The sequence below is a fragment of the Taudactylus pleione genome, unplaced genomic scaffold (genome assembly GCF_031769625.1).
Source record: "Taudactylus pleione unplaced genomic scaffold, aTauple2 ptg000033l, whole genome shotgun sequence".
In the NCBI taxonomy this organism is placed as follows: Eukaryota; Metazoa; Chordata; class Amphibia; order Anura; family Myobatrachidae; genus Taudactylus; species Taudactylus pleione.
The window spans coordinates 5318415-5390503 of record NW_028284435.1 but is presented as its reverse complement, the minus strand read 5'-3'; the positions used below and the strand labels follow the sequence as shown (position 1 = coordinate 5390503).

General features: G+C 43.1%; 2 pseudogenes; one reads left to right on the top strand and one right to left on the bottom strand.

Moving 5' to 3' along the window:
* Nucleotides 1-34336: 34336 nt before the first annotated feature.
* On the bottom strand, nt 34337-34455 carry LOC148538894 (5S ribosomal RNA; annotated as a pseudogene).
* A 1442-nt stretch (nt 34456-35897) lies between these two features.
* On the top strand, nt 35898-36016 carry LOC148538893 (5S ribosomal RNA; annotated as a pseudogene).
* Nucleotides 36017-72089: the final 36073 nt, after the last annotated feature.

The following is a 72089-nucleotide window of genomic DNA, read 5'->3' as shown; positions in this document are numbered from 1 at the left end:
CATTGCTTATTGTGTACCTGTATTACATTGCTCATTGTGTACCTGTATTACAGTACATTGCTTATTGTGTACCTGTATTGCATTGCTCATTGTGTACCTGTATTACAGTACATTGCTCATTGTGTACCTGTATTACAGTACATTGCTTGTGTACCTGTATTACATTGCTCATTGTGTACCTGTATTACATTGCTCATTGTGTACCTGTATTACATTGCTTATTATGTACCTGTATTACAGTACTTTGCTTATTGTGTACCTGTATTACAGTACATTGCTTATTGTGTACCTGTATTGCATTGCTCATTGTGTACCTGTATTACAGTACATTGCTCATTGTGTACCTGTATTACTGTACTTTGCTTATTGTGTACCTGTATTACAGTACATTGCTTATTGTGTATCTCTAATTACATTTCTCATTGTGTACCTGTATTACATTGCTCATTATGTACCTGTATTACAGTACATTGCTCATTGTGTACCTGTATTACAGTACTTTGCTTATTGTGTACCTGTATTACAGTACATTGCTTATTGTGTACCTGTATTGCATTGCTCATTGTGTACCTGTATTACAGTACATTGCTCATTGTGTACCTGTATTACATTGCTCATTGTGTACCTGTATTACAGTACATTGCTCATTGTGTACCTGTATTACAGTACATTGCTTATTGTGTACCTGTATTACATTGCTCATTGTGTACCTGTATTACATTGCTCATTGTGTACCTGTATTACATTGCTTATTGTGTACCTGTATTACATTGCTCATTGTGTACCTGTATTACAGTACATTGCTTATTGTGTACCTGTATTGCATTGCTCATTGTGTACCTGTATTACAGTACATTGCTCATTGTGTACCTGTATTACAGTACATTGCTCATTGTGTACCTGTATTACATTGCTCATTGTGTACCTGTATTACAGTACATTGCTCATTGTGTACATGTATTACATTGCTCATTGTGTACCTGTATTACAGTACATTGCTCATTGTGTACCTGTATTACAGTACTTTGCTTATTTGTGTACCTGTATTACAGTACATTGCTTAGTGTGTATCTCTAATTACATTTCTCATTGTGTACCTGTATTACATTGCTCATTATGTACCTGTATTACATTGCTCATTGTGTACCTGTATTACAGTACTTTGCTTATTGTGTACCTGTATTACATTGCTCATTGTGTACCTGTATTACAGTACATTGCTCATTGTGTACCTGTATTACAGTACTTTGCTTATTGTGTACCTGTATTGCATTGCTCATTGTGTACCTGTATTACAGTACATTGCTCATTGTGTACCTGTATTACAGTACATTGCTCATTGTGTACCTGTATTACAGTACATTGCTCATTGTGTACCTGTATTACATTGCTCATTGTGTACCTGTATTACATTTCTCATTGTGTACCTGTATTACATTGCTTATTGTGTACCTGTATTACATTGCTCATTGTGTACCTGTATTACAGTACATTGCTTATTGTGTACCTGTATTGCATTGCTCATTGTGTACCTGTATTACAGTACATTGCTCATTGTGTACCTGTATTACAGTACATTGCTTGTGTACCTGTATTACATTGCTCATTGTGTACCTGTATTACATTGCTCATTGTGTACCTGTATTACATTGCTTATTATATACCTGTATTACATTGCTCATTGGGTACCTGTATTACATTGCTCATTGTGTACCTGTATTACAGTACATTGCTTATTGTGTGCCTGTATTACAGTACATTGCTTATTGTGTACCTGTATTACATTGCTCATTGTGTACCTGTATTACATTGCTCATTGTGTACCTGTATTACAGTACTTTGCTTATTGTGTACCTGTATTACAGTACATTGCTTATTGTGTACCTGTATTGCATTGCTCATTGTGTACCTGTATTACAGTACATTGCTCATTGTGTACCTGTATTACTGTACTTTGCTTATTGTGTACCTGTATTACAGTACATTGCTTATTGTGTATCTCTAATTACATTTCTCATTGTGTACCTGTATTACATTGCTCATTGCGTACCTGTATTACATTGCTTATTGTGTACCTGTATTACATTGCTCATTTTGTACCTGTATTACAGTACATTGCTCATTGTGTACCTGTATTACATTGCTCCTTGTGTACCTGTATTACATTGCTCATTGTGTACCTGTATTACAGTACATTGCTTATTGTGTACCTGTATTACATTGCTCATTGTGTACCTGTATTACATTGCTTATTGTGTACCTGTATTACATTGCTCATTGTGTACCTGTATTACATTGCTCATTGTGTACCTGTATTACATTGCTCATTGTGTACCTGTATTACAGTACATTGCTCATTGTGTACCTGTATTACATTGCTCATTGTGTACCTGTATTACATTGCTCATTGTGTACCTATATTACATTGCTCATTGCGTACCTGTATTACATTGCTTATTGTGTACCTGTATTACATTGCTCATTTTGTTCCTATATTACAGTACATTGCTCATTGTGTACCTGTATTACATTGCTCATTGTGTACCTGTATTACATTGCTTATTGTGTACCTGTATTACATTGCTCATTGTGTACCTGTATTACAGTACATTGCTTATTGTGTACCTGTATTACATTGCTCATTGTGTACCTGTATTACATTGATTATTGTGTATCTCTAATTACATTTCTCATTGTGTACCTGTATTACATTGCTCATTATGTACCTGTATTACAGTACATTGCTCATTGTGTACCTGTATTACAGTACTTTGCTTTTTGTGTACCTGTATTACAGTACATTGCTTATTGTGTACCTGTATTGCATTGCTCATTGTGTACCTGTATTACAGTACATTGCTCATTGTGTACCTGTATTACATTGCTCATTGTGTACCTGTATTACAGTATATTGCTCATTGTGTACCTGTATTACAGTACATTGCTTATTGTGTACCTGTATTACATTGCTCATTGTGTACCTGTATTACATTGCTCATTGTGTACCTGTATTACATTGCTTATTGTGTACCAGTATTACATTGCTCATTGTGTACCTGTATTACAGTACATTGCTTATTGTGTACCTGTATTGCATTGCTCATTGTGTACCTGTATTACAGTACATTGCTCATTGTGTACCTGTATTACAGTACATTGCACATTGTGTACCTGTATTACATTACTCATTGTGTACCTGTATTACAGTACATTGCTCATTGTGTACCTGTATTACATTGCTCATTGTGTACCTGTATTTCAGTACATTGCTCATTGTGTACCTGTATTACAGTACTTTGCTTATTGTGTACCTGTATTACAGTACATTGCTTATTGTGTATCTCTAATTACATTTCTCATTGTGTACCTGTATTACATTGCTCATTATGTACCTGTATTACAGTACATTGCTCATTGTGTACCTGTATTACAGTACTTTGCTTATTGTGTACCTGTAATACAGAACATTGCTTATTGTGTACCTGTATTGCATTGCTCATTGTGTACCTGTATTACAGTACATTGCTCATTGTGTACCTGTATTACATTGCTCATTGTGTACCTGTATTACATTGCTCATTGTGTACCTGTATTACAGTACTTTGCTTATTGTGTACCTGTATTGCATTGCTCATTGTGTACCTGTATTACAGTACTTTGCTTATTGTGTACCTGTATTGCATTGCTCATTGTGTACCTGTATTACAGTACATTGCTCATTGTGTACCTGTATTACATTGCTCATTGTGTACCTGTATTACAGTACATTGCTCATTGTGTACCTGTATTACAGTACATTGCTTATTGTGTACCTGTATTACATTGCTTATTGTGTACCTGTATTACATTGCTCATTGTGTACCTGTATTACAGTACATTGCTTATTGTGTACCTGTATTGCATTGCTCATTGTGTACCTGTATTACAGTACATTGCTCATTGTGTACCTGTATTACAGTACATTGCTCATTGTGTACCTGTATTACAGTACATTGCTCATTGTGTACCTGTATTACATTGCTCATTGTGTACCTGTATTACATTGCTCATTGTGTACCTGTATTACATTGCTTATTGTGTACCTGTATTACATTGCTCATTGTGTACCTGTATTACAGTACATTGCTTATTGTGTACCTGTATTGCATTGCTCATTGTGTACCTGTATTACAGTACATTGCTCATTGTGTACCTGTATTACAGTACATTGCTTGTGTACCTGTATTACATTGCTCATTGTGTACCTGTATTACATTGCTCATTGTGTACCTGTATTACTTTGCTTATTATGTACCTGTATTACATTGCTCATTGTGTACCTGTTTTACATTGCTCATTGTGTACCTGTATTACAGTACATTGCTTATTGTGTGCCTGTATTACAGTACATTGCTTATTGTGTACCTGTATTACATTGCTCATTGTGTACCTGTATTACATTGCTCATTGTGTACCTGTATTACAGTACTTTGCTTATTGTGTACCTGTATTACAGTACATTGCTTATTGTGTACCTGTATTGCATTGCTCATTGTGTACCTGTATTACAGTACATTGCTCATTGTGTACCTGTATTACTGTACTTTGCTTATTGTGTACCTGTATTACAGTACATTGCTTATTGTGTACCTGTATTACAGTACTTTGCTTATTGTGTACCTGTATTACAGTACATTGCTTATTGTGTACCTGTATTGCATTGCTCATTGTGTACCTGTATTACAGTACATTGCTCATTGTGTACCTGTATTACATTGCTCATTGTGTCCCTGTATTACAGTACATTTCTCATTGTGTACCTGTATTACAGTACATTGCTTGTGTACCTGTATTACATTGCTCATTGTGTACCTGTATTACATTGCTCATTGTGTACCTGTATTACATTGCTCATTGTGTACCTGTATTACATTGCTCATTGCGTACCTGTATTACATTGCTTATTGTGTACCTGTATTACATTGCTCATTTTGTACCTGTATTATATTGCTTATTGTGTACCTGTATTACATTGCTCATTGTGTACCTGTATTACATTGCTCATTGTGTACCTGTATTACAGTACATTGCTTATTGTGTACCTGTATTACATTGCTCATTGTGTACCTGTATTACATTGCTCATTGTGTACCTGTATTACATTGCTCATTGTGTATCTGTATTACAGTACATTGCTTATTGTGTACCTGTATTACATTGCTCATTGTGTACCTGTATTATATTGCTTATTGTGTACCTGTATTACATTGCTCATTGTGTACCTGTATTACATTGCTCATTGTGTACCTGTATTACAGTACATTGCTTATTGTGTACCTGTATTACATTGCTCATTGTGTACCTGTATTACATTGCTCATTGTGTACCTGTATTACATTGCTCATTGTGTACCTGTATTACAGTACATTGCTCATTGTGTACCTGTATTACATTGCTCATTGTGTACCTGTATTACATTGCTCATTGTGTACCTATATTACATTGCTCATTGCGTACCTGTATTACATTGCTTATTGTGTACCTGTATTACATTGCTCATTTTGTACCTGTATTACAGTACATTGCTCATTGCGTACCTGTATTACATTGCTCATTGTGTACCTGTATTACATTGCTTATTGTGTACCTGTATTACATTGCTCATTATGTACCTGTATTACAGTACATTGCTTATTGTGTACCTGTATTACATTGCTCATTGTGTACCTGTATTACATTGCTCATTGTGTACCTGTATTACAGTACATTGCTTATTGTGTACCTGTATTACATTGCTCATTGTGTACCTGTATTACATTGCTCATTGTGTACCTGTATTACATTGCTCATTGTGTACCTGTATTACAGTACATTGCTCATTGTGTACCTGTATTACATTGCTCATTGTGTACCTGTATTACATTGCTCATTGTGTACCTATATTACATTGCTCATTGCGTACCTGTATTACATTGCTTATTGTGTACCTGTATTACATTGCTCATTTTGTTCCTGTATTACAGTACATTGCTCATTGTGTACCTGTATTACATTGCTCATTGTGTACCTGTATTACATTGCTTATTGTGTACCTGTATTACATTGCTCATTGTGTACCTGTATTACAGTACATTGCTTATTGTGTACCTGTATTACATTGCTCATTGTGTACCTGTATTACATTGATTATTGTGTATCTCTAATTACATTTCTCATTGTGTACCTGTATTACATTGCTCATTATGTACCTGTATTACAGTACATTGCTCATTGTGTACCTGTATTACAGTACTTTGCTTTTTGTGTACCTGTATTACAGTACATTGCTTATTGTGTACCTGTATTGCATTGCTCATTGTGTACCTGTATTACAGTACATTGCTCATTGTGTACCTGTATTACATTGCTCATTGTGTACCTGTATTACAGTATATTGCTCATTGTGTACCTGTATTACAGTACATTGCTTATTGTGTACCTGTATTACATTGCTCATTGTGTACCTGTATTACATTGCTCATTGTGTACCTGTATTACATTGCTTATTGTGTACCTGTATTACATTGCTCATTGTGTACCTGTATTACAGTACATTGCTTATTGTGTACCTGTATTGCATTGCTCATTGTGTACCTGTATTACAGTACATTGCTCATTGTGTACCTGTATTACAGTACATTGCTCATTGCGTACCTGTATTACATTGCTCATTGTGTACCTGTATTACATTGCTTATTGTGTACCTGTATTACATTGCTCATTATGTACCTGTATTACAGTACATTGCTTATTGTGTACCTGTATTACATTGCTCATTGTGTACCTGTATTACATTGCTCATTGTGTACCTGTATTACAGTACATTGCTTATTGTGTACCTGTATTACATTGCTCATTGTGTACCTGTATTACATTGCTCATTGTGTACCTGTATTACATTGCTCATTGTGTACCTGTATTACAGTACATTGCTCATTGTGTACCTGTATTACATTGCTCATTGTGTACCTATATTACATTGCTCATTGCGTACCTGTATTACATTGCTTATTGTGTACCTGTATTACATTGCTCATTTTGTTCCTGTATTACAGTACATTGCTCATTGTGTACCTGTATTACATTGCTCATTGTGTACCTGTATTACATTGCTTATTGTGTACCTGTATTACATTGCTCATTGTGTACCTGTATTACAGTACATTGCTTATTGTGTACCTGTATTACAGTACATTGCTTATTGTGTATCTCTAATTACATTTCTCATTGTGTACCTGTATTACATTGCTCATTATGTACCTGTATTACAGTACATTGCTCATTGTGTACCTGTATTACAGTACTTTGCTTATTGTGTACCTGTAATACAGAACATTGCTTATTGTGTACCTGTATTGCATTGCTCATTGTGTACCTGTATTACAGTACATTGCTCATTGTGTACCTGTATTACATTGCTCATTGTGTACCTGTATTACATTGCTCATTGTGTACCTGTATTACAGTACTTTGCTCATTGTGTACCTGTATTACAGTACATTGCTCATTGTGTACCTGTATTACATTGCTCATTGTGTACCTGTATTACAGTACATTGCTCATTGTGTACCTGTATTACAGTATATTGCTTATTGTGTACCTGTATTACATTGCTCATTGTGTACCTGTATTACATTGCTTATTGTGTACCTGTATTACATTGCTCATTGTGTACCTGTATTACAGTACATTGCTTATTGTGTACCTGTATTGCATTGCTCATTGTGTACCTGTATTACAGTACATTGCTCATTGTGTACCTGTATTACAGTACATTGCTCATTGTGTACCTGTATTACAGTACATTGCTCATTGTGTACCTGTATTACATTGCTCATTGTGTACCTGTATTACATTGCTCATTGTGTACCTGTATTACATTGCTTATTGTGTACCTGTATTACATTGCTCATTGTGTACCTGTATTACAGTACATTGCTTATTGTGTACCTGTATTGCATTGCTCATTGTGTACCTGTATTACAGTACATTGCTCATTGTGTACCTGTATTACAGTACATTGCTTGTGTACCTGTATTACATTGCTCATTGTGTACCTGTATTACATTGCTCATTGTGTACCTGTATTACATTGCTTATTATGTACCTGTATTACATTGCTCATTGTGTACCTGTATTACATTGCTCATTGTGTACCTGTATTACAGTACATTGCTTATTGTGTGCCTGTATTACAGTACATTGCTTATTGTGTACCTGTATTACATTGCTCATTGTGTACCTGTATTACATTGCTCATTGTGTACCTGTATTACAGTACTTTGCTTATTGTGTACCTGTATTACAGTACATTGCTTATTGTGTACCTGTATTGCATTGCTCATTGTGTACCTGTATTACAGTACATTGCTCATTGTGTACCTGTATTACTGTACTTTGCTTATTGTGTACCTGTATTACAGTACATTGCTTATTGTGTACCTGTATTACAGTACTTTGCTTATTGTGTACCTGTATTACAGTACATTGCTTATTGTGTACCTGTATTGCATTGCTCATTGTGTACCTGTATTACAGTACATTGCTCATTGTGTACCTGTATTACATTGCTCATTGTGTACCTGTATTACAGTACATTTCTCATTGTGTACCTGTATTACAGTACATTGCTTGTGTACCTGTATTACATTGCTCATTGTGTACCTGTATTACATTGCTCATTGTGTACCTGTATTACATTGCTCATTGCGTACCTGTATTACATTGCTTATTGTGTACCTGTATTACATTGCTCATTTTGTACCTGTATTACAGTACATTGCTCATTGTGTACCTGTATTACATTGCTCATTGTGTACCTGTATTACATTGCTCATTGTGTACCTGTATTACAGTACATTGCTTATTGTGTACCTGTATTACATTGCTCATTGTGTACCTGTATTACATTGCTTATTGTGTACCTGTATTACATTGCTCATTGTGTACCTGTATTACATTGCTCATTGTGTACCTGTATTACAGTACATTGCTTATTGTGTACCTGTATTACATTGCTCATTGTGTACCTGTATTACATTGCTCATTGTGTACCTGTATTACATTGCTCATTGTGTACCTGTATTACAGTACATTGCTCATTGTGTACCTGTATTACATTGCTCATTGTGTACCTGTATTACATTGCTCATTGTGTACCTATATTACATTGCTCATTGCGTACCTGTATTACATTGCTTATTGTGTACCTGTATTACATTGCTCATTTTGTACCTGTATTACAGTACATTGCTCATTGCGTACCTGTATTACATTGCTCATTGTGTACCTGTATTACATTGCTTATTGTGTACCTGTATTACATTGCTGATTATGTACCTGTATTACAGTACATTGCTTATTGTGTACCTGTATTACATTGCTCATTGTGTACCTGTATTACATTGCTTATTGTGTATCTCTAATTAAATTTCTCATTGTGTACCTGTATTACATTGCTCATTATGTACCTGTATTACAGTACATTGCTCATTGTGTACCTGTATTACAGTACATTGCTTATTGTGTACCTGTATTGCATTGCTCATTGTGTACCTGTATTACAGTACATTGCTCATTGTGTACCTGTATTACATTGCTCATTGTGTACCTGTTTTACAGTATATTGCTCATTGTGTACCTGTATTACAGTACATTGCTTATTGTGTACCTGTATTACATTGCTCATTGTGTACCTGTATTACATTGCTCATTGTGTACCTGTATTACATTGCTTATTGTGTACCTGTATTACATTGCTCATTGTGTACCTGTATTACAGTACATTGCTTATTGTGTACCTGTATTGCATTGCTCATTGTGTACCTGTATTACAGTACATTGCTCATTGTGTACCTGTATTACAGTACATTGCTCATTGTGTACCTGTATTACATTGCTCATTGTGTACCTGTATTACAGTACATTGCTCATTGTGTACCTGTATTACATTGCTCATTGTGTACCTGTATTTCAGTACATTGCTCATTGTGTACCTGTATTACAGTACTTTGCTTATTGTGTACCTGTATTACAGTACATTGCTTATTGTGTATCTCTAATTACATTTCTCATTGTGTACCTGTATTACATTGCTCATTATGTACCTGTATTACAGTACATTGCTCATTGTGTACCTGTATTACAGTACTTTGCTTATTGTGTACCTGTATTACAGAACATTGCTTATTGTGTACCTGTATTGCATTGCTCATTGTGTACCTGTATTACAGTACATTGCTCATTGTGTACCTGTATTACATTGCTCATTGTGTACCTGTATTACATTGCTCATTGTGTACCTGTATTACAGTACTTTGCTTATTGTGTACCTGTATTACATTGCTCATTGTGTACCTGTATTACATTGCTCATTGTGTACCTGTATTACAGTACTTTGCTTATTGTGTACCAGTATTACAGTACATTGCTTATTGTGTACCTGTATTGCATTGCTCATTGTGTACCTGTATTACAGTACTTTGCTTATTATGTACCTGTATTGCATTGCTCATTGTGTACCTGTATTACATTGCTCATTGTGTACCTGTATTACAGTACTTTGCTTATTGTGTACCTGTGTTACAGTACATTGCTTATTGTGTATCTCTAATTACATTGCTCATTGTGTACCTGTATTACATTGCTCATTATGTACCTGTATTACAGTACATTGCTCATTGTGTACCTGTATTACAGTACTTTGCTTATTGTGTACCTGTATTACAGTACATTGCTCATTATGTACCTGTATTACATTGCTCATTGTGTACCTGTATTACAGTACATTGCTCATTGTGTACCTGTATTACTGTACATTGCTTATTGTGTACCTGTATTACATTGCTCATTGTGTACCTGTATTACATTGCTCATTGTGTACCTGTATTACATTGCTTATTGTGTACCTGTATTACATTGCTCATTGTTTACCTGTATTACAGTACATTGCTTATTGTGTACCTGTATTGCATTGCTCATTGTGTACCTGTATTACAGTACATTGCTCATTGTGTACCTGTATTACAGTACATTGCTCATTGTGTACCTGTATTACATTGCTCATTGTGTACCTGTATTACAGTACATTGCTCATTGTGTACATGTATTACATTGCTCATTGTGTACCTGTATTACAATACATTGCTCATTGTGTACCTGTATTACAGTACTTTGCTTATTGTGTACCTGTATTACAGTACATTGCTTAGTGTGTATCTCTAATTACATTTCTCATTGTGTACCTGTATTACATTGCTCATTATGTACCTGTATTACATTGCTCATTGTGTACCTGTATTACAGTACTTTGCTTATTGTGTACCTGTATTACATTGCTCATTGTGTACCTGTATTACAGTACATTGCTCATTGTGTACCTGTATTACAGTACTTTGCTTATTGTGTACCTGTATTGCATTGCTCATTGTGTACCTGTATTACAGTACATTGCTCATTGTGTACCTGCATTACATTGCTCATTGTGTACCTGTATTACAGTACATTGTTCATTGTGTACCTGTATTACAGTACATTGCTTATTGTGTACCTGTATTACATTGCTCATTGTGTACCTGTATTACATTGCTCATTGTGTACCTGAATTACAGTACTTTGCTTATTGTGTACCTGTATTACATTGCTCATTGTGTACCTGTATTACATTGCTCATTGTGTACCTGTATTACAGTACTTTGCTCATTGTGTACCTGTATTACATTGCTCATTGTGTACCTGTATTACAGTACTTTGCTTATTGTATACCTGTATTACAGTACATTGCTTATTGTGTACCTGTATTGCATTGCTCATTGTGTACCTGTATTACAGTACTTTGCTTATTGTGTACCTGTATTGCATTGCTTATTGTGTACCTGTATTACAGTACTTTGCTTATTGTGTACCTGTATTACAGTACATTGCTCATTGTGTACCAGTATTACAGTACTTTGCTTATTGTGTACCTGTATTACAGTACATTGCTTATTGTGTATCTCTAATTAGATTGCTCATTATGTACCTGTATTACATTGCTCATTGTAATTGTGTGGGCCGTAGGGAGGGTGGTGCAGTCAGTGCCTCTGCACAGGGCGTAATCCTCCAAGGTCACCGGCCACACATTTTCTGGCTCTGTTGGTCTGCAGGAACAGGCCTCCTAAAGTGCTGCACGGTGCTCCAACAATTCCGATGAAGGTCCCACCCTCCTCCCACCTTCTGGAGGAAAAGGAATGCACTCAGGGGGAGGAGGGGGGCGGGGGAGCGAGAAGGGCGCACTGCCGTCCTGATACGGCGCTGCTGTATTACATTGCACACTGTGTGCCTGTATTACATTGCTTATTGTGTACCTGTATGACATTGCTCATTGTGTACCTGTATTACATTGCCTTCTACTTGTGCAAACATTACTGCTCTTCCACAAATGCAGTGATCCTGCTCCATATGACTGTCTAATCAAGGAAGGTCGAAACATAATTGCACAATTGGAGACAAGTGGTGGGTGCAATCTTGTTTTGTGTTCCAAGCAGCTAATTTTAACTTCATAACCATTAGTGATCTCCAATGTTAGGAATAAGAGCACATCCCAAGTTCATACAATCTGTCATAAATTCAAAGAACAAAGCAAATATAATTATTTTCCTGGGATACAGATACTCATGAATATACATAAGTTCAACACATAGAAAACCTTTTCTTTTTTAAATCACCCACAACACATTATTCTGCACAGTAGAACAAAATGCTACCATGGTGGTTGACGGCAGACAGAAAAATCAGGTGAGGGGTCATCAGTGATTATGGCAAAGCATGACCAAATGACCAAAGAAGTTTCCCCAATTGTTTTCCAATGATTTATAAACACTATGGGGTAAATTTAATAATAATTATGTTTCACTGAGTTTGCATTTTCAGCCGTATTTGGTCATTTTTTTTATCATTGATATTTACCAAATCCAAACACAGGAAGAAAATGCAGAATTGTATTTAAGAAATGTGTTCGCAAAACCAAATAGGAATAAAAACACTATCGGCCAAACTCACAAGTACTTCCATAGACATAAATGGAACATGGGAATATACCTTTAATCGTATTTGAAAACATGGGCATCAATTTGTCAAACTTAGGCCAAAATTTAAGTTTCAAATAAACCACCTCTTGGCAAGCGTGTTTCACATGTTACCACTTTTGGGGCTCTATTTACTACAATCCGCATATTGAATGCGGATTGTAGTGTGATATTACCGAGTGAATTCGCATTGCGGGGACAGAGCTTGCAATAAAGCTCTGTCCCTGCGGATCACATCCGCACTCTAGTCGCGGTATTTTCAGAAAAAATACCGCGACTAAGAGCCCGCGCATGCGCCAACCCACCGTCGCTGCTACCCCCAACCGACGCTAAGCCCCGCCCCCGGCGCTAAGCCCCGCCCCCCGCGATCGCGGAGCCCCGCGACCCCCCCTCCCCCCCTGCGACTCCCCCTCCCTTCATTACACTTACCTGCATCCTCCTGGCCTCCGGTGATCTTCTCCGGGCTTCCCGATTAGGTGATCTCCCATACTGCACTGGGGCCCGATCACCTGATGACTGGGCCCCAGTGTACTATGGGAGACCAGCTGACCGGAAAGGAGCCATCACCGGAGGCCCGATCACTGGTCCCTGGATTCAGGTAAGTAAAAAAAAAATGTTTAATTTTTTTTTACAGCAATCAGCTTGCGGTCTGCTTAGACCACATAGCTGATTACTGGTACCGGCTCCCGCCTCTGCTCTCCCCGTTAAAGCAGAGTGGGAGCCCGGTAACCGGGGGAGACCCTGGATAACGCCACCTCCAGGTGACGTTATTATCACAGGGCTTCCCCCGGTATTTTTTTACAATTTATTTTTAGTAACTGTGGTCGGATCACATTTCCCATTACAATTATGGGAAATGCGATCTGCTTTACTAAAAATAAGTGATACTAGGGGTTGGAGTAGAATTTTACTAATTCTACTCCAATTGCCCTGTAATAACTACAGGTGATACTAAAATAATGTGAAAAGGGTGTGAAAACACCCTTTTTCACTTTATTTTAGTAAAAATAATGTTAATAAATAGAGCCCTAAATCACTGCGCACACAATTGCCTATAAAAGTGGAATAAGCACCTGCATTCATTTGTCTGATTACATCATGGCAGAATACACCAGTGTAGCTTTGATGTAGAGTGCTTTGGGATTTCTGGGGCTTTACCACCAGGCTGAAAGACCCAGGAGCAAGAAACTGAACTTGCTTAGCAGGTTCCACAGAGGCTACACAGGCCTCATTTTTTTTTAAGGGGCGTTACAACCTGAACACATTGGGCGATGGTGATGTAATACATATGTTCAGGCTCAATCGTAGTAACTTACTCCATTTGTATGACCTTGTCAAACTGGACCAAGACCCTTAGACAGCATGCTCATGTTGTGTCTCAGGCTTGCATAAACTTCTGCCTATGTTGCACTTTCTGGCTATTGGAAATGTTAAGTCTGTCACAGGTAGAGTATTTGAATCTCACAGTAAACATTTTCACGCTATCTCACACAGGTCCTGGTAGCATTGCAGCCACTAATAGCCACCTCTATAAGCTTCCCTAGCCAGAAGTCACAGTGGCATGGTCAGATTAGCTTTTTATTGTATGGCAGGTATGCCTAGTATCCTGGGTGTGATTGACTGCACACACATTGGGCTGAGACCACCTAGGGTCCGTGCACATATATACCTAAACAGGTATCATGCTCACTCTACTAATGTACAGGTAGTTTGTGATGCAAAAAGGAGAACACATATTCCTGTATGCTAATTACTTATGCATGTTAAAACTGTATGTTTGTCTTACAGGTGATTCAAGGAACAGCGGATCTCCTGGCTAGACTGCATAGTTGCTTCCAGATTCCACTGGTGAGCACAAGCATAAGGATACAAATAAGGTCACTAGATCAGTCATAGAAAGATGTTTTGATCTATTAAAGCCTGGTGGCATTTTGCTGTATTTGTCTTTAAAAAAAATCTGACATTGTGCTCAGCTGCTGTCTTTTGCATAATCTGTGTTTACAACAGATAATGTGTTACAGAACATGTATTCTGGATTTTGGGCTGTGTCAGTGATTAGCATCAAATTGGGTGTTATTGTTTCTTCTTCTGTTTGAGGAGGCTGGAAAAGTATATGGTGCAAAATGTAGTGTAGATTCTAGTGCAAAACATACATTGCAATTAGAGATTTGCACCGACCCCCGTGTTTTGGTTTTGGATCTGTATCTCCTCTGGTTTTGGATCTGGATTGATTTTGCCAAAATCGCCCTTCCGTGTTTTGTGTTTTGGTTATGGATCTGGAGTTTTTCCCAAAAAATCATAAAAACAGCTAAAAATCACATACAATGGACCTGTTTTTGTTCCTACAGTATTATTAACCTCAATAACACTTATTTTCACTAATTTCCAGTCAATTTTGACCACCTCACAGCTCACAATATTGTTTTTTTTCATCTAGTTAAGGGCCAAAAGGTTGCATCCAGCCAGCTGGCTGTCACGATTCCTAGGCGGAATCAAAACTGAATGATAAATAGAGTTGAGGACTGTGCAAAGATGATGGTTGGGGTACCCCTTGAGGATTGAACAATTAATAGTTGATAATTGGTGCAGCCACTGGCTGAAGTAAGAATTGATAGTTGATAGTTTGCGCAGCCACTGGCTGAAGTAAGAATAGTTGACACTTGATAATTGGTGCAGCCACTGGCTGAAGTAAGAGTAGTTGATACTTGATAATTGGTGCAGCCACTGGCTGAAGTAAAAATTGATAGTTGGTGCAGCCACTGGCTGAAGTAAGAATAATTGATACTTGATAATTATAGCAGCCACTGGCTGAAGTAAAAATTGATAGTTCATAGTTGGCGCAGCACTGGCTGAAGTAAGAATAATTGATACTTGAGAATTGGCGCAGCCACTGGCTGAAGTAAGAATTGATAGTTGATAGTAGGCACAGCCACTGGCTGAAGTAAGAATAGTTGACTCTTGACAATTGGTACAGCCTCTGGCTGAAGTAAGAATTGTTAGTTGATAGTTGGCGCAGCCACTGGCTGAAGTAAAAATAGTTGACACTTGATAATTGGTGCAGCCACTGGCTGAAGTAAGAATAGTTGATACTTGGTAATTGGTGCAGCCACTGGCTGAAGTAAAAATTGACAGGTGATAGTTGGCGCAGCCACTGGCTGAAGTAAGAATAATTGATACTTGATAATTATAGCAGCCACTGGCTGAAGTAAGAATTGATAGTTGACGCAGCCACTGGCTGAAGTAAGAATAGTTGAAACTTGATAATTGGTACAGCCACTGGCTGAAGTAAGAATAGTTGATACTTGATAATTGGTGCAGCAACTGGCTGAAGTAAGAATTGATAGTTGATAGTTGGCGCAGCGACTGGCTGAAGTAAGAATAGTTGACACTTGATAATTGATGCAGCCACTTGCTGAAGTAAGAATTGTTAGTTGATAGTTGGCACAGCCACTGGCTGCAGTAAGAATTGATACTTGATAGTTGGCGCAGCCACTGGCTGAAGTAAAAATAGTTGACAGTTGATAATTGGTTCAGCCACTGGCTGAAGTAAAAATTGATAGTTGATACTTGGCGCAGCACTGGCTGAAGTAAGAATAATTGATACTTGATAATTATAGCAGCCACTGGCTGAAGTTAGAATTGATAGTTGATAGTTGGCGCAGCCACTGGCTGAAGTAAAAATAGTTGATACTTGATAATTGGTGCAGCCACTGGCTGAAGTAAGAATTGATAGTTGATAGTTGGTGCAGCCACTGGCTGAAGTAAGAATAGTTGATACTTTGATAATTGGTGCAGCCACTGGCAGCACCCCTGTGCAGCTACAATGTTGATAAGTGCGGCTAACGTGCACACACACACACACAGAAAAAAACACTTTGATGAATTAATTAATTTTTTTTTACACTGGATGGAGAGCACCCCTGAACGAGGCAGCAGCCCCTTGGTAAACGACACAGACAGCACCCTTGCACAGCTACATTGTTAAGTGCAGATAACGCGTGCACACACACAGAAAAAATATACTTTGATACATTTTTTTGGTGTGGTTTTTACACTGGGGGGAGAGCACCCCTGAATGAGGCAGCAGCCCCTTGATAAACAACACAGGCAGCACCCCTGTGCAGCTACGTTGTTGATAAGTGCTGCTAACGTGCACACACACACACAGAAAACAAAACACTTAGATTTTTTTTTTTTTACACTGGGGGGAGAGCACCCCTGAATGAGGCAGCAGCCCCTTGATAAACAACACAGGCAGCACCCCTATGCAGCTATGTTGTTGATAAGTGCAGCTAATGCGCACACACACAAACAGAAAAAAACACTTTTGATTCATTTTTTTTTTTTTTACACTGGAGGGAGAACAACCCTGAATGAGGCAGCAGCCCCTTGATAAATGACACAGGAAGCACCCCATGCGCAGCTACATTGTTGATAAGTGCAGCTAACACGCACACACACAGAAAATAAAAACACTTTGATTTATTTTTTTGGTTTTCTTTACACTGGGGGGAGAACACCTCTGATGGACAGAGCACCCCATGGATAACACAGCAGCACTCCTTTATGGACTGCAGTGACACAGGAGCCACTTAAGCCCCCCTCTTCTGTCTGCAGCACAGCTCCTATAGAGTATAGAGCGGACAACAACACAGCCCTTATGGACAACAGCACAGCAAAGCCCTGGACAACAGCCAAGCCAGCCCCTATGGAATACAGCCAGCCCCTATGGACAACAGCCAGCCCTTATAACAAGTGACAACAGCAGCCAGCCCCTGTACACAGCAAGTCAGCAACAGCACAGCACAGCCGCTATGGACAATAAGAGCACAGCCCCTCCCTTGCTTCCTCTTCACTCTCCAAAGCCGGAATGAAAATGGCGGGGAGCGCGGAACCTTTTATACAATCCAAAACCTGTGAGAATCCGACAGCGGAATGATGACGTTTTGCCTCGCTTTGAGATGCGAGTCAGGCGGGAAAACCCGAGCCGGCTGGTTCTGACTCAGATCTGCAAAATTCGGGTGGGTTCGGATCTCTGAGATCCGAACCTGCTCATCTTTAATTTCAATATTGAAGTAGTCATGTTAATGTTAAACAACCAATGGACTACATAACAAATAAACACATTTACTAAGCTTTAACTCTTAAATGAGAGTTGTTATTAATATAAAAAATGTTTGTTAGGGAGCACATCACTACTTCTATAAAGTGTTATTGATCTAGTTAGTAAAATCACATTGGCTTTGTAGTTTGGACAAGCAGGGTATGGTTTGTCTGTTTCCAGGAAAACACAACACAATTCCATATGCCATCGAAAAACACGATTATGACAAACACTATTAATAGTAAATTTGAGTGTTTCAGCTGGCAAAAGCCACCCATGTCACTGCCATGCCAATCGTGTTTAAACGGGGCAAGTTTTAGTACAGGAGACTCATTTTCGCCAATCCCCATCAGCCCCGCGACTTAGCAACCACTCATAACCTATGGCTTATTACAGCAATTTCCCTCAGTCAAAATCCAAAGGAGTAGCGATTCTGGGTCTGATCCAGATCCGCTCGTAAGCGGCCGCTCGTTCGCTTCGGGTGATGTTCGCACATCTGCGTATGGGTCATAATGCGCATGCGCCAACCAGTCATTGCGGTCGGAAATTGAGCGCTCGCAAAATAGCGAGTGCCTGCTAATTTGAGTGACAGGATGAGGTGTTTGTGGGTGGTAACAGGGGAAGGTGCTTCAAAACGGGGAGTGGTGATCCGAACGCAGGTGTGCCGAACTGTCAAAACGGGTGTTTTAAGGGTGTGCATAATTAACAAAGCAGTGTCATCGACCACGTCACTTGGTTGTTTCTTAGCCTGAACTGTTCGCATGATTGCGGTAGGAAAATCCTACCACAAGCACTGTGAGCAGTTCAGATGCCTTTCGATGTTCTCGATTAATCAAATAAATAGCGGAGATGACGTAGGATGCGAGCGGCCAGGGGGTGTCTTTACAAAATAGCGAGCGCATGTTTAGTTTGCTCAGACATAGAGGCGTCAACAGACCGCAAAGAGCGAGCGCTCAATTTAAATAGCCGGCCCCTTTTTCTGAACGAGCGAGCGCAAACAGATTCCGGCTCTGAATCAGGCCCCCTGTTCGCTAGACATATACCAATTTGAGACCCTGAGGTTCATGTGTTGGAGGAGGGGAGGTCACTACTCGTTAACTGTACAATCTTTAACCAATGCTACACATTTGTGAATATTTATGCTCCAAATCAGGGTCAACCGACCTTTTTTGAGAGGGTTCTGGATAAGGTGGATTTGCTTCAGAAGGGGATCCTGATAGTCGGTGGAGACTTCAACTGGGTCTTGGACCACCTCCAGGATACCTCTTCGGGGCTCTACTATGATCCAACATCACTCTTCGCATAAGGTAAGACACTTATTGCATACTCATCAACTATCTGACATTTTAGCGTATCTCCCACCCAACAGAAAGAGATTACTCTTGTTCCCACAAGATCTAGTCTAGAATAGACTATATTCTAATTGGACATAAACACTTACACTTGGTGTGTGATACTTCTATTGGAGTCAAAACTTGGTCTGACCATGCCCCTGTAAGTTTAGATATATCCCTTGGATTACAAGACCCAGCCCATAGATCCTGGCGCTTCAATGAATCCCTTTTGTCGGACTCCTACTGTAAATCTCAAATAGACAAAGAACTTGCAGTCTATATAGACTGTAATATCATCCCGGAAGTATCTGACCTCACTATTTCGGAAGCCCACAAATGTGTGATAAGGTGGAAATGTATTCATCTAGGTTCCTTTCTGAAGAAGCAACGATTTGGAGAGATAGTTAATAAAAGAAGCTCCAAGTTTTGGAGAACGCTCATAAAGCCTCTCTTTCTCCTGATCTATATGTGGAACTGGCCCAAACCCGGGCAGCATTAAATAAACTACTATTAGACAAAGTCAAGTATTCTTTTAGGAAGTGTCACAGTTGATATTATCGCTGGGGTAATAAACCCGGCAAAATTTTGGCTAGGGCCTCACAAGCCAAGAGGGCATGTTCCTTTATTCCCGCTATCAATGATGGCAGAGGGCAAGTCTTCAATGATTCACGCAAAATTGCGAGTTCCTTTTGCTCCTATTACTCCTCGTTGTACAACCTACCTGCTCCTGCGGCTTTTCCGGACCTCTTGATGAAGCAACAGGCAATTAAGGCGTACTTATTAAAGATTGGGTTTGCTAAACTTGAGGAAGTGTCTAGCGCAGAATTGGAAAGTCCCTTTACTTTGCTAGAATTAGAAGAGGCCGTTAAATCCACTCCCTCTGGGAAAAATCCTGGCCCTGATGGATTTACAATTAACTAGTATAAAGCTTTTAAGGACAAAATAACCCCTGTACTTTTGAAGGCCCTCTACACTGTCTCCCCTTTCTCTCGACAATCTTTGGAGGCCCATATCAGTTATCCCTAAAGAAGGCAAATATTCTTCCCTGTGTCCCAGCTATCGCCCTTTCTCCCTCCTTAACGTTGATGTTAAGCTATATGTCAAGTTACTAGCAAACAGATTGAAACTCTTTTTGCCTTCATTAATACACAATGACCAAGTAGGATTTGTTCCAGGTCGTGAAGCTAAGGACAACACCTACAAACTCTTAGCTCTTACTCACCAAATCAAGTCTGCTAATGTCCCAGTTATTCTCCTGTTGACTGATTCTGAGAAGGCGTTTGACAGAGTTGACTGGAACTTCATATCAGGCATCTTGAGACATATAGGATTAGGCCCTATCTGCCTCCAGCGTATCCTTGCCCTCTATAGCTCCCCCTCTGCGCGAATCCATATAAATAGCACTCTTTCTGATCCCTTTACGATTAAAAATGGGACTAGACAGGGATGCCATTTGTCCCTCTGATTTTCGTTCTCAGTCTGGAGGCTCTGGCAAGATCAATTAGATTGAACACGGATATCTCAGGTTTCAGGTTGTGCAGCAGGGAGTTTAAACTAGCTCTCTTCGCAGATGATCAGTTAGCTACAATAACAAACCCAATTATTTCCCTGCCAAATTTGATGGAAGAGTTTAGGTCTTATCTAACTTCAAGGTCAACTACTCCAATTCAGTCAAGCTGAATATCACTGCCCCCCACAGATGGTTACAAGTCTTAAAGCAGCATTCCCTTTCATATGGCACCCCTCTCAACTAAAATACTTGGGGGTAGTTATTACTAAGGACCTCTCTTGATTATTTGATGCAAATTTTACCCCCCTCTTGAGCAAACTAGGAACAGATTTACAATCTTGGAAAACCAAACCTTTTTTGTGGTTTGAGAGACTGGGGATTCTTAAGATGAATTTCCTCCCTAGGAATTTATACCTACTGCAGACATTACTGATCAAGTTACCCCCTAGGTGGTTCCTAGAGATACAGGGGGTCATTCAGACCCAGTCATTAGCGCCGATGCGCTCGGACCGAGTTGATGGCCCCCCACAGAGTATGCGCATGACGGCGCCGTCGTGCGCATGCGTGAGACCCGCTACGACCCACAGCGCCGGTCGTAGCGGGTCTCGATCCAAAGGGGGTGAGCTGTTGATGTTGATTGACAGCTCGCCCCATTTGGAAGGCGGGCCGGGGGGTGGCAGCCCAAACGGAGGCGTTCCCATGGGAACGCCTACCATTTGGGGGAGGCCCCACTGACATCACTAGTGATGTCAGTGGAGAGATTCCGGCTCAGACAGAGCCAGAAGCTCTCCGGGGCTTACAACAAGGGAGACCCTACCCTAGGGTCTCGTCGTAAGCTGCGATGGTCGCGATGGTCTATGACCATCGCGACCATCACCGGAGTGGTCATTAGAGCTGTGGGTGTTAACCCACAGCCTAACGACCGCAACAGAGGCGGGCGGTCAGGATGCAAGCGGCCGCCCAGTTTCTGAGCGACCGCTTGCATCCTCCGACCGCCTCTGAATGAGACCCACAGTCCCTAGTTAGAGACTTTATTTGGGGGGGCAACAGACCTCGACTGAAATTGGAACTAATGTTTCGACATAAAAATAAAGGAGGTCTTCATCTCCCAAACATCAAAGGCTACCATCAGGCATGCCTGCTACATAGGATCCTGGTGTGGTCTAGAGTAGATGCTCGCAAGCAATGGGTCCACATTAAAAATCAGGCACTAGATATCCCAATATTGATAGTACCTTAGCATTCGACCCTTCTGAATATCGCTCACCCTACTATTACACCGACCTTAAGCTGCTGGAAAATTTTACGCAAATCCCCCTCGATATCGTCTTTAAATTCGCCATCTATGTCTTTCCTTTTTAATGAAAAATTTCCACCGGGCTTGGACTCTAAAGCCTTTGCTCTTTCGTTCAAAGCAGGTTTGTATAGGACTGGTCAGCTGAGAAGTGGTAAAGATGTAATTCCTTTTGCTGAGAAATGTCTCCTTCTCGTGAACTTAACAAGCATCTTAACATTTGCGAAGTAGCCCAGTTACACCAATATAAAATCTCACTAAAAATGACAATATACAATGTCTGATGCTTGTACTTAGCTTCAAAGCAAAAGAATGTTCCACCCAAATAACTTCTCCAGGGCGGAATGTTTCACATGATAGCAGAGTTTATTTTGAAAGACTGTAGCAAAATTAAAATAAAGCAGTAATTGATGTAAATATGCATGGATAAACAGACAGAATGTCTGTATATACTGTAGCTACATATTTTTACAGTTGAGTTTATTTATAACAGTGATTCTTTCTTTCTTTCTTTCTTTCTCTCTCAACACTTGTACTCTCTTTTGCTAATATGTTTATATCTATCACAATGACGTTATAAGTAATTGGTCACATAATGAGCTCTCAAAATCCTGCAAGCTCTGCGCTAACATCATGCTGATATCTGCTTACCAAAGATTTTACAGATGTCAATATATTGTTTACAGCCTATAATCATTTTCATGTAGTATGCTATAATAGCTTATACTGTGCCACAAACAACAATTCTATACCTTTTTTAATCTACACGACCATATTACGTGTGTCGGCTCCAGGCATGTTCCACCTGAGCGGCCACACGAGGGCGCCACCTACAGTGGGCACACCGATTTTCAGCTGCCATTTTCGCTGGCTGGCCCGGCCCTGTCACTGTCATGCCGGGCACTGCTCAGCCTGCCCACCCCACTGCTGCTCTTTTGCCCAGCATGTCTGCAGACTCCACCCTGGTCCCTGAGGCTGAGCACTGGGCAGACACGTAGGCCTGGACGATGCGACGAGGGCGTCTGTGCGAAGGAGAGATGGTAAGTGAATGCATCACCATGTGCTCAGGCTGGCTGCTGGCACTGGTAGGGCAGGCTGTGTGTGTGTGACTATGTGCCGGCGTGCCGCACCCCACCATATACAGCCTGCCTGTCAGTGCCAGCAGCCAGCCCATGAGTAAAAAAATGGTGCCAGAGTCTGAATGGATGCTGTGCGTATTCGCGCTGCATCCATTCAGTGATGGGATAGGGCTGGGGGAAGCCCAGCTAGTGAGGCTCCCCCCAGCCTGACGTTATTTGGAGGTGTACCATGCGGACACGCTTCCAAATAACGTCACATAGGGGGCGTGGCCTATGACAATTAGGCCACTCCTAAGGAACCGGCACAGGGTGCTCCAACCCCTGGAGCCGGCCCATATTACCAGGTTACTTTAGCTGTAACTGTGTTATCTTTATCCATGCATATACAGTACTGTCATTTTAAAAAAAAAAAGTGATGTAGAAATTACGGTATATTATGTACTTTGTTTTGATTTTAATAGACAGATAACTCTTACTGTATGTAGCTCAATCACACTGTGAATTCGACAGCCAACAGACAACAAAGCTAAAACCCAGGTTATTGCAGGGTTAACCTGGGTTGCTCCTTGGTGTACAAGGGGAAAGGGTTGGATTGCCAGGTCGAGTGACCCGGCAATCCAACCCAGGTAACTAGCAGGGTTTAACACAGGAACAACCCGTGAAACCCTGCAGTGTAAACGGCACGATCCGGATCACGGTGACCTGGATCGTGCTCAGGGACTGGCTGGCAACTTTTAGCATGGGGGGCAAATGCATGCAGGAGGCCCTGGCAGAGGAGCGTGTAGCCAGGGTGCCCGAAGCACTTGCGTGCTTAGGCGCCCCCCTTCCCACCCTCAAGTGTTCCAGGGAGGAGGCGGGTCCATATGGAATTAATGTAAAGTAAAAATAAAGATATGGGGCAGCCCCCTGTAGTGGTGCCCATATGCAGTGCCCCCTGTGCCCCAGGAGAGGACCCACTTATACAGGCCACCAGTAGTGATCCTCCTATGCAGTGCCCCCAGTAGTGGTCCCCCCTGTGCAGTGCCCCTTGTGCCCCCAGTAGTAAGCTTCTTATATAGTGTCCCTAGTAGTGGTCCCCCCTGTGCAGTGCCCCTTGTGCCCCCAGTAGTAAGCCCCTAATATAGTGCCCCCAGTAGTGGTACCCCTTATGCAGTGCCCCCAGTAGTAGTCCCCCCTTGTAGTGCCCCCAGTAGTAGTCCTCCCCTTGTAGTGCCCCTAGTAGTAGTCCTCCCCTTGTAGTGCCCCCAGTAGTGCTCTCCCCCTTTTAATGCCCCCAGTAGTAGTCCCCCCTTTGTAATGCCCCCAGTAGTACCCCCCTTGTTGTGCCTCCCCTTGTTGTGCCCCCAGTAGTAATCCCTCTTGTAGAGCCCCCAGTATTGCTCTCCCCCTTGTAGTGCCCCCAGTAGTAGTCTCCCCACCTTGTAGTTCCCCCAGTAACAGCGCCCCCCTTGTAGTGCCCCCAGTAGTGCTCTCCCCCTTGTAGTGCCTCCAGTAGTAGTCCCCCCCTTGTAATGCCCCCTGTAGTAATCACCCCCGTATAGTGCCCCCAGTAGTAGCCCCCCCCTTGTTGTGCCCCCAGTAGTAATCCCTCTTGTGGTGTCCCCAGTAGTGCTCTCCCCTTGTAGTGTCCCCAGTTGTAGTCCCCCCCCTCTGTAGTGCCCCCAGTAGTGGTTCCCCCCTCCCACAGTACACACACACACGTGATAAGTAATTAAAAAAAACACTTACCTGAATCCCCGCTCCCGCCGCCGCCATACGCTCCTCCGTCTGTCCTCCCGGGCTGGGCCGCTCTGCATTATGGGAGAGACATCATATGACTTCATGACGTCTCTTCCATTACCCACTGCAGGAGCCGGAAGATGGAGTGGCTCGGGAAAGTCCTGGGTCTGTGTCGGTTAAATTCCGGATCAGATCCGGATTGGAACCCTGGCCCTGATTCAGAGCCGGTCGCTCTGACAGAGCACTCGCTCTGAATCAGGGCCGGTCTTTTTTTTCTTTTTAGAACGGCCTCCTGGCCGCTCGCATAGATGTCGGTGACCACCCACAGCTATAGCGAGTGGCCATGATGATGGTCGCGATGGTCAAGACCCTCGCACCATGGGGTTTGCGACGAGACCCTTGTGGTAGGGTCTCGTGGCCGCAAGCCCCAGAGAGCTTTCGGCTCAAACAGAGCCGAAAGCTCTCCCACTGATATCACTTGTGATGTCAGTGGGGCCGCCCCCAGACGGTAGGCGTTCTCATGGCAACCCCACCATCTGGGGTGCCATCACCCCGGCCCGCCCACCAAAGGGGGCGTGCTGTCAACCAACATCGACAGCACGCCCCCTTTGGTACGAGACCCGGAGCGACGTATTGCCTGTCGCTATCCGGGTATCGCGCATACGCACGACGGAGCCGGCTCCGTCGTGCGCATGCGCTCTGGGCCACCATCGACCCGGTTGCGAGCGCTCAGCGCTCGCGACCAGGTCTGAATCAGGCCCCCTGTTCCAACATCCTGGTCAGACCCGGAATTTTGGTGTAAAAGTGGTATAAGCCATTTTAGATCTAATCAGCCAAAAATCAGACCATATATGTGCCTAAAAAATGTTGAGTAATTAAATGTTGGTTGGGACAGATAGTAAAATTAAAAATTAACTATTTGTATCTTTTTACCAATTTTCTGAAAATAATTGTCGTCTTTCCTTTTGGATTTGTTTTCTCAACTTGGCGCCTTTTCTGGCAGGCACCTTTTATTAAATGCTTACTGCTCCCATTGATATTGATCAGCAGGAAAAAAAAACATACAGTACTTGAGTTGACAACATTCAATTGTTAGTGAGCCAGAGAAGTCCATGGCACCTCGCAGCCATTAATGAGCCATCCTCCCCAGCACTTCTCCCAGGGTATTAGTGTCAAAAGCAGTCAGCATCATTTAATAAAATGGAATTATCAAACACTGGGACAATATAGATGGTTATGGGTTACAGAAAACAGTTCAAGTATCCACAACCAAAACTGTGTGTCCTATGGTGGCAAGTACAGATGAGAAATAAACAAAAGTGTAATTCAGCAAGAGGTAGATGGTCAGGGCGAGCTGATTTGATTCACTAGTGAGGAACAAATCAAGCAAATAATAAAGAAAACGATAAGTGAGACAGTTGGATTACATTCTATAAAGCAGATGTAATCTGTTTGGTTCATATAATCCTAGTCCAGTGGCTGCATGTTTCAACTGTTTAAACGGTGTGAATAATTAACAAAGCAGCGTCATCGACCACGTCACTTGGTTGTCTTTTAGCCTGAACTGCTCGCATGATTGCGGTAGGAAAATCCTACCACAAGCACTGCGAGCAGTTCATACGCCTTTCGATGTAATCGATTAATCTAATAAATAGCGGAGATGACGTAGGATGCGAGCGGCCAGGGGGCGTTTTAAAAAAAATAGCGATCGCATGTTTCGTTCGCTCGTTCAGACATAGAGGCGTCAACAGACTGCAAAGAGCGAGCACTCTATTTAAATATCCGGCCCCTTTTTCTGAACGAGCGAGCGCAAATAGCGTCCGGCTCTGAATCAGGCCCTCAGTGCCCCAATCTTCCCATTTGATCACTAAAACAATCTCACTGGCTTCCAACATCCTTCTCACTGCATACATTTATCTCATTTAGAATACACGTTCAGCTCCCTTATTTTTAAAAATATCATACTCTGTCTACGCATGTACACTTTCTTCCCCTATATGCCTCCATGCTGCTATATATTCCCCAATCCCTACTGCTGTGTGCAGAGCCATAACTAGACTTTTTGGTGCCCTGTGCCAGAAAGAGCATTGGCTTCCCCCTCATTTTTCAAAGGGACATAATGCACCCAAAAAAGGGGAATGGCCTCATGGGGAGGGGCCAGGGAAGAGATAGGAGAGGCCAGGAGATGCTGGGGATGAAATAAGAGTGAGAAATACAAGTGAGAATGATAAACATAAATATGACAAGCCCAAACAGCACCCCCTGACCTGTGGTGCCCTGTGCGATGGCACCAGCCGCACTACCTAGCTATGGCCCTGGCTGTGTGGTCTCCCAACTGTGATAATCTGTGTTCACTCATCCGCACCAATGTTTTTCCCCAGCTGCACTTCCCTGCATCTGTGCCTTCTCCACAGCCACGTTGCTGTCTTTCTCTCATCTGTGGCACTCTGTCTTCCTCCATCTGCACTACTCTGGTCTCCCAATCGTGCAACTCTGTCTCCCCCCACCACCCGCACCACTCTGTCTTCCTCCCCATCCACACCAATCTGTCTTCCCCAATCCCTACTGCGTGGTCTCCAAACTATGGTAGTCTGTGTTCTCTCATCCACACCAATCTGTATTTTTCCATCTGCGCCGCCCTGCATCCGAGCCACTCTGTTTCCTTCTGCACCACTGCCTTCCCCTAAGCCACGCCGCTGTCTTCCTTTCCTCGGTGGCACTCTTTCTTCCGCCATCTGCACCACTCTGTCCCCCCCCAACTGTGCAACTCTGTCTCCTCCCCCCACCCGCACTACTGTCTTCCTACCCATCCACACTAATCCGTCTTCCCCAATCCCTACTGTTGTGTGTTCTCCTATTTGTGCTAGTCTGTATTCCCTTATCTGCACCAATCTGTCTTCCCATGTCCATGCCACTCTCTACCCCATCTATGTCGCTATATCCCCAAACTGCGCCACTCTTTTTCCCCCCATCTGCACCACTGTTTTCTACTCATCTGTATTACTTTGGTTACCCCCCCCTCTGTACTGCTTAACCTTCCCTCCTCTACACGCCTTTGTGTCTCACCTATCCACGCTGCTGTGTCTCCTAGTCCCATCCACACCACTTTTATCTCATCTGCACAGCTCTATTTTCTGCTTTGACATCAGTTGCATAGACTGCATGTGTGTATTCCAATGAGCACACAATTCTGTGAATTAGCAGCTCCACCATTTTGTGAGTGACAGCAATCTCATTCTGTGAGAGTGCTGAATCTGCAGTTAACCACAGTGTGTGATGGCATACCATATCTGTACTGCGCTTAAGACTTAATGATCGTAATTTCATTGCTTTTTGAAGTTTGAGTGGCAGAAAATCAATAGGTTTTGTGAATTTTCAGATCATGTCTAAGCAGCCTTAATGGGACATGTGAAACCGTAAGGTTTTTTGTCTGTGGAATTTCATAGCTTTTTTAAAAATGTATTAAATATCAAAACGATGAGCAAACCGGGCCACCTGAAGGGCAACAAAATGGTACACTAACGCAGGTGGAAGAGGGGACAGCACACAGGAGGTTGGTTTGGGAGGTGCAGAGTGTGAGATGGCTGTAGGCGTGTGGGGTAGCGGCAGCAGCGGTGGTGCAGAGCAGTGGCAGCAGTGCAGTGCAAAAGGGGCATCAGTGGGCGACAGAGGGCTCACTGGTAATGCGTATGCACTTGAGAAAATCAAATCAATAAATCACAGATGCACGAATGCATCCATATACTCATCTGTTAAAAATTGAATGTGTAAAAAAAAAAAAAAAAAAAAAGCCGTAGCCCTGCCCCTCAGAAAACAACCAGTACCGGGCTTTGGAACCCCAGTACTGGTTGTGCTAAAGACAGGGGACAAATGACATAGGGGTCCCCCATATTAAGCACAACCAGCACCAGGCTTTTCAGAACCTGTCCTGGTTGCCAAAATAGCGCAACCAGCACAGGGCTCTGAGCCAGTCCAGGTTCTGGAAATACAGGGGGAAAAATGCATAGGGCCCCCTGTATTTCTCGGAACCAGCACCGGACTCCTTCTAATGGGGGGGTGATGCCACAGCCAGGGGAGCCCTGTCACCAGGCCCCCAAGCCGCAGCATAAACCCTGACTGACCGCTAGTCAGTCAAGGCCGGGGATCCCTGAGAAGCTGGGGACCCCTCCAATAAAGGGGCACCCCAGGCCTAGGCTGATAGCCTGGGGCTATCCCCAGCACCCTTGGGCGGTGGGTGCTAGGTTGATTGTGTGATGTGGTGCATTTTAAAGAATATTTTCATTTGCAGGTGAACTTTAGGTCCCAGCATGCCTCCCTGCATACTGGTACTTGGAAAACCACAAGTACCAGCATGCTGGGCATGAGAGCCCACTGCCACCTGTAGTCCACCTGTAAAAAAAAATATTAAAATAACACAACACACTTTAATATTGCAATATTTTATTTTACAGGTCTTCACCTGGGGGACGGCGGCCTTTAAGCTCTTTTACGTGGCCACCACCACCCCAGGGCTTAGGCCACTTTGCCTGGTAGCACCAACCCACCAGGGCTTCAGTGACTTTGCCTGGTGGGCGCCAACCCTCCAGGGCTTCGGCAACTTCGCCTGGCAGATGCCAATCTGCCAGGGCTTTGGCGTTTTCGCCTGGCAGATGCCAACCCGCCAGGGCTTTGGTGTATTTGCCTGGTGGGTACCAACCCACCAGGGCTTCGGCATCTTCGCCTAGTGGGTGGCAGCCTTTGTCAGCTCTTTTTCGTGGCTGCCTCCCACTAGGACTTCTGATGTCTTCACCTGGCGGGCGCCAACCCGCCAGGGCTTCGATGTCTTCACCTAGTGGGTGATAGCCTGTGTCAGCTCTTTTTCATGGCTGCTGCCCACTAGGACTTATGACGTCTTTGCCTGGTGGGCACCTACCCACCAGGGGCTTCGGCATCTCCACCTGGCATTCACCAACCCGCTAGAGCTTTGGCGTTTTCACCTGGTGGGCGCCAACCCGCCAGGGCTTCGGCGTCTTCACCTAGTGGGCGGCAGCCTGTGTCAGCTCTTTTTCGTGGCTGCCTCCCACTAGGACTTCCGGCGTCTTTGCTTGGTGGGCGCCAACCCACCAGGGCTTCGGTGTTTTTGCCTAATAGGTGGCAGCCTGTGTTAGCTCTTTTTCATGGCTGCCTCCCACTAGGACTTCTGATGTCTTCACCTGGCAGGCGCCAACCTGCCAGGGCTTTGACATCTTCACCTAGTGGGCATCAGCCTGTGTCAGCTCTTTATTCGTGGCTGCCTCCCACTAGGACTTCCGGTGCCTTTGCCCGGCGGGTGCCAACCCATAAGGGCTTCAGCATCTTCACCTAGTGGGCGGCAGCCTGTGTCAGCTCTTTTTCATGGCTGCCTCCCACTAGGACGTCCGGTGTCTTTGCCTGGCAGGCGCCAACCCACCAGGGCTTTAGTGTCTTTGCCTAGTGGGCGGCAGCGTGTGTTAGCTCTTTTTCATGGCTGCCTCCCACCAGGACTTCTGATGTCATCACCTGGCCGGCGCCAACCCACCAGGGCTTTGACATCTTCACCTAGTGGGCGGCAGCCTGTGTCAGCTCTTTTTCATGGCTGTCTCCAACTAGGACTTCCGGCATTTTCACCTGGCGGATGCCAACCCACCAGGGCTCCAGCATATTCGCCTGGCAGGCACCAACCCACCAGGGCTTGGGTGTCTTCACCTAGTGGGTGGCAGCCTGTGTCAGCTCTTTTACTTGGCTGATGCCCACTAGGACTTCTGCATCTGTGCCTGGCAGGCACCAACCAGGGCTTCTGTGTCTTCACCTGGCGGGCACCAACCCGCTAGGGCTTTGGCGTCTTCGCTTGGTGGGTGCCAACCCTCTAGAGCTACAACGTCTTTACCTAGTGGGTGGCAGCCTGTGTTAGCTCTTTTTCATGGCTGCCTCCCACTAGGTCATCTGCGTCTGCACCTGGCGGGCGCCAACCTGCCAGGGCTGCAGTGTCTTTGCCTGGCGGGCACCAACCTGCCAGGGCTTTGGCGTCTTCACCTAGTGGGTGGCAGCCTGTGTCAGCTCTTTTACTTGGCTGCCTCCCACTAGGACTTCTGCATCTCTGCCTGGTGGGCGCCAACCCGCCAGGGCTTCGCCATCTTCACCTGGCAGGCACCAACCCACTAGGGCTTTGGTGTCTTTGCCTAGTGGGCGACAGCCTGTGCCAGCTCTTTTTCATGGCTGCCGCCCACTAGGACTTATGGCATCTTCGCCATGGCTTCTGCATTTTTGCCTGGCGGGCACCCACCTGCCAGGGCTTCTATCGTCTTTACCTGGGGGGTGGCTGCCACCTCCCCAGGGCTTCTGTGGTCCTCTTCAGGTGCTGCCGCCTCCAATCACGTCACAAGTCGTGATTGGTCACCACGAGCCAATCACGGATCGCAACATCATCATCGGCGGCACCCAGCAGCTGCGGCACTGGAGCCTTTTCGGGTGTCTATGGCGGGCCTGGATCCGAGAGGAACCAGTCCCTGCCAGCCATTCTGCCGAGTACGGCAGTGGCGCCCTTTTCATAAATGGCGTCTCAGTGCCATTTTTTTAATTCAAAGATGGCCACCATGAGCCAATCACGCCATGAGCCCTCAGCGCCATTTTTGAAATGGGCGCCGCTGCCAATATTCAGCAGAATAGCTGGTAGGTACTGAATCCTTTTGGATCCAGGCCTGCCACCAATGCCTGCACCGCCGTCGGACCCTCTGCTGCCGCTGGGTCCCACTGACACCCACGCCGCCGCGGACACCGCCGACACCTGTGACCCACCACCAACACCCATGCCACCGCCACCGCTGAAGTCCCCACTGTCGCATCCGTATCCCCGCCGGTGCTACCATTGTTTTTTTCCAGCGCCGCTATCACCCGCAAACGACGCCCATCTTGCTGCACCCAAGTAAAGCCATTATGACTACACCTGCTGGAGGTTCCTACTGAGGCTGCGCAACAATTTGAAAAGTCCTATCTCTACATGGCGCATTCTTGAGGTAACTTTCTAATTTACCTGAACCACAAAAGCACGTACCCTGGTACAATAGCTACCTAATAAAACATACCCCAAGTTTAAATTCCACCCCTACCCTGAGTTAAGCCTTCCCAAAAATCCACCATAGACTATAGCAGAAAAGGGTTCCTAATTGAGAATGTCAGAAAAAGTGACAGTTGGAGCTTTAGATTACTCCCATGTCCTAATTTTTTAAGTTTTTGCCCTGAAATTTGCCATGCAGCACCGTGCCACAGTTCTACCCACCCCTACCAAATTTCAACTTGGTACCTCCAATAGCTTTTGAGATGTAGCCCCTTAAACACCCTGCCCCCTCTTCAGAATTCTCTATGGAGAAATCCGTTTTTTTAGATGCAGCCTTAATATAATACTGTACCCTTGTACCCTTATAATATATATACTATGTACACACACATTTATATATATATATACATATGTATATATATATATATATATATATATACATAAGTGCTATATACATATATAAATATATAGTCCAAATCCCCAAATGATACACCAAAAATGTGTCGGCGCCACCTTCAAGTTTTCTAGAGGATACGTACTCCCTTAATATAAAAGGTGTCAGCTAGAACCAAACGTAAGAGGACTTTTGGATGAGCCCTTAAATGTGAAAATAGTGCAAATATGTTAGGTGATCAGCGACTTACGTATATTCTAAAATGATTTGTGGAATGTGTAACATAAACCAACAAATGTACCATACAAAGTGTAAAAATAAAAATCACAATTTAATATTTAAAAAGTATATCTAGGTCCTACAAGCACAGATAATGCAAATAAATTAATTGTACAAATAAATTAATTGAATTTACCGCAATGTGCAAATAGTGCTAATACATATTTAAGATGACATTAAAAATGCAATTCATACATTTAAATACATTTTAAAAACGAATGGAGTTTATATATTCAAATATTTAAAAAAGCCAGTTTACACAAATGGATCAGTGGATAAAAGCAAGTAAAGAGGTATTGTTTAAAAAGGTTCAAAACCTTGTTAAAAATATAGGAAGTTTTCTACAAAAATGAGATGCTTATCTGTAAGAGTTCATTCAGTCAGACAAGGCAGCTATCCCAACGCATTTCATCCACTTGGGGACTTCATCAAGGGGTGCAGTTAATCAGGGTTTGCCACTTTTTGTACCCTTTATGAGACAGGGCTCCAATTGTCTCGTTTAGATGATTCATGACATCACTTCCGGTCAGTCATATCGAAAAAGGGCGCTCTTTTTTACAGAGGTTCATACTAAATTAATAATATATATTCTATCTCATATCTGTCCATAATGTAAAATTTGTAACTTTTCATTAGCATTTGCTGAAGTCCAAGGTGGTTTAACACCACTTATTTGTATACTGGCTTCCGCCCTTTCTTGCTCGGCTTCCGCCCAATGATGACATCATCTGTCATGTTACCGGTGTCACGAGTAAACTTCAAGCCACTCCAGGAAATGTCCGTATCTGTAATATTGCGTCCGCCATTTTCTTGTAGTCCGTATGCGGCTGGTGCGTCCGCCATTTTGTTGTGGTCCATGTACAACTGAATCTCAGTTCAGCAGGATTCTTCAAGTGTTCTCCAACTTGCGCCGTTGTCTCCGCCCACTGGTGGCATCTTGTCCACTCCCCATTTTCCACTACACCTGTAGTGAATGGAACATAGCGGCATCATCGTTGCTAGGGTAACGGAGACGCCCTCTTTCATACACGGCTGATGATGAAGAAGGGGAAAGAAGTTAGAAGAATGTATATAAAGATATATACAAATAGAAGACTGGCTTCCTAATCATGTGTTTAGCTAGACATGTTAAAATGCATATTTACTCAACGGAGATAATGCATAAAAATTCTCTCGTATCAATGTGAAAAATTGTGAAAAAATGTGTATGTTAGTTCAAATATTATATGAAAAATGTCTCTTATACTAGGATAAAAAATTTGTAAAAAACAAAAAAGAAGATATGAGATGATTAGTTAGTCTTGTATAGAATAAACAAAGTCCAATGATAGCTTCAATGCTCCGCAACTTGTGAATCCAGGCTGTTCAATAAATTAATGAATAAATAAATAAATAAAATCTTCATTTTTCTCCAAAATTTCTGACTCGTTCGTGACCCATGATCTTCAAAAGGACTGAGTGGCTATTTAACGCCCTACTGTGGATATCATATACTACAACACTGAGTATTCCCAGGGGGTCTCCCATCCAAGTACTGACCCAGCCCAATTGTGCTTAGCTTGCAAGATCAGATTTGATTGGGCGTCAGTACAATGGTAAGGTTGTAGATATTTAATAGATAACCACAGCTACCGACTCATCCTTTATAAGAAGGGAGCAATTTTGTAGCTTTCGTTGAAGCCATTCAAAGTCATGGTGTTTAATTGGAAAATCCAAAACATTTCTCTCCGCGAAAGTTTATTGCCCAGATCTCATCCTCTGTGTTTTATCGCCAAGTATGTGGTACTGCTATGGGTACGATTTTTGCGCCAAGTTTTGCCAATATTTTTATGGGACACTGGGAAAAGGAATACATTTACAATAACAATCCTTATAAGAACAGAATAATCATGTATAAAAGGTACATTGATGATATCCTCATTATTTGGAATGGATCAGAGGAAGATTTTAAAAAGTTTTTAGAATATATTGAGCTTAATGATATGAATCTGAAATTTACATCTCACTTCAGTGATACATCAATAGAATTTTTGGATATAGTGTTGGATCAAGACGAAGGGAAAGTCATCACGAAAACTCATATAAAGGAGGTGGATACTAACAGCTATCTGCATTATAAAAGCGGGCACCTCAAAAAATGGAAAAACAACATCCCTTATTCTCAATTTCATAGAGTAAATAGGAATTGCACTAGAGAAAGTGACTGTCAAGATCAGATTAATATCTACACTGAAAGATTCACACAAAAAGATTACCCAGTGGAACTTGTAACTAAGGCAGCAGAAAGAACAAAAGGGTTAAATAGAGAAGATCTCTTGAAATATAAGAAGACTACACTTAAAGAGAACTTTATACCCTTTGTGACTACATACAATGGACATGAGAGCAAGATTAAGGGATGTCTCCAGAAGCACTGGAATATATTGCTTATGGATCCAGTACTTAAGGACATTCTTCCTCCTAAACCAACTGTTCTCTTCAAGAAAGGCAAAAATCTAAAGGATACTTTGGCACTTAGCACGATTAGGGATGCTAATCAGACGAGAAATGATCGTCTTCCTCTTTGTCCAGGATGTTACAAGTGTGGTTGCTGCAATATATGTAGGTATCTTCATCCACGGAGGAAAGTTTTCTATAATTATAATGATTCTAAAGAATTTAAGATTAAAATCTTTATGAACTGTAACTCCACTTCAATTATTTATGCTCTAGAATGCACATGTGGCTTAAAGTATGTAGGGAAGACTAAAAGACCTCTCAAAATAAGGATGCAAGAGCACATTCGAAATATCAAGAATAAAGTAGAAGGACATGCGGTTTCTAGACATTTCATCACACATCACGGATCGAATCCTGAAGAATGCACTTTTAAAGCGATTGAACAAGTGTCTTTGGGAGACAGAGGAGGAGATCTGGGCAATAAACTTTCGCGGAGAGAAATGTTTTGGATTTTCCAATTAAACACCATGACTCCGAATGGCTTCAACGAAAGCTACAAAATTGCCCCCTTCTTATAAAGGATGAGTCGGTAGCTGTGGTTATCTAATAAATATCTGCAACCTTACCATTGTACTGACGCCCAATCTCGTCTGATCTTGGAAGCTAAGCACAATTGGGCTGGGTCAGTACTTGGATGGGAGACCTCCTGGGAATACTCAGTGTTGTAATGTATGATATCCACAGTAGGGCGTTAAATAGCAACTCAGTCCTTTTGAAGATCATGGGTCACGAACGAGTCAGAAATTTTGGAGAAAAATGAAGATTTTATTTATTTATTCATTCATTTATTGAATAGCCTGGATTCACAAGTTGCGGAGCATTGAAGCTATCGTTGGACTTTGTTTATTCTATACAAGACTAACTAATCATCTCATATCTTCTTTTTTGGTTTTTAAAATTTTTTTATCCTAGTATAAGAGACATTTTTCATATAATGTTTGAACTACCATACAAGTTTTTTCACAATTTTTCACATTGATACGAGAGAATTTTTATGCATTATCTCCGTTGAGCGAATATGCATTTTAACATGTCTAGCTAAACACATGATTAGGAAGCCAGTCTTCTATTTGTATATATCTTTATATACATTTTTCTAACTTCTTTCCCCTCATCATCAGCCATGTATTAAAGAGGGCATCCCCATTACCCTAGCAACGATGATGCCGGTATGTTCTATTCACTACAGGTGTAGTGGAAAATGGGGAGTGGACAAGATGCCACCAGTGGGTGGAGACAACGGCGCAAGTTGGAGAACACTTGAAGAATCCTGCTGAACTGAGATTCAGTTGCACACGGACCACAACAAAATGGCGGATGCACCAGCCACATACAGACTACAAGAATATGGTGGACGCAATATTACAGATACGGACATTTCCTGGAGTGGCTTGAAGTTTACTCGTGACACTGGTAACATGTCAGATGACGTCATCATTGGGATGAAGCCGAGCAAGAAAGGGCGGAAGCCAGTATACAAATAAGTGGTATTAAACCACCTTGGACTTCAGCAAATGCTAATGAAAAGTTACAAATTTTACATTATGGACAGATATGAGATAGAATATATATTATTAATTTAGTATGAACCTCTGTAAAAAAGAGCGCCCTTTTTCGATATGACTGACTGGAAGTGATGTCATGGATCATCTAAACGAGACAATTGGAGCCCTGTCTCATAAAGGGTATAAAAGTGGCAAACCCTGATTAACTGCACCCCTTGATGAAGTCCCCAAGTGGATGAAATGCGTTGGGATAGCTGCCTTGTCTGACTGAATGAACTCTTACAGATAAGCATCTCATTTTTGTAGAAAACTTCCTATATTTTTAACAAGTTTTTGAACCTTTTTAAACAATACCTCTTTACTTGCTTTTATCCACTGATCCATTTGTGTAAACTGGCTTTTTTAAATATTTGAATATATAAACTCCATTTGTTTTTAAGATGTATTTAAATGTATGAATTGCATTTTTAATGTCATCTTAAATATGTATTAGCACTATTTGCACATTGTGGTAAATTCAATTAATTTATTTGTACAATTAATTTATTTACATTATCTGTGCTTGTATGCACAGGACCTAGATATACTTTTTAAATATTAAATTGTGATTTTTATTTTTACACTTTGTATGGTACATTTGTTGGTTTATGTTACACATTCTACAAATCATTTTAGAATATACGTAAGTCGCTGATCACCTAACATATTTGCACTATTTGTATATACACACACATATATGAGCTATATATACATATATACTATATATATCTATATATATATATATATAGATACACATACAGTATATATGTGTATATAGGTGTGCGTGTATATATATATATATATATATATATATATATGTACACATGCACATACACATACATATACTGTGTGTATGTCTATAAACACACAGTATGTGTGTGTGTGTGTGTGTGTGTGTGTGTGTATATATATTAGGGGTGCGCACCGGCCACTTTTCGTGTTTTGTGTTTTGGTTTTGGATCTGGATCTTTCTTCGTGTTTTGGATCTGGACTGGTTTTGCCAAAACCACCCTTCCGTGTTTTGGGTTCTGGGTTTTGTGTTTTGGATCTGTATTTTTTTGAAAAAAAGCATAAAACCAGCTAAAATCACAGAATTTGTAGGTTTTTCTGCTCCTATGCTATTATTAACCTCAATAACCTTAATTTCCACTCATTTCCAGTCTATTCTGAACACCTCACTCCTCACAATAGTGTTTTTATGTCCAAAAGGTTGCACCGAGGTAGCTGGATGACTATGCTAAGCAACACGAGTGGGCGGCACAAACACGTGACCCATCTAGGCGTGAAACTGCAGTGGCAGACAGGATGGCAGTTTGAAAAACTAGGCCCCAAACTGTACATAATGCAAAGAAAAAAAAGAGGTGCAAGATGGAATTGTCCTTGGGCCCTCCCACCCACCCTTATGTTGTATAAACAGGACATGCACACTTTAACAAACCAATCATTTCAGCGCCAGGGTCTGCCACACAACTGTGGCTGAAATGATTGGTTCATTTGGGCCCCCACAAAACAAGCTGGCAATTAATCTGTCCCTGCACAAACTGGCTCTACGGAGGCAAGATGTCATCCTCATCCTCCTCATCCACCGATTCCTCACCCTCTTCAGCGTGTACATCCTCATCCTCACAGAGTATTAATTTGTCCCCGCTGGAACCACAGGTCCCTCTGTACGTTCTGGAGGCTGGTCTCCCTGGAAGAGTTGATAATTCATTTTATGAACATCATCTTCTTCACATTTTGTGGAAGCAACCTCCTACGCCTTTCGCTGACAAGGTTCCCGGCTGCACTAAACACTCTTTCGGAGTACACACTGGAGGGGGGACAACTCAGGTAAAATAGAGCCAGTTTGTACAGGGACCTCCAAATTGCTTCTTTTTCCTGCCAGTACAGGTACGGACTGTCTGACATGCCTACTTGGATGCTGTCACCGATGTAATCCTTTAACAGACAGACGCACGCTTGTCGCTGCTGCTTTGAGGATGCAAGTGCGGCTACAGCCCACACAATTCACAAAGACAGAAAAAAAAAGAAGAATATTTGTATTGTTTGTGGAGCGCACTTTGAGGGTTACACCACCCTTTAACAGACAGACGCATGCTTGTCGCTGCTGCTTTGAGGATGCAAGTGCGGCTACAGCCCACACAATTCACAAAGACAGAAAAAAGAAGAAGAATATTTTTATTGTTTGTGTAGCACACTTTGAGGGTGTCACCACCCTTTAACAGACAGACGCACGCTTGTCGCTGCTGCTTTCAGGATGCAAGTGCAGCTACAGCCCACACAATTCACAAAGACAGAAAAAAAAAGAAGAATATTTTTATTGTTTGTGTAGCACACTTTGAGGGTGTCACCACCCTTTAACAGACAGACGCACGCTTGTCGCTGCTGCTTTGAGGATGCAAGTGCGGCTACAGCCCACACAATTCACAAAGACAGAAAAAAGAAGAAGAATATTTTTATTGTTTGTGTAGCACACTTTGAGGGTGTCACCACCCTTTAACAGACAGACGCACGCTTGTCGCTGCTGCTTTGAGGATGCAAGTGCGGCTACATTGCACACAAGTCACAAACACATTAAAAAAATAGTTTTTTATTTTTTGGAGCACTTTGAGAGTTACACCACCCTTTAACAGACAGACGCACGCTTGTCGCTGCTGCTTTGAGGATGCAAGTGCGGCTACAGCCCACACAATTCACAAAGACAGAAAAAAAAAGAACAATATTTTTATTGTTTATGTAGCACACTTTGAGGGTGTCACCACCCTTTAACAGACAGACGCACGCTTGTCGCTGCTGCTTTGAGGACAGTATCATATGCAGTGACAGTAGACTTGTCAGAAATTGTTGGCACGTCCTTCAGTCCGGACCAGATGTCCAAACCAGCCCTTGACTTATGACACAGGCGCATGCTTGGCGCTGCTACTATGTTGATGCACGTGCGGCTACATCGCACACAAGTCACAAACACATTAAAAAAATAGTTTTTTATTTTTTGGAGCACTTTGAGGGTTACACCACCCTTTAACAGACAGACGCACGCTTGTCGCTGCTGCTTTGAGGATGCAAGTGCGGCTACAGCCCACACAATGCACAAAGACAGAAAAAATAAGAATATTTTTATTGTTTGTGTAGCACACTTTGAGGGTGTCACCACCCTTTAACAGACAGACGCACGCTTGTCGCTGCCGCTTTGAGGATGCAAGTGCGGCTACAGCCCACACAATTCACAAAGACAGAAACAAAAAGAACAATATTTTTATTGTTTGTGTAGCACACTTTGAGGGTGTCACCACCCTTTAACAGACAGACGCACGCTTGTCGCTGCTGCTTTAAGGATGCAGGTGCGGCTACAGCCCACACATTTCACAAAGACAGAAAAAAAAAGAACAATATTTTTATTGTTTGTGTAGCACACTTTGAGGGTGTCACCACCCTTTAACAGACAGATGCACACTTGTCGCTGCTGCTTTGAGGATGCAGGTGCGGCTACAGCCCACACATTTCACAAAGACAGAAAAAAAAGAAGAATATTTTTATTGTTTGTGTAGCACACTTTGAGGGTGTCACCACCCTTTAACAGACAGACGCACGCTTGTCGCTGCTGCTTTAAGGATGCAGGTGTGGCTACAGCCCACACATTTCACAAAGACAGAAAAAAAAAGAACAATATTTTTATTGTTTGTGTAGCACACTTTGAGGGTGTCACCACCCTTTAACAGACAGACGCACAATTGTCGCTGCTGCTTTCAGGATGCAAGTGCAGCTACAGCCCACACAATTCACAAAGACAGAAAAAAAAGAAGAATATTTTTATTGTTTGTGTAGCACACTTTGAGGGTGTCACCACCCTTTAACAGACAGACGCACGCTTGTCGCTGCTGCTTTGAGGATGCAGGTGGAATCTAGACGGGATTTGGAACCGGGGACACACTACCTCCATCAATTGTCTAAATCCCACTGCACTAATGGCGGATACCGGACGCACGTCTAACACCAACATAGCAGTCAAGGCCTCAGTTATACGTTTTGCTTCAGGATGACTGCTGTCATACTTCATCCTCATCGCTAGGGACTGTTGGAGGGTCAATTGTTTAGTAAAAGTAGTGATATTCCTACTTCCTCTCTGGGATGATGAACAACTCCCAGCAGCAGCAACAGCACTAGGAGGAAGTGGTTCTTGATCTTTCCCTATTTTATTTTTATCGGAGAAAGTTTGGTCCTCCATTTATGTTATATTGATATATACGTGCGGCTAAAGCGCACACAAACACAGAAAATATTTTTTTATTTTTGCTGGAGAGTAGTGCACTTTGTGGGTTACACCACCCTTTAAGAAATGAGCCAGCCGGCTCTTTACTTATGGGACACAGGCGCACGCTTGGCGCTGCTCCTTTGTTGATGCACGTGCAGCCACAGTGCACACAATTCACAAACACAGAAAATAATTTTTTTTTTGGTTTGGACCGGAGTGTACTTTGGGGGTTACAGCACCCTTTAACGGTCAAGCCAGCCGGCCCTTTACTTATGACACAGGCGCACGCTTGGCACTACTTTGTTGATGCACGTGCGGCTACTGCGCACACAATTCACAAACACAGAAAATAATTTTTTTTTTGGTTTGGACTGGAGTGTACTTTGGGGGTTACAGCACCCTTTAACGGTCAAGCCAGCCGGCCCTTTACTCATGACACAGGCGCACGCTTGGCACTACTTTGTTGATGCACGTGCGGCTACTGCGCATACAATTCACAAACACAGAAAATAATTTTTTTTTTGGTTTGGACTGGAGTGTACTTTGGGGGTTACAGCACCCTTTAACGGTCAAGCCAGCCGGCCCTTTACTTATGACACAGGCGCACGCTTGGCACTACTTTGTTGATGCATGTGCGGCTACTGCGCACACAATTCACAAACACAGAAAATAATTTTTTTTTTGGTTTGGACTGGAGTGTACTTTGGGGGTTACAGCACCCTTTAACGGTCAAGCCAGCCGGCCCTTTACTTATGACACAGGCGCACGCTTGGCACTACTTTGTTGATGCACGTGCGGCTACTGCGCACACAATTCACAAACACAGAAAATATATTATTTTTTTAGCACTTGGGGGGAGCACCCCTGATGGACAGAGCACCCCCTGGACAACACTACAGCACCCCTTTAGGACTGGGACACTGCACAGGACTTTGGAGTGGACACAGCCCCTATGGAGAACTGACTGCACAACACAGTCCAGCCAGCCCCTATGGACTTTGAAGTAGTGGACACAGCCCCTATTAACAACAGCAGCACAGCACAACACAGCCAGCCCCTAAGGACTTTGAAGTAGTGGACAACAGCAGCACAGCGCAGCACAGCACAACACTACTCTGCACTACACTACACTACACAGCCCAGCCAGCCCTAACTCCCACCCTCCCTCTTCACTGTCCACAGCCGAGTGAGAAAATTGCGCCGACGCGGGTACCTTATATAGGATCCAAAACCCGCGAGACTCGGAAGGCGGGATGATGACGTTTTGCCTCGATTTCAGATCCGAGTCAGGCGGGAAAAGTCGAGCCTGACTCGGATCGGACTCGGATCGGGGGGGCTCGGGGGGGTTCGGATTTCAGAAATCCGAACCCGCTCACCCCTAATATATATATATATATATATATATATATATATATATATACTCCAATGCTCCGGCACTCCAACACTCGGTGTATGTGGGCATTCAGCCCCGACTTGCTCCGGTTCCCTACTATGGGGACAGCACCCCCAAATTAATATCAGAACAATATCAAGGCGGCACTCGGAGACAGATGAAAACAATACCCTCACCAGAGGGGTTTTATTAGTGGCTCAATGTTTCGGGGTCTTTTAGCCCTTCCTCAGGATATGTTGTCCTGAGGAAGGGGTAAAAAACCCCAAAACGTTGATATTGTTCTGATGTGTGTATATATATATATTCGTCATTTGTGATGTATATGTATATTTGGCTGCCTTGAAAAAAGAGCGCAGCTCTGAAAGGTTGGCATTAGTATTGCCAAATATATTCTTTTTACAGCAACAATTTGGGAGTGCCGCAGCTTTCTTCTCTGGTATATATATATATATATATATATATATATATATATATGAACTTGATATTACAGCTATTTTGACATTTTATTAATAAACATACAGTATATATATATATATATATATATACTGCATGTATATATATATATATATATATATATATAATACAGTCAGGTGCATAAATATTGGGACATTGACAGAATTTTCATATTTTGGCCTCTATTCACCACCAAAATGGCTTTTATATATATATATATATATATATATAGGCCAAAATATGAAAATTCTGTCAATGTCCCAATATTTATGCACCTGACTGTGTGTATATATATATATATATATATATATATATACACACACACACACACACACACACACACGATATATGTATATATAGCTATATATATTATATAGCTATATACAGTATACTGTGTGTATATATATATATATATATATAAAACAACAGATTGACTGGCACTCCTCAACCATATAGTTAAGTGCCTGGGTGCCGTCGGTGATATAATGTACAAATGGTGTGTGTATATGTGGGCTTTATGTGGGCTACATGCCTGTCAGCTGCATCGCGGCGGTAAGGCTGAGGATGAAAGAGTCACTGAGAATCTTCTGTATGCTGCAGCTTCGGCCTTTAACAGTCAAACTCTCGCGAGAATTGACGTCATCATCTCGCGAGACTTTGACTGTCAGAGCCGAGGCTTCTGCAGCATAGAGAAGATTCTCAGTGGCTCTGACTAGCGAAGCTTCTCGGAGGCTGCTGTTTAGGGAACAGCTGAGCCGCTGAAAAGGACCAAACCAGAGACATCTAAATACTGTTCTTTGATTTAATGTTTGCAGCAGTGGCATGTCTGGGGACAGTGTGTGGGGGCCCCAGGACGACCACCCCTAACACCCCGCCTATAATCTGGCCCTGATTATAATGGATTTTTTATGTTCTCTTAGTTTCTGGTCTGATTAGGTCTGATTAATTGATTAATTAGCATCCACTCCAGACCCTTTCCCCTATAAAACTACCCCAAAACAGATGGGGTTAAGCTCCTGATGATAATACTTTGGTACAGTCAGAAACACATTGAGCTAAGAGCTAATGAGAGCTGGAGGGTAAGAGTTAACTTGTGGTGTTGTCAGACGGATGTGACATTGGAGCATTCACTGGCCAGTGCAATCAGCTCCACATATATCCAGAACAGAAGGCAATAGACATTGCTCGCTGACGTCTTTATACCCCAGAACGGCAGCATGTCAATATAGCAGCCACTCCCACAGCGAGACCACGTCCGCCGGCCACACAGGTGGCTACATATGGGACGAATACCTCACTCCCGCTGATTGTTGAACAGCCCTCGACTGCCGCCTTTATACCCCAGAACAGCAGCTTGTTAACATAGCCCTCACTCCCGCTGATTATTGAATAGACCTCGGTTCCTGGCTTGGACAGACGGCTGCTAACCACACAGGCTACCATATGCTACATATGGGACCAATGCTTTACTCTCGGTAACTGCAGAACGAATCTTGGAGCAGCGCTTCGATCTGGACACCCGGTATTTATCTATCATTATTTTTTTACCTGAACTCGGGGACACCCGGTTCAGTTCAATACTAAGGGAGAGATTTAATAAAGCTTGGAGAGAGATAAAATTGGAGATAAATAGCACCAACCAATCAGCTCCTAACTGTCACTACAGGCTGTGTTTGAAAAATGACAGTTAGGAGCTGATTAGTTGGTGCTATGCATCTCCAATTTTATCTCTCTGCAAGCTTTATTAAATTTCCCCTTAAGACTGTGTGCACTGGAGTGAACGTTTTATCTGTTAACCGTGCTGCTGCCATTACTCATTTTAACTCCACTCTTTATAATAAGAGGATTGGATTAAGCCTATGCTATTCACTATTTGTAATAAGGTCATTGGGCCTGGTTTAGCCCCTGATGCAGTCCTGATTCAGTCGCATATGACCAATGGTTTTAGGACTGTGCATGCACTGGGGCCGCAGTGCGCATGTGCTGCACTGTTACTGTGACCCAGGTTGCAGGGAAGCGGTATGAAATATTGCTGACCGCATGGCCGGCAGTTCGATTCCCGGCAATGTGAGGCAGACAGCTGGAGAGAACCCGACAGCGCTGGAAATCCTGATCGTCCCTAAGTAAGTACTTACTAACCTAACCCCCCCTAACCCTCCTTAGGGGTGCCTAACCCTAACCTCCCCCCTGTGCCTAACCCTAATGCCCCCTCTAAGTGCCTAAACCTAACCCCCCCTTCCCCGCTGCCTAAACCTAAGTCCCCCAGGGGGTGCCTAGCCCTAACCTCCCCCCGGCGGTGACTAACCCTAACCCCCCCTTCCCCTAGCCTAACCCTAACCCTCCCGGGGAGGTGCCTCACCCTAAATCCCCCCCGGGTGCCCTAAACCTAACCCTCTCCCCCACGGCTGTCATTTAACCCTCGCCGGGATAAAGCAGTCGGGAAGCCGGCTGTCGGGCTTACGTCAGCCGGCTTCCCGATTGCATCCCGGTTGCAGTGCCCAGTACACCGCAGCTTGATTGACAAGCTACAGGCATTTTGTGGAGTAGAAGGGGCCGTTGCTCAAAACAGAGGCGCGTTGCCTCCATTTTGTTCGGAGTGTTGAAGCCAATGTCTGCATTTTCCAATGCAGATTCATTGGCCTCGGCAGTTTAGCCTCGGTGGACATTCTGATTAACCTGGATTACTCAGATGTCCAATAGTCCATCCGATGTTCCTGATGATGATCTGGTGCTGTGTCTTCAGACGCATGCAGCAGATCTGAGAAGCCACAGGTGGGTGTCTCATTTCAAAAAGATGACACCTGCATCATTTACACACCTTCTCAGATCCGCTGCTACCAAAGACACAGCACTGATCACTCCTGCGTCCACTTCTGTATCAGACCAATTATGTGGTGTGCCTTCCCAACACTATACACTGTAAGCTATATGATGTCAATACAAGCTGCATCTAGTACAGTGAACTGATATGTAATGAAATGCTCAAAGTGCCCTTTCGTCTCTCCTTTCTTGCAGAATGATATTTTTGAGTGGGCTCAAGACCATTGGGTCCTTCACAAGTGTTCAGAGACAGACGCATATCCACACAATGCACCGAGAGGACTTTTCTATTCACATAAAGTACGGGATGTACTAACATTGTGCGATACATCCCACCAGACATCGCATCCCTACTGATCGCATATGTGTTGATGACACTATAAACGCTAGGGATGATCGCGACCTTCACCGGTTGGGTGAATGGTCATCATTGGCACGAGGCCTCAGCTACCCAGTTTTCACCTATAGAGTGCTCACACACTCAGGTGTACTTTGGATCTCCCACCGTTGTGCGAGATCCCCTAACCAGTGCTCAAGGAGAGAACAGACAGAGAAAGAGAAAATATAGAATGTTTGGATCTCTCACCATTGTAAGAGATCCCCTATCTGATGCTCAGGTGAAGGACAGACAGACACTGAGAGATACTCACACTGGACCTCTTGTCAGCTTGACGAGTTGTCCGCCAGCCCCTAAGAATCAAAACAAAACAATCCCCCTTCCTTCACAGACAAATCACACATACAATGCTGTACCAACTGGGTTACCTGATTGTATGCCCGAAAGCATAACCTTCACTTCCGGAAACTAGGTGTGCAGGTAAGATACGTTTCTCCACAAACTCTCTGCTATAGTAATGAGAAGATTCAATGCAGCCAACAAATAAACATTCTTTTACACACTACTTAAACTAGACTTTGTGACAATACACATCCAGCGGAAACACTCTCAATACAGCTGTCCCTCTCTTTCTCTTCCCAGCCGGCCGGCCCTGTCTGTGCCCTTTAGGACAACACCGCTGGCTTTTACCTTGTTCCTCTAGCCTAAGTCTTCAGAATCCCCACTGCGTAGATTTAGCGCCGAGGCTGGACAGCCTCTTGCACTGACTCCTGAGGAAGAATGCTCAGTAGCGTGAGCCTAATACTCAGGCCCACCTACTGTAGCTGAGCCTATCATGGGCGATCTGGATTACCTTATCGCAGAAGCCCCCTTACCAGTGCCCGATACATAGTGATCTAGGCCTAGTGCCCAGGCCACTCTATTATGCAGGCCCACCTACTTGTGGGTGGTCTCTAGTGATCTGGGCCTGATGCCCAGATCACTTTATAATTCAGTCCCACCTACTTATGGCCGATATCTAGGGATCTGGGCCTAATGCCCAAACCACTCTATAATGCAGGGCCACCTGTTGGTGCAATTTAGCAATCTGGGCCTAGTGCCCCGACCACTTTATAATGCAGGGCCACCTGTTGGTGCTGTCTAGTGATCTGGGCCTAATGCCCAGACCACTTTATACTGTAGGGCCGCCTGTGGTACTTCTAGTGATCTGGGCCTAATGCCCACTTATAGGCCCGGGCCCAGTGTCCAACTCTCTGCCCCCCGGCCTTGCGCCTGATTGCACTACGGGCCTAATGCCCGAACCCTGGTGGTCTAAGGAGGAGTTATAGATATGTGGAGGTGGCCCATGGCCGCCTACCCTTCTCGTCGGGAGAGTCTGCAGTGGGGAACGTCGTGAAGCTGCCGCCTTCCTCATTCAGCCACGGTACTTCTGCCTTCGGGTGTTGATCGCGGCGTCTTCCGCCGTCTTCCAGCACCTCTGGAACTCTTCTTCCTCGCAGACGATCCTCCTCTCTTGATCCCCGCCGATGGACTGATTCGCCCCGCTCAGCAGCGCCGAATATACGGAGCCGCAAGGGGGCGGAGCCATGACACAGCGAGCCGTGATTGGCTCACCATGCCAGAACCGGATTGGCTATCCACCCGCGAGCCCCGATGCAAGCTCGTCCAGCCCCGTCTCCCGCTGCCGCGATGCCCGAAACACCGACGCCTGCCGGTCCAGTGGACACTGGATTCCGGCCCGGATCAAGCCCTGTACTGATGACCCCGCTCACATATGTACTAACAAATGCGATCAGTACTGTAAAGGACAGCTCTTCCGATAAGAGCTGTCCTTTGAGTGCAGTGCTGTGCCCTGGACTTCTGGGTTTATGACCCGGGAGTCCTTCTGCCCATACGCAGAGTGATGTGGAGGCCGCAGGGCATGCTGGGAGGGATCCGATCTCTCATACCAGTACAATGTGGTAGAGGCCCATAGGCTTCTATAGGGTAACGTCAGCAAAAAATGGGGGTTTTATCGCATTTTTCATGCCTATTTTTGAGAAGCCGTTTGTGGGTGGTAACAGGGGCTGGCCATTAAAAACGGGGGAGTGGAGGTGCGATCGCAGGTGTGCCTGAGCATCTCAACTGCGTTTCAGAGGCGTGCATAATTAAGAGACAGCATAATAGTACATGTCACCTGGCTGGATTTTACACCGAAGTGCTCGCAGTGCTTGCAGTAGGGTATGGTCAACCACAAGCGCTGCGATTGCATCCGATGGTACCCGATGTACCGATGATTGCATACACTTCCTGGAGATGAAGTGCGCAAGTGGGCATCTTAAGACAGGCTGGTGGGCATGTGCATACACAGAGCGATCGCGCGCCAAGATATACTGGGTGTGCTAATGCCTTGCCGTGCGATCGTCTGCCTTCCAAAATTTGCATACGCTTCGAGCGAGTGAACGCATCTAGCAAGCGGGTCTGATTGAGCTCCTGAGATCCGTACTTGGCAGGAAGATCCAAGTCAAATGCGAACCGCTTGTCTCTAATGTGCACCCCTTGCATTACAGCATAGTTTATCTAAGCGCTTTTTTTTTGTTTGCTTTGCTCCCAACTTCGAATCAGGCCATAAATGTTCAAAGGCTTTTATGTTTTATACTTTGTTGTATCTCTGCACTACGACCTGTGTCTTCTCTAATCTTCCCTTTAATGGTCAACATTGATATTACAATATATTAACATTTTAACTGATTCCAGTGTTTTATGCAGCAATAGAAGATTAATCACGGATCAGGGTATTTGGCTCATTGATTCTTCTTAAAGAAAAATAGCACTTACCCATTTGTATTCTTAGTAAGTTAGTAGTGCTAAAGAAGACAAACTTAAAATAAGTACATAATCAAATGTAAGTTGATGTGCTTGTTTACACTAAAGTTTGATTTTTTAATTCATATTTCCTTATACAAGGAAAAAAATATTTCAGTATTCAAAATATGCCCCAAGTTGAACAAGTATTAAGAGCATTTATAGTTCATTAAAATGTAACTTTTATTTGTAAGTTTTTATAAAAATTAATTTGTAGCAGCTTCAGAAAAATGCTTAAAATTTTTTTGATTCCTCAAATTACATTTGAATATATTAAACAGATGGTATCTGTCTCTGTTTGCTAGTATTCCAGGAGGTACTGTAAATGGTCAGAGATCAATATCTGTTATGGGCGAAAATATTGATGGCACAAAATAATGTATAAATAATGAGTAAATTTAAAAGTATAATGGGTAAATTTACTAAGATTTGAGTTTGGTCGAGATGACAATCTTGGTGAGTTTAGGCATGTTTTTCATCTCACAAATTTACGTAACTCAGGTGAGTTTGGGAGATAGTTGTCATTTTGCACTGAAAAACTCGGGTGAGATTGCAAACTCGAACCAACTCACCATCGGCCAAACTCTGAAGTACTTTTCATGTAAAAGATGCAACTCGGGAATTTACCAAAAATCAAGATTACAATCTTGGGTGAGATTGGAGCAAACTCGCAGAGAAATTGAAGTTTTAAACACTCCACCTCCTGAGCTGCGAGTTTTGCAGAAACATACACAGATCAATGTGATTTGTGTATGTTTCTGGATGTGTACTTAAAGTGTTTTTATTTTAAAAAAAATGACATAGGGTCCCCCCCAAAAGCATAACCACCAACCCCGGACTGCTCAGCCAGTCCTGGTTCCTAAAATTATGTGGAACAAAATGAGTAGGGTATCCCATAATTTAGGAACCAGCACCTGGCTGCAAGGCCAGTGCTGTTTTTAACTATAGTATAGATGAGAAAAAATGTGTAGGGGTCCCCCTATATTTAAAACCAGCAACAAACCCATACCGACCAGGGTGTAATGCCACAGCCAGGAGACCCTATCACCGGGTCTCCAGGGTCAAAGCATTAACACCCCAAGTTGGTCAGCCCGAGCTGGGGATCTCAGGGGAGGTGGGGACCCACCCAAGAAGGGGTCCCCCCTCTTCTGAAACCCCAGGCTTAGGCTGAAGCCCGGGGCTCTTACCCGCACCCCTGGAGCATTGGGTACAGGGGTAATAATGTAAAGAATAGAAGTAAACTATTGTATTTTACAGTGGAACTACAGGTGCCAGCATGCCTGCCCTTTGGCATTTGTGCAACTACAAGTGCCAGCAGACTGGTGGCACCTGTACCCCCACTGTAAAATAAATAGTTAAAGAAAGACAAAACACACACCGTGATTAGTAAAACTTTATTACATACACCTACCCATTCACACATACTTACCTATACCAGATGCTTCTGTCCTCTTCTCCAGTAGAATCCTTACTGACTGGCCCTGCAAAAAAAGATTGCATACTCACCTATATCCTGGTGCTGGTTTCCACAGTAATCTATGGAGCAGTGGGTACAGGGGTAATAATGTGGTATATAGTTCTAAACTATTGTAATTTTTAGTGGAACTACAGGTGCCAGCATGCCTGCCCTTCGGCACTTGTGGAACTACAAGTGCCAGCAGGCGCCCGGCACTCATACCTCCACTGTAAATTACATAGTAAAAAAAAAACAGTACAAACACACCGTCTAAAGTAAAACTTTATTACACACCTACCTCACATACTTACCTGTGCCAGCTGGTCACGTCCACTTGTCCTGTAGAATCCATTTGGAGTACCTGAAAAAAAGATCTTATACTCATCTCCATCCTCGTTCTGGTCTCCGTAGCATCCAGGAAAAAAATGCAACCCGATCCAGATATTAACAGTAGCAGTGTATTTGTGTGATCACATACACCGCTACCCGGTTCCTGACTGATCGGTGTGAACTGTCAGGAGCCGGCAGCCAATCAGCAGCCTCTAACTGTAGAGCGGCCGCTGATTGGCTCCGGTTCCTGACTCACTGACCAGCCCATGTGCGAACTGTCAGGAGCCGGAGCCAATCAGGGACCCCTATGCATTTTTTCCCCCTATAGTTAATACCATATTTAAAACCCTGCAGCGAGGTGCTGGTTGCTAAATTACGGGGGAACCCTACTCGTTTTGTTCCCTGTAATTTTAGGAACCAGGACTGGCTGAGCAGTCGGGAGCTGGTTATGCTTTTGGGGGGGGGACCCTACATAATTTTTTTTAAGATTTAACCCTTGTTTAACAGGTAGCCCCTGGCATACACTTAGAATCTAAGGAGTGGGAGAAGATCTTGTCGGTTAGCTATTCGGTGGTAGAGACTCAATTTAAGGTACTTACTCAATGGTGTCATTGCCCATCGGTGCCTGCTAAAATGTTCCCGGGGCCACTTGTTGGTGATGTGCCTCAGATGTAGGCTCCCCACTTCATATTTGGTGGGACTACATAGCCTTACGCCCCTTTTGGAATTTAGTGATTTCCTTGTCTGGGGAGATACAGGGTCAGGGAGTTAGTTCGGAACCTGTGTTTTGGCTTCTTAATTTGATTACTGGCCCAGTGTCATACTACAAAAAATCCCTTTTGAAACATTTAAATAGCGCAGCCAAATCTGTGATCCCAGTTCATTGGAAATCTACCTCTCCCCCCACTATAACTGAATGGTTCTCTAGACTGGAGTTCTACATGACTATGGACGATCTCATGATGTGTGGTGCTACTAAATTTAATGAGTTTAGTGCAATCTGGACCCCTTGGCTTTTGTTTAAAGAGTCTCCCTCTTACCTAAATATTGTCTGGGGTGTATGCTAAGTACAGAGGACCTCATTCATAATCAGTCGTTGCGGCACTCGCAAGTTGCATCCTTTAGATCGGATCGTTAGCTGGCCGACCAAGGGGAGGATGTGGCCGTAAGACAAAAAATACGCCCCCTTCTCGTACGCATTACACGTCATCTCCGGCCATATAAGGATTAATCGAGACCATCGGTAACCATCGGAACTGGTCGTACAGCTTAAGGTTGACCATACCCTCTCTTAAGCACTATGATCAGGTCAGTGTACAAACCACCCATGTCACGTGTGCCATGACACTACTCTGTTAATTATGCACTCCCATAAAACGCAGTTCGAATAATTAGGCACGCCTGCATTCGGATCTCCACTCCCCCGTTTTCAAGCACCTTCCCCTGTTATCACCCACAAATGCCTCATTCTGTCACTCAAACTAGCGACCTGGCTGTGTTCAAGGAGAGAGAAATATCTGATCGTAGCAGCTAGTTTGCGCATGCGCATTGCGAACTGTACACATGCGCAGTTTAGCAAACATCGGTGGCGTACGACCGTGCGGCCGCAATGACCGAACTTTTAACATTTTGGTTTAGAAAAGACTGAGTACATCAACAATGATTATATGACATGTTGACTTATGTACAGTGTTCCCGGAAATAAATAAAAGTTGCCTGACATTATCTAAGTGGCGGTTCCAAAAAGAGGTCAGACTGCTCCCAGCAGCTATAAGGGATAATAGAAACTCCTGGTTTCACAGCTGGTTAAAGCTTAGAAAATGGGAACAATATATATGCATATACATTACAAACTGATACTTGACTGCATTCATTCCCAAAAACATGCCCCATTTCTAATTGACTTGCCATGAATTTATTGGATTAGACACTTTCTTCATGCTTGTTGTAAAGTTGTACTGTAAGTGACTGATAATTGACAGCCATGCAACTGTCTGTTATTATCAGTTTCACTAACTGTATAATGAATTTTCCATCAGATAATAATGTGGGGAATTGTATGCTTCCTAGATGCTGTTGGTGGAGCAGGCAATTTGTTTTTACACTTATTGTATACCTGCTACATGGCAGCCACATCTAGCGACATGCTTTTTCTCATTTCCCTTTATTATAACTTAACACAACTTCAAAGAACTTTATAATTGTTGTCTAATGTATGTTTTATTTTGTGAGGTGTTATTGCCGATGTCTATAAACCCTGAATACTTTGCAGTGTACATAACTGATTAATGTTTGGGAAGTGTAGAACTCACCACCGCTAACTCTCACTGCTGAGCATAAGACAAAAACATCTCTCTGCGAATGAATATCAGATATGTCATCATCTTCAATTGGCATTTAACGGTAATTTCAGATTTTATTTTGCACTTGTGTAATCCAACATAAATCCAACATCAGAGATGGATGCAAATGCTCTCATGACTGAAGGCCTGATTCATTACGGATTACAACTGCGAATGCAATAGCGATTAAGCTCGCAGTTCTACTGTGATAATATGCTAATCCATTGCGATCACTATGCCGCCGCAGCACAACATAAGGACGTCCACATTACCTTACACACATCCGTAATCCTTAACAAGACTGCAAAACCATCGGTACAATCGAGTACCACACTGGCACAAGCCCTGACCTTACTCAGGAATTGCTACCTTCAGCGCACGCTATCAGGCTGCGTAGGGTATTGAAGTGGCTAAATTATGCACGTCCCTGCAACGGCGTTCAAATGCACTGGCACGCCTGCGTTTTGCCGATACCCCCCCGTCACCACACACAAACCATACTTCCTGTCAATTCCTCTGCGATGGGTCTGCGTAGTCACTACGATCGCAGTTCCGATTGCAGTGGCCGGTTCGCACACGCACCGGGGCGTATCTATAATGGGTGCAGGGTGTGCGGTGCACACGGGCCCCAGGGCCTACACCGCACACTCTGCACCCATATAGTTTTATACTTACCCGACCGTAGTCACCAGAGTTCTGCTCCCAGCAAAAATCACTGTGAAAATGGCAGCTGCAATTTTCCCGGTGACTCTGCACATGCACAATACTGCTGTCCCTGGGAAACCGTGCCTGCGCAATTTTTGCTGCTGAGACCCGCGGCCGCCGCCAGTGTCATACAGTAAGAGACATCCTTAATTGTATTTTTATTGCAGACGCAATGCCACCCTCCAGGTGCCCATGCCCTTAGGATGCTGTCTAAAGCTGCCTAATGGTGGCGCTGGCCCTGACAGAACTAATTAACACAGTAAGCCATTAAATGCAGCAGTAGGGCCATCCTGCCTGAGCGCAATGTATTTACTTCAGATGTGGGCACCATTCCAGAGCATTAGAGCAGCTCCAGGAGTATGGGGGAGCAGCAGAAGAACCTAGCTCTGCCCTGGACATATATGTACATACTAGTTTAATTGTGCACTGGATAGTGTATTATTATATAGTATTAATAATTAACCATATTGATGGTCTATAGCAGTGCACCCCTAACACTACATGTTTTCCAGATCTCCTAGTTGGTGCACAGGTGTAATTATTAGTGGCTGACATATGTAAAAAGATCCATGGGGGGTGCAAATTATTTCATTTGTGAGACTGAGAAAAACATGCAGCACTTGTAAAATTCTATTATATTACTATTTCTATTGTGGTTATGGTGTGGGCTGGGGAGGGGGTGTCCAGGCAACTGGAAAACCCACTGTGTTTGTCTATGTGTCACTCACTTTGTAAAGAAATCCTCTCTGTGAATGCTGTCACTAATCCGTCACTACGCGTGCACAATGTGGTTTGACGCATGTGCAGTGGAAAAAAATAACTTCACTGTGTGCAACATTAACATTGCATCTATCTCTGAATCAGGGCCATTGTCCTCCAAGTCTTCAATTGTGTGATGATTTAAAAAAAAATTCTTTATCATTCCCTACAGTAGCTGGGATCCCTGGAGTTGTCCGGTTTGAAGAATGGACCTTGAAGTACACCTGCAGCCTTCATATTTTATATTGTCCTCACCTATAACCCCATTCCATTGATCCTGAAAGGGACTCCACTGTTTGTTAACATGGTTTTAGCCCTAAAAATGACATATCTAGTCATATAGAATATTTAGACACTGTTACCAAACAATGTTGTTTCATTTTCCATTAGAAGCCAGAATAGAGCTGGTGGAAGCCCCCACTCTTGAACATGCCGCATACAACTGCCCATGGGAAAAACAAGGAGTTTGCAGGTCAATACCTGCTAGCTTCAAAGATGGTCACTGCAAAAGAGAGTTGGATTGGAAATTGCAATCTCTTGAATTCAAATGACATGTCTATTGGTATGAGTGGGATGCGAGGGATGAACACATCCTCTCCTATACCACATCCTGTTATGAAAGTGGCTTCAATGACATGGAGACATTTGTCTCAATAGATATAATAAAAAAATTGTTATGTTTCTAAAAAGTATCTTAATATACACCGGTATATAATCTTCAATTAAATAGCATTGGACACTGTAGTATTCAAGCAAATAGATACATTCACAGTCACAGCTAAAATGTAGAAATGTGCCAATAATGGTTAAACTTAACATTAAATAGGTATCCAGTTGTTGTGTTATCAGTTTCCCGATTAGAAATAACTAATTAGTGAATGGAGGAAAACTATTAATGAGAGTTCCAATATTATGTGTCCATATCAAATAGTCAAAAATAACACAACATATTGTGAACCAGTCTCATTTGCACACTGACTAGATAAAATCCCTCTTTCTTTGATGTCCTGTAGCCCGGTAATAAAGCCGCCTGTAGGCTAATCTGCGTAACACAATACAAGGATCTGGGGTAGCCAGTTGCCGATCCAGCCTCATGCTCGCAGGTCCCTGAGTGCCGGCTGCTGGGTGCGGCACTACCCAAGTTCCGGAGTGAACAGAGACCAAATTAAGACTGATTTCTGGTGAACAGGGAGTGAGCAGGCTCTCACAGCCTCACCTACTGGCCGCTGTTACAGGGGCTGTGGATTTTGGGGAAGCATAGATAATAAGCCGTGTTTACCAGTTCATCAGGAGTTGGTGGATTCTAAATGATCTGCTCGCAATAAATAAGGGTCCAAAGGCACACAGCAACACGTTTTGTCCAGTTTTCTGGACTATTTCATTGTTTGGTGTAAGAGTTGCATACTCACATAGCCATTTGTGATCTCTGAAGTGTTGAGGTATGGTAGGATAAACACTTATTTGCAGTTCTTGTGCTGTTTTCACAACTTTCCCTAAGTCTGCAGGAATGGTAACCTGTCTGTTGGAGACCATGGCATATGAAAATGTGCTTGGAGGAAATTAGTAACTGTCAGTGCAGGTGCAGTGTGACAGTTGATCCTCCAACTCACTGCTCTTCCGTTGGAGCTCTGCTTGCCCTTCACTAGTGCATATCAGCCTGTGCCTTCATATCAGTGCAGTTTTGGGCACTGGAAGACATCCTGAGCAAACTTGCTTAAACAAAAATGTCAAACCAGAGACTCCATGGCCTACTTGGTGGGCACAATGTAGGCCACAGCCAAAAACCTAATCCTGGTCAAGTTATACCTTCATGCCAAATTTGATGGAGCTAGGTACAAAACTCTGGTCGTGCATAAAGGACAAACAGATTATATAGATAATGTTTAGCAAGTTGAGAGATGTGCCCACTGACTTGTGCCATATTAATACCACACATGCCAGTTGAAGGGGTAATTTCAGGGGTGGGGAAGGGAGCAGGGTGCGGCCCAGCATTTCCATTCAAGGGAGACTTGGTGCTCTCTGACATGTAATGGCCATGCACTGTCATGCTGTAATGATTTGGAACAGAGTAAAGTTGGAAGTTATGCCTTCAGTTACTGTACCCATCACACCTCCACTCACTGCTGCACACTCTTTAATATCTCTATACCTGTTTGTAAAATAAATGGTTTAACAGGAGTGAGAAAAGTGTGTCAGACATCACTGGCTTTCCATCACTCCTACTAACCCGTTATTTTCCATGGAATTATCCTATAACACAAAAAGATTAATTACATAATAAAAATGACTTATCTTCTCATTAGTATGTGTGGTAATATACAGTAAGAGGTGACACGATTATCTACCTGCTTGTGTCCAGAGCTTACCAGTTCTGTTCTGTGCTGATAGTTGTGCTAAAGCAATACAACAGTAATGAATAATGACCTTGATAAATTGTTTTATGTTATTTTCTATATTATTTTTTCAATAAAAACAACTCTGTTGCTAGGGATAAGTACCCAGGAATATTTTATCTGCAAACATGTTAATCACAAAAGATATGAAAGCCAGACGGTATAAAAGTAACTGATTGTACATCTGTGATGATTTCATGCACACTGCCCCACTCACTATGGGGGGCAGCACAGGAAAAGGGAATATTTTAAAATGTGTTTTAGTAGATTTTAGGCATTAGGCTGCAAGATACATAAATACCCCATACATACATAAATACTGCACCTCTGAGCATTCTGGGATTTATACCTGTATTTGTAGCACAGTTTACATTGTTGTCTAACTATTGCTGTGTAGTCAAATAATTTAACCTGAATAGAAACAATATTATATATCTTTCCTTAAAAAAATATGTTTAAATAATGCTACCTAGTTACAGCCAATAACATTTTTCTCATAATTCTAGCAAATTATTCACACATAATTTTCATTCTGTTAAGGAGTTTTGTTACGTATCATTAATAATATCAGAACTGAGGACTCTGAATTGCTCAGATGAGGACCCAATACCTGCTCTCTGGTGGTACGGGAGGTCTGCAATAAGAATGGTCTGACATAAGACCTCCTCATAAATGGTATACACCAGGATGGCAATGACACGAAATGCCACCGGCACCACGACAGGATTATGGTAGACACTGGAGTATGGATCAGACTTGGAGAATATATTGATTAAGGAGTGGATCAGACTTTGAGCATATACTGATACAGGAATGGAAGAGTCTTTGGGCCATATACTGATGCTGATACTGGAATGAAAAAGACTTGGAGCATATATTGATGAAGTAATGGGTCAGATTTGGAGCATATATTGATGAAGTAATGGATCAGACTTGGAGCATATATTGATACTGGAATGGAAGAGTCTTTGGATTATATACTGATGGTGGAATGGATCAGACATGGAGCATATACTGATACTGGAATGAAACAGAGCATATACTGATGCTGGAATTGATCAGAGTTGAGAAAAATATACTTGAGCTGAACTGGGGCCGGATTTGAAGAAATACACTGGAGCCATACTGGGACTAGATTTGAAGAAATACACTGGAGCCGGACTGGAACCGGATTTGAAGAAATACACTGAAGCCAGACTGGGGCCAGATTTGAAGAAATACACTGGAGCCGGACTGGGACTGGATTTAAAGAAATACACTGGAGCCGTATTCATCAGAGACAAGCATAACCAGCATGAGAGCTGAAGTCAGGATCATGTACAGTATCAGTGATGAAGATCAGGCACTGAATGCCGAAAGGAGCAAGGCTCTTTATACCTTGTGACTCAAAAGGTATTGGCTGATGCATCAGGTAGCCACAGACCTGTTACCCATTGGAGCCATAGCGGTCAGCTGACCGGATCAACATGGCGGTGCCCAGTGTCAGGTGGGAATGTCACCAGAACCCCGAGACCCCTGAGACCACCAGCACACTGAGAACCCTCCAGTGACACATCCAGCCAGACAGGAGCCTCCATGACAGCGCTCAGTGCCCGGAGCCAGTGTGTTTGCCATTAGTTTCACAGTAGATCCGCCTCTGCCTGGGTGAACACACAATGCATGAGTTCTGACCAACTCCAATCTCTATAGCCTTGCAGAGAAGAAGCAGGGTGGCTGGCTTTTTTCCAAGGAGGTAAGAATATATTGTCCTTGTTCTAATTTTCCTACCTGTACTTTATGTTGTTAATTACCAAAATAGCATGTGTAAATTGCTTCGGAATATGTGCATTATAGACCCAATATTATATTATTTTTGCAAACACAATTCCGCAGTGATTTACACATAACATTTCAGTCGCCTACATGACCCCCTTGTGTAAATATGTCCCATGTCTGCAATATAGTGATAGTATTTTCTATATCTTTACAGAAATCCATGTCTGTGGATGGGGTGGAGATTCCAGTACACCTTTGAGGCTGTGGCTTATGAAAGGTTTCACCCAATGTGTCCAGTTGTCACTGGAGAAAATTGCTTTTACCCACACCCTCAGTTCAGCTCATATGGTTGCGGAGAATGCCTTTGGGCGTGTAAAGGGATGTTGGCGCTGCTTAATGAAGCACAATGATGTGGACCTGAAACTAATGCCCAATGTTGTAGTGGGATGTAGTTGCCATCCCAGCTGTTGGGATGCCAGCGCTTTAGAATGCTGGTGCCAGAATCCCTACACCAGTCAGAATCTTGGTACCAGCATCCTGACCGCCGGTAAGTATTGGGGTTAGGGGGAGGGTTAGGGGTAGGCACTAAGGGGAAGGTTAGGGTTAGGCTGCGGTGAGGAAGGTAGGGTTTAGGCCCCAGGGGGAGGGTTAGGTTTAGGCTGTTGTGAGGAGGGTTAGGTTTAGGCTGCGGGGAAGGAGGGTTAGGTTTAGAGGTATGTGTAGAATACTTACCGGCAGGTGTCGGTATCCTAACCCTGTCGGGATGCTGGTATTGGGATTCTGACCAACGGGATCCTGAGCGCCGGCATCCCATACCCAACCCATTGTAGCTGCCTGCTGTATTCTCCAAAATATCTGCGAGGTACACAAAGAGCATTTTCTCCCTGAGTGGACTGTTCAGGACACAGAAGAACACAACACTGCACCTGATGCTGCAGGCTATGAAGGAGGACAAAGCAGTGCAGAACGACTATGGGAAACCCTGGTGGCAAACCTTCCCACAATGTTATAGAGAACACAAACAACTTCTTGTTTGAAAAACATGTTTTCTTTTTTAGAATAAAAACACATAAGTGGACCATGATATATCAAGTGTATAACACTGAACATGGTTTCCTTTGCAGGTAAACATTTTTCAAATACAATTGCAAATGTAAATATAAGTGCAAGTGTGATGTAGTGTACAGTATGGGGCATATTCATTTGGGTGCATGAATAGCAAAAATCCCGCACCTGCGAGGTTTTAACTGCAGGTGCGGAATTTTTGCTATTCAATTAAGTGCGTGTTTTTTTAAGTTTTGTGCCCCAGAGCAAGTGAGATTTTTCCCAAAATCATTATTTTTGGGAATAATCACTGGGACTTGCTCTGGGCCTCTGGCGGCACCCCCCCCTGAGGACTAATTAAGCAATTGGAAGTATCCAATTAGCTAAATGAGTCTATAATTACTCACCTACTGCAGCTCTGTCTTCTGCATCTTCTTCTTCATCCAGCTTTGGAAGCCGGGTCCTCTGCTGCAGGGTGAATTTGTCAGTGTGTGTGTGTATAAGTGTTGTGTGTGTGACCCCCGGTGTGTGTGGACCCCCAGTGTCTGTGTGTCCTCCCCCCGGAATAGGCGCTGGGAGAAGTACATCTCCCAGCAGCCCTTGCCCCTACCAGCAGCCCCTGGAGCTCCCAGCAGCCCCCCCTCTACAGTGAGAAGGCAATTGAAGATTTTTTTTCTTTTATTTCTCGCGCAGCAGGGTTTTCAGAGCTGAAAGCCCTGTGACCACTTTTTTTTATTGGATACCGCGCATACCCACGGTATGCCAAAATTTGTCACGAGGAGCGCGAGGTTTTTTTTACCTCGCTAAACCTCGCGCCCAATTGAATATGCCCCTATATGTGCAGTGTCCTGATTAGTGGGAATGACATATTGTTACATTTTCTAAACTATGTAGCACATATCGACCTGTGGTAGCTTGACAGATCACAACTGGCACACCAAAATTAAATATTTGTACCTGTAAACTCCGTGCATAATATGTGGACTCGATACATCTCAATCTTACTAACCAGACGACAGCTACTAACAAATGACTTAGGGCCTGTTTCAGAGTCGCTCGCTAGATGCGATCGCTCGCTCCCAGCGTATGTAAATTAGCACGTCCACTATGTCTTGGCATGCCATCACAGCCATTCATATGACACCCTCTTGCGCACGTCGTCTCCTGGAAGTGCATGAAAACATTGGTACATCGAGCACCATCGAATGTGCTCGCAGCGCTTGAGGTTGACTACACCTGGCCGCAAGCACTGCGATCACTTCAGTGTGAAATACAACCAGGTGACGTGTACAATGACTCTACCTGTTAATTATGCACGCCTATGAAACGGCGTTGAAACACACAGGCACGCTTGCATTCGTACCTCCACTCCCCCGTTTCTAGATGCCTGCCACTGTTACCACCCACAAACAGTCTCTCCTGTCACTCATTCAACTGTGCTGTCTATGCTGGGCGAGCGAGCGCTTCCCGATCTTTTGCAGTGGTTCGAGAACATGCACAGATTGCAAAAATCGGCCAGTTACAAGCAATCGCATCCTAGCGAGTATGTCTGAATCAGGTCCTTAGCTTGATAACCGTGTGTTAATGATTCAGGCTGACAGCCCTGTGTTAATGAGCAGCAGCAACTGCTGACAGCTTTGAGCGAATATAAATGAAATAATTTTGTCTGACAGCCTTGAACTACAATGCAGTAGTGACCGCGAGTAGTTACAAACTTATAGAGGGGTATTGAATATGAAAGGTTAACTTCCCTGGCGAAGTTAACGTTTCATATCGGAGTTTTTTTCTGCGTAAAGGTATGGTGCGCGCTCCCGCTTATCCCCGTATTCAATATCAAATTAACGAAAACGGGAAACGCCGAAGTTGAATTTGCGTAAAGTAACGAATTTTTCCTTAAAATAATTGTAAGACCCCCCTAAAGTTGTAAACACATGGGGGAACTGTATGGGTACCCCCGTTTTAGCCTTTAATTGAAAGTCGGGGATTTAAATAGCCGCAGCAGGTGTTTTTTTTCCCAACATTGAAGAAGTGATGCAGAAGAGCACTTAGGTTATTTTTTTCGTTTTTTTAAGTGGTCCCATCAAATTTGGGGTACATGAAAATGGGTACTAGCATATTTTGGTGTCCCTAAAGTAATTTTTTTAAAATTCTGCCGCTATAATTCTATTCTAGAAAACATCTGCCGCATACTTGCAGAATAGCCCTGAACCTATTTCCCTATTGTTTAACAATTTTTTCCCATTTTCTTTTTTTGCACCCCAATTTTTACATTAATTTTTTGGGGTGTCCCTATTTTTTTTTAAACTTTTTTTGACACAGTTCTTTTTTAAATGTCATTCTCAGGGGTGCAGGCTATTTTTTTTAAGCCTGCACCCCTAAACCCCAATTCTGCACTTTTTTTTCGACACCTATTCAATGGTGAAAAGTTATCACCGTTTTTTATCAAAGACTTTTCAAAACTGCGATAAGTCTTTGAAATTGAATAGGGTGTAAAAGTAAAACCTGCGATAATGACGTCATAATTGCGATATTAACGCAAAAACGATGTTATCCACCCATATTGAATACCCCTGATAGTGAGAACACAGTGGTTTTGGTCAACAGCACTGATCTATCAAGCAGCAGTGACCGCGATTAGCTGTAAACTGGTATTGAAAACACAAATGTATATCGAGAATCCTAACTATAGTGTGTAGAAAAAAATAAAATACAACTGTGGATTAACACATAATTGAGACATGCTAAGAACTAGAGATGTGCGCCGACTCCCGTGTTTTGGTTTTGGATCTGGATCTCCCCTGGTTTTGGATCTGGATCTGGTTTTGTATCTTTTTCCTTGGTGTTTTGTTTTTCGGTTTTGGTTTTGGATCTGTATTTTTTGATTTTTTTCCCAAAAATTATATAAACAGCTAAAACCGCATATTTTGGGCCTATATTTGTTCCTACGGTATTATTAACCTTAATAACAATTTTCAGGCATTTCCATTTTAACCACCTCACAGCTCACAATATTGATTTCACTATTTTTCACCAATATAGGCCAAAGGCTGCAGCGAGCTGGCTAGCTAAAGTAAGCAACAGAGCAGCGGCACAAACGCACGGCAGGTTAAAAAAATATAGGACATCTATGAAATATTGCCACACAGCAGTGGCAGACAGGATGGCAGTTTAATAAACTATAATAATGTCAGTCGGCAATGCCCTAAATTGTGCCAAATATAAAGGAAAGAGGTGCAAGATGGAATTGTCCCTCCCACCCGCTCTTATGTGGAATATTAAAAAGGACATGCACAGTTTAACAAACCAAGCACTTTAGTGACTAGGACTGACATTTTTGTGGCTGAACTCCTTGGTTTGTTTGGGCCCCCACAAAACATTTTTTGGAAGGACTACCTTTAATTAGTGGTGGAGATTGCATGTGCTGGTCCAATCTGCTGGTAGCTGATACTGGACGGCTTGTTATTAATTTACAAATTATTATAATTTTGTTAAACAAATTGCATGAACTCGCTGCAAATGACGTAACAGGGAGGAGGTGCCTAGATGGTTAACATCCCTTCCTCTGCTAACTTTGGCTTTACAAATGGAACAGATGCCTTCTCAACTATTGTCAGAATTAAGATTAAAATAATTCCACACCCAAGACGTGGCTTTTCTGGCTTTCTTTTTATCATGAGCAAGAACTGCTGCCACTGGTGGCTGATTTACGCAAACCACATCCTTTTCATCAACATCCACATTAGTGTCAGATAGGATACAAATTTCCCCCTCATCCTCCTTTTACACTTCCTCTACACTATCATCCTAATTTTTTATTATTTCACCATCTAATACTAGCACAGCTGTCATGGCGTCAGTCATCCGCTGTGAAACTGGATGACAGCTGTTATACTTACTTCCTCTCTCAAAGGACTGTTTAATAGTCAATTGTTTTTTTAAATTACTAGTAGTTGTCTTCTTAGTCCCTTTCTGGGATGAAGATCCACCCCCAGCATAGGCAACAGGCGTAGCACTCAAGGATCCTTCTGAGGAATCACAGATAGGAGAGGAGTCAGTAATGCTTCTGAAATTGGATGCAGGACTACTTCTGATCACGAATGAGGATGTTGATGATGATGCATGTGTTGGTGGTAGAGATTGCAGGCGCTTGGATCCAGATAGAAGGGAGCAGCTAGGTGACACTGGACTGATTGTTGTTAGTTTTTTTTGTCCCCAAAGTTTTAGAATTTGAAATACCCTTTCCAATTTGATGAATGCGCTGTATGTGACATAACAGGGAGGAGGTTCCAAGATGGTAAAGTCCTTACCTCTACTCACTGTTACTTGGCAGTGGTTACAAATGGCTTGGCAAAGATTGTCTGGATTTGGGTGCAAATAATTCCACACGATGGAAGTGGATTTTTTGGTCAATTGCCCAGGCATGGCTACAATGGGATTTTTTCAACCATGGGCAACAACTGTTGCCTAAATTACAGTTTTTACACAAACATCCTCGCCATCAACATCCTCATCATCATCAACATCCTGATCATCCTTGTTGATATCGCCAACTAGATAAATATCCTCCTCGTGCAATTCTACAGAAGCATCCTCGATTTCTACATCAGACGGCACACAAATGGTGGAAGGAGGATCCTCTTCAAGTACAGTATTACTAGAAAGGTCAGGCTCACACATGGCAACAGCGGACACACTCGGACTCTCCTCAGGGATTTGTGATTTTTCGGAGCACACAGTTGGTTCCGGTGTCTTACTCGTCTTCACAATTTTTATTTTTTTTGTACCTATCCTATAAGCAGAGGGGCTTAAATTATCATTAGAACCATCAGTCATCATAAATACAGGCCAATGCCTTATCCTTTCCTTGCCACTTTTTGTAGTGAATGGTAGATTGCCAATTTTTTGTTTCTCTAAAGCTGACTTAGCTTTAATTTTTTTTTTGCTTTAATAGGATAAAAGTTGATTTTTTTAGCCTGACTTTTTGGCCTGACTCAAGCCCTGGTACATCGGCTTTCATAGATGACGTTGATGGCCTTGCATCATCATCATGACTGCTGCCAGCAGCTACAAGACTGGTATGTGGAACTTGCTTTCCGGTCATGTGACTGTCCTCCACCTCCATACTCACTACGCACACAACCGCACACACAAAAAATATATATATATTTTTGGGCAGCAGCCCTTGACAGACAGCAGCACAGCACCCCTGCGCAGCTACGCCAATGACAGTAACAGGTGTGGCTAACACGCACACAAAAAAATTGTTGGTTTTTAATTTTTTTATTTTTTGGGGAGCAGCAGTCCTTGACGGACAACAGCACAGCATCCCTGCGCAGCTACGCCGATGACAGTGACAGGTGTGGCTAACACGCACACAAAAAAATATATATATATTTTTTCCACACTGGGGGTGGGTTAAGACGAGCACCCCTGAAGGACAGAGCATCCCCTAGACAACACAGCACTACAGCCAGCCCCTATGGACAGGACAACAGCCAGCTCCTATGGACAGGACAACAGCCAGCCTCTATGGACAGGACAACAGCCAACCAGCCCCTCTATAGACAACAGCCCTTATGGACAGGACAACAGCCAGGCCCTCTAGACAACAGCCAGCCCTTATGGACAGGACAACAGCCAGCCCCTATGGTCAGCGTCAGCAACAGATCCCAGCTCCCTCCCTGTGCATGCTCCACAGCTGGAATAACAAATGGCGGCGATTGCGGGACCTTTTATAGAATCCAAAACCCGCGAGAATCTGGGATGATGTAGTTTTGCCTCATTTTCAGATCCGTGCCAGGCGGGAAAACCTGAGCCAGCTCGGATCTGACTCAGATCCCAGATGTCCGGGCGGGTTCGGATCTCTGAGAACCGAACCCGCTCATCTCTACTAAGAACTGCAAATTTATATCGATTACTGCAGTGGTGAATATGAATGGTCAATACCAATTTGGATTACATTGCTATGAATGAATACAGTTTCAATCACATACAAATAATAGTAGTTGCTGAATTTTATAAGGGCTTATGTGTATGGTAAAACAAATCTAAATGATGACAATTATCTAATTGATTAACAACACAGCAATAGCCTCTATTACACTGATCATAGCAGTTCTGCTCTAGCAAATCTGCGGTGGAGACATCCCATCAATTAACAACTAAAATTATGTATCTGCTTAATTTATGTTGAATATACAGTATCTGTATAATACTAAAAGTTGTGAATGACAACACCATCGTATCAGTATTTTAGAAGAATATACACTATTAACTGATAAATCAGCAGTTGGACAACAGGAAATTTTGCCGATTCCAGAATTAATACACAGATATAATTGAAGCTGTAATATTAAGTACCTCTTCACTCTAGAGCAGCAACTATAGAAATAGAAGAACTTGTTTGGTTGAGTTAGAAATAAAGATAATTTTGAAACATTAGTAACGATATACACTTTGAGAACTTGAAACTACTTGTATAACTGAATAACATACAGATACAACCATATAAAACTGTAGGATAGAATATTCTTTATTTCAAAAGTGATTATAAGGATAAGTCCAATTGATCTTTATTATTTAGAGATATAACTTGTCAAAATATTCTTACATACAAATAGAAATACAGGTACTAACCACTATATACAAGTGGAACATAGTGACAAATAATCATTTCTTAATTATGTACACATATTTTTTCTTCACATACAGTATGTCTCATTTTATATGTTCATCTAATGGTGAAAAGTTTTTTAATATTTTGCTTAGGACTTTTTGTCTCTTAGAGCAACATATGTATTTTTAATAATATTAATAAAAGTTATATTTTAGTGATTTAGGTCCAGGTGCACTGCCAGTTAGACGTCTTTCTGTTCTTTCTTTCTTTGCTGATAGCACTCAAGTAGGCCATAATATCAGGTGCTGCATACATTTTTTCACTTTTTTTAAGGGACACAAACCCTTATAAAATGACATAAATATAAAAACTTTTAAAATACGAACATTTTAAATATTAGAAATTAAACCTTTATACTTTGGGGATTAGCCAAAAGTAAACAATGTACACCTTCTCAGGCCGGGAAAGGCAGTTGCCTGTAGATTGGCTACTCTGGGTTTTGAGGGTTTGATGGTGTTGCAACAGGGACGTAACAATTATGCCCTCTATAATATTGGGGATAAGTGTGCTCCTGTGGTGGGTCTTGGTGCAGTGGTTGTGTGGGGTTCCTATTAACTAAACACTCCAGGAATGCAATATGTATGTTCTTGGATTCCCGAGTTATGCGTTCTTGCATATTCACAAACTGTGTGACAAAGGACTGCTGCAATCAGGGGCGTATCTATAATGGGTGCAGGGTGTGCAGGGCACACGGGCCCTGGGTCCAGGGGGGCCCTGCACTACACACCCTGCACCCATATTATCTAAAACTCCCCTGTCCGTGGTCCCACGTCGGGTGTCAGCACTGTACAGAACACTGGAAAATGGCCGCTGCGGCCATTTTTCCAGCGTTCTGCGCACTCTAGTGCCCAGAGTCTACTGCACATGCTGTGGCTGGCCAGCTGTATAAGTCGGCTCCCGGCCGCCGGGGAGAGAGGAGGGGGCACAGCACGAGGAATGCTTAAGACGCCCCTGGCTGCAATTCCTGGCTGCAATCGTAACTGCCGTGCATCCTCAGGAGCCTGCATGGCAGAGTCCATCTCACGGAGCTGGTCCACCAGGAGGGTGGACATTGCTTTTACTATTTCTTCTGATTTGTTCATATTTTTCTTCTTTGGAATGCTGTAAACTGCAAAGAGGGTAAACAAAAAAAAAACATTCTGTACTGAGCATATATACACATAGCAGAGGTGTAAGCCAAACTTGCCCCCATTCCTTCATTCTCCCTTGCAATTGGCTGGTCCTGGGGAGCCAATGACGCGAATCACACTGAATTGTGTCATAGTGGCGCCCGCCTCCGGCTGCACAATGCCTGTAATCTCAGCATAAATTTGCATCACACCCCCCTGCCCTGACGATCTGGATGCCTCCTCCCGGAAGAGGCAGCCAGATTGTCAGGCAATCCTGGCATAAGAATACACGTGTTTGTGGCCTTTTCCCACCTGCACACTAGCTACACACTGCAACAGATACTTTTGGTTTTTAAAATAAATTTGCTCTTTTTGTCAAAATTGGGTGGTGCGTATACATACACTGGTTTTAGTAAACATTTGTGCTGGGATTTAACTCTGTTTACAACTTGCTGCTGAGACCTTTGTATTCCCCATAGGTGCATCTATTATATGTTCAAGGGATATTTTCAGTTTCAATGAAAAGAAGACCGGAGCATATATTAAATTAACATTAACATAGCATAGGTAGCGTACATGTGTTATTAGCTTATTCCCAACTACACACTTGCAAAGCTCTGCGATAGATACCTTTTAGTTGTTTCTAAACAAATTTGATGTGTTTTTTTATACCGCTTTAAGGGCTTAATTGTTATATGAGTTTCTTTTAAGTGTGTTTAATTTTAAAATTTTTTTTTTTTTTTTACATGAATGTAGTGTTTTTTATTTACAAAAAATTTCTTAATTTACGATTTTTGAGCATCACTGGGATTTCGGTAGGCTGCAATGTCTCTGTTCATGATTGGGGGCTGGGACAGGGTAGTCTGTGACAGGGTGGTCTGTGATTCCTCCATGCCATTGGTGTTGGTCATCTCAAAGGATGAATCAAGCTCACTGGTGTCATGTTCATCAGAAAGAAGCCGCAGTGATGCAGCGCAGGGTTGACTGCTGGGCATGCTTTGTTGACTGGCCTGACTGCATTCCTTCACAGATTTTTGACTGGCAGTGGCAGTTATAGAAGATGACAGACTGACCAGATTTGTTATGGCAGAGTTGCCAAAAACGGTGTAACATAAATCGTAATACTGCCATTCCATCCTTTTTGCACCACTGTTATTTCGGTTATTGTTGTGGACTTTTGTATACATCTTACACAGAGACTTCAACTTGTTTACCACTTGCTGCTGGAAACTGTTTATTCCCCTACTTGCAGTGGCATAATTAGGGAGGGTTGCCCGGGGCTCGTGCCCTGGGCGCCATCATCGCGCAGCCAGCCGCAGTCCAGGGCCGTTTCAATCAGTCAGTGTAGTGCAGTGAGTGAGTACACAGTAAAACAAACGCGCCAAATAGTGCACTCGTACTACCCTTCAGTGATATGTTTGTTTCAGCAGCCAATGTTTTAGAGCACGATATGTAAGGGGTACTGCTGGGGGCACTGCACAGGGGGAACCACTACTGGGGGCACTGTATAAGTGTCACAAGCTGCCGCGCTGCTAATACTGTGCGAGGCGAACGCCGGGCTAGTGTTCGTTGAAGTCTCCTCCTCCCTCCTGTCTGTCATCCTGGAATCAGTCTGGATTGGCTTCCATGTCTCTATCTTGCTGGCGCTCATGCTGCCCCGATGCTGGTGATAGAGTTTTGTGTTTCCGGTTCATGTCTGTGTCTCCTGAAGTGTCAGTTGAGTTCCAGTGTTCCAGTCGTTCCCCCTGTTCCAGTTGTGATACATTATCTCTGCCATTGTGTTCCATCCAGGCAGCACAATCAACATTCCACCTGCTGTGTACTGCTCGAGTCATCTGGGCAGCACAGCGTGCATCTTTGCACCCAGCCGCGTGTGTCATCTCAGCAGTACAGAGTGCACCTCTGGGCGCACATTAGCGTCCAGTGGCTTGTGTCAACACAGCAACACCAGCCGCACTTTAGCATCCTCAGAGCGCTATTATGCACATCCTCGCCAATGTCAACCCGGCGACCTTGGCTGCACTACAGCGTCCTCAGTACATTATTTACGATACCAACTCCAGTGTCAACCTGACGACATTGGCCGCAGTTTGGCTTCCCAAGGGCACAATCCACTATTTCTACACCAGTGTCAACCTGGCAACATTGGCCACACTCCAGTGTCCTTGGTGCGCAATTCAGCATTCCTGTGCCAGTGTCAACCTCAAGGCTGTCTCAACAGCTCAAAGGCTGCATCTCATCCTCGGTCCACAGGCCGCAACTAGCCAAGACCAACCAGCCCTCAAGGCTGCCTCCACATCCCAAAGGCTGCACCTCATCCTCGGTCCACAGGCCGCAACTAGCCAAGACCAACCAGCCCTCAAGGCTTCCTCCACAGCCCAAAGGCTGCACCTCATCCTCGGTCCACAGGCTGCAACTAGCCAAGACCAACCAGCCCTCAAGGCTGCCTCCACAACCCAAAGGCTGCACCTCATCCACGGCCCACAGGCTGCAACTAGCCAAGACCAACTAGCCCTCAATGCTGCCTCCACAGCCCAAAGGCTGCATCTCACCGTCCGGCCCTCAGGCCGCAACCAGCCAAACTCAACCAGCCCTCCAGGCTGCCTCCACAGCCCTAAGGTGGCAGCTCTTCAATACTCACTGGGGGCACTGTATAAGAGGCACTAATGGGCACATTGTTTAAGGGACACTACTACATGGGGCACTGCTACTGGGGACATTGCATAAGGGGCACTACTACAATGGGCATTGCAAGAGGGGCACTACTACTACTGGGAGCATTAAGGAACATATGGAATGGAAAGGAATGTTCCCAGAGTGATGAGAAACAGTGGTGTATCATGTTGACACACCCCAGTTTTCAGTGACCACGTCCCTTGTGGCATGTGGATCTCCTCATTGCCCCTGATATTTAGGAGCTCTGGGAAGTCCTCATCAGACCGCATGCTGCTGCTGGCATCCTACTCTCTCTCACCACACAGCGTGGAGCGTGGCTGCTTCTCATCTCCAGGCCTGTGTGCCCAGCAACCAGCTCTCCACCTGTCTCCAAAAACAGTACCAAGCCTCTCCTTGCTCACTCTCACAACAGTGTCCTCTCCAGACTTGAGTGTGCCCAGCCCCCAGCTCTCCAACTTCACCAAAACAGTGCCCAGCTATCCAGCTCTCCTTCCACCAGCCTCTCCCAGCATCTCTTCTCAGTCAGGAGGGACCAATCAGCTGTCTTTTGCAAGACCTGGCAAGATTTTTTTCTAGGAGCCATTTCCACTGAGCAGCGAACGGGATTGACACGGCAGTAACCCAGGTTTTTTCAACAGTGGAAAAGGGATATTAATAAAAACCCCATATATTCAATTTTTAAATCATATAGAAGTTCTTTGTTGTTGTCAGAGCAGTATGTTTCTTTACTATCATATGATGAGCTCTATTTATCTGTTATAGAGTGGATAAAACAATGGTGTATATTCATAACTGGGTTATTTTCAGATTATCAAACTATTTTATTTATTTTAGGACAGCAGCATTTTAGTTAGGTCTGTTTTTAAAAAAAAAAAAATCAAACATTAGACATGTTTTATTTGTAGCATTGATATATATGATATGACAAATAGAAGTAAACATATAAGCAAATTACAAACTACAATTTGGGAGAGGAAAAAGTGACATTTCGAAAGAATATACAAAATAAAAGTTCAAATTGTATGTACAGTCTAGGTCAGATGTGTACAACTCCATCTGGGGTCCCAGAACATGTTTTGCCCTGACTAACAAACATCAACGTCTTCAAAAGCCATGACCATTCAAATTGTGCCTTTGTTATAGGAAGGGACAGATCAGAGCAACCATCATAAATATGCTGTTGCTTGAATGTTTATATTTCATTAAAAACTTAAGTCCGAGGTTCCCAAACTTCATTCTTAAAGCACCCTAAAGGCGCCTACACACATACCGATTTTTTACATGATCTGGCCGATTCCGACGCATCAGAACAACAGATTGTGTAAAAAATGCCCAAATCGTGAGTTCCCACTCACGATGCGATGCGATGCGCGTCCCTGCTGGTCGCACATCGCATCGTTAGATCTGCCGTGTTGTAGGGCAGATCTGATAATCTAGGATGCGATGCACTGTAAAAAGTCTGGATGCAGGAGAGATCGTATGAAGATTGGACACCAAATCGTGTGCAGATCGTGTACAGAGCTGCCGTGGAGAGTGTCAAGGGAAATCGTACACATCGGCTGATCGTGAGCACATCGCTATGTGTGTAGGCACCTTTACAGTCCAGGTTTTAAGGATATCCAAGCTTGATCACAGGTGAATTAATTAGTACCTCAGTCACTTTGATTTAACCATCTGTGTCTAAAACCTGAACTGTTGGGGTGCCTCGAGGACCGCGTTAGGAAACCTCTGTGTTAAGTAGGGGTAAATTTACTAAAGTTCGATTTTGATTTTAGTGTGATTTGACATTCGATTTTCTTTCGATTTTCATTTGATTTTGCATTTGTAGATTTACAAGGCAAAATCGAATGTAAAAT